Source organism: Salvelinus namaycush, unplaced genomic scaffold (assembly GCF_016432855.1).
Source record: "Salvelinus namaycush isolate Seneca unplaced genomic scaffold, SaNama_1.0 Scaffold79, whole genome shotgun sequence".
Taxonomy (NCBI): domain Eukaryota; kingdom Metazoa; phylum Chordata; class Actinopteri; order Salmoniformes; family Salmonidae; genus Salvelinus; species Salvelinus namaycush.
Genome location: NW_024061519.1, coordinates 401,907 through 473,995, shown reverse-complemented (window position 1 = coordinate 473,995; position 72,089 = coordinate 401,907). Strand labels below are relative to the sequence as shown.

The following is a 72,089-nucleotide window of genomic DNA, read 5'->3' as shown; positions in this document are numbered from 1 at the left end:
GAAACACAGCTGGTTATGACATGTTAAGAAACACAGCTGGTTATGACATGTTAAGAAACACAGCTGGTTATGACATGTTATGAAACACAGCTGGTTATGACATGTTATGAAACACAGCTGGTTATGACATGTTATGAAACACAGCTGGTTATGACATGTTATGAAACACAGCTGGTTATGACATGTTATGAAACACAGCTGGTTATGACATGTTATGAAACACAGCTGGTTATGACATGTTATGAAACACAGCTGGTTATGACATGTTATGAAACACAGCTGGTTATGACATGTTATGAAACACAGCTGGTTATGACATGTTATGAAACACAGCTGGTTATGACATGTTATGAAACACAGCTGGCTATGACATGTTATGAAACACAGCTGGCTATGACATGTTATGAAACACAGCTGGCTATGACATGTTATGAAACACAGCTGGTTATGACATGTTATGACATATAGCTGGTTATGACAGCTGTTATGACACAGCTGGCTATGACATGTTATGACACACAGCTGGTTATGACATGTTATGAACATAGCTGGTTATGACACAGCTGGTTATGACACAGCTGGCTATGACATGTTATGACACAGCTGGTTATGACATGTTATGACATATAGCTGGTTATGACACAGCTGGTTATGACACAGCTGGCTATGACATGTTATGACACACAGCTGGTTATGACATGTTATGACATATAGCTGGTTATGACACAGCTGGTTATGACACAGCTGGCTATGACATGTTATGACACACAGCTGGTTATGACATGTTATGACACACAGCTGGTTATGACACAGCTGGCTATGACATGTTATGACACACAGCTGGCTATGACATGTTATGACACACAGCTGGTTATGACACAGCTGGTTATGAAACAGCTGGCTATGACATGTTATGACACACAGCTGGCTATGACATGTTATGACACACAGCTGGTTATGACACAGCTGGCTATGACATGTTATGACACACAGCTGGTTATGACATGTTATGACACAGCTGGCTATGACATGTTATGACACACAGCTGGCTATGACATGTTATGACACACAGCTGGTTATGACATGTTATGACATATAGCTGGTTATGACACAGCTGGCTATGACACAGCTGGCTATGACATGTTATGACACACAGCTGGTTATGACCAGTGGAAGGTAAACGCACTTAAACGAGCCCACCTTTTTATTTTGTGCGTATGGTTAACCACCCTTTTGCAGAAAAGTGCAAAGTATAGCGAAAGTATAGGGAGCTTACTTATTACTCACGCCCGACCACGTTTCCACCTTTTTAATTAGCAATACATCACTAGTTATGATAGTCTCCTTATCACACTCTCCACACCAAGTATGTCTTCTTCCTTATGTCATCTCTCTCCCCTATTTTGGACATCTTCTCATTCTCTCTCATGGTCTCTGGCCTCTCACATCCCCAACCATCTCTTTTTCTCTGGGCACTTGCTCCCTCACCTCCATTAACCTGTAATGGATTTAACGGAGGTGGCGATACGAAATGAGGTAACTAGTCACCTCACATAAAACCTCACATAAAAACCTACTTTAAGGTGTTTTGCGTAAGACAAAGTCTCGTGGTTGCAGTCTAGTATTTGTCTAGTCAATTTAATAGATATGGCGCTGTACACATTTTTAGTGGTAGCCATTGTGGTCTAGCATGAAAATAATGTTTGTTTAAAGTTGAGAACTCTTCCAGATATTGCTGTCATAAGGATGACGCTCTTAAAAGTCCTTTGTTTAAGACTGAAAGTCAGACAGCCATTTTAGCACCACGTGTTGATATGCATTTGCAGTGATTGTGTGTCTGGGTGACTGTTACCAAATCCTTTGGGCTGGGGTGTGAGTGGTGAATTGGTGTAAGTACAGGCCTTAGCACCAACCAGAGTAGCCTCTAGACTTCCAAAATAAAGGATCTTATGAAAGAATGTGTTCCTTTAAAAATACATTCTGCTTCGTTTGATTACACTTACTGTTTCAAATGTAGAGTTCTCTTCTTCTCACGTCTACCACAGGCACAGCTGAGTATATGGACATGAGATACCATCAGAATAAAATACTGCAATGTGTCAAAACATGGGATGGATTATTGTGCAGACAGCTTTGGCAGCAAGAGGTCTGTTATAGCAGAAATTCAAGACGGTGATCGTTGTCCCTGCTTGTGACCGGACTTTAACCCAACCCTCCATACTCATCGGCCTCAGAGACAGATCTAAACCGCTCTCTCTCATAGCTGGAATCAGATCTGTTAAAACAAATATTCACTCCAGGTTAAAAAGTTGCCCTTTGGCACTGATCTAGGATCAGCTTACCCCTCTCGACATCCAACCCTTAACCACTAAGGGGACACTCAAAACTGGCCTAAGATCAGTCTCATACTACTCTGCAAACAAATCATATGGAGGGGGAAGCCATGCCATGATCTTCCCAGTTGGGTAGAGGCAATGATCAGCAGGCTGTCTTTGTATCTTATTTGTCTTGGGATAGACAAACCCTTGTTCTGTCTTAAGGGCAGAATTTCACAACTAGAGGGCAGCTTGTGCAACTGAACCAACTTGCCGCCCACCAGTACACATTTTCATTGTAGCCCCGACAAACACTCCTCATTCAACTCACTGATGACTTAATGATTAGTTGACGGGTTGAATCGGGTGTGCTTGTCCGGGGCTACAGTACAAATGTGTACTGTTGGGGGAACTCGAGGACTGGAGTTCAGAAACACTGTTCTAATGCATTTGATCAGCTGATTTTCATAATAAAATGTCCTAAGAAAAGGAACTCTACAGTTGCTTCAGTCCATTTTTGGACTTCTGAAGCGATGCAATGTACCATTGATTCTTGAAGAATATAACTTATGCCTCATGAACTTAGTTCAACTGTCATACCCCATCAGAACCCAGAATATAAGCTTGTTTCACTCCAATGTTTGAAAAACAAAGTAAATGTAAAAACACCATATAGCCTATCATTTTGATATTATGGATCGTCGGTCCTTGCATCCATAACTCTGTATGAATCTGAGAGTGGTTCCATTTCTCCAGCCCTAACCATCATCTTTTTAACGAAACAGGGGTGGGGAAAATGCTTTGTTATTGTTTCAACTGCTGATTTTTGCTTTAAACCGGGCATTACTAGCACGTATTAAACTAAATGTTTCATCTCTAATGGCTTTGCTAATGAGGCTTTTGTAAACTTGAAATGTGTGAACTTGTTCAAATGTCTTACTAGTGCTTTTGCTCAAGTGCAGTGTGTGACATGCACTTTGCTCAGGGCCCAGATCGTGTTACATGATATGAAACAAGGGACATGGTGGCCAATCTGGCCATTGCTAATTTCTCCCAGTTTCTCCCACACTGAAACTAAGAGAAAGACAACATCTGATAACTACTAGGACTCAGAGCAACGTGCCTGCAAGATGATCAGGGTTTAATCTGACATTCATTTCTCTGGTTCATCTTTCATCCCAGGATGATGATGATGTGTATTGCCACTGTCTGAGGTTAAAGATCTGCTTCGATTGGACAACTAGACATTTGATAGTTAAAATGATCCCTGTCCGTCTCCTTCCATTTATTTGAGAATGCGCTTCAACGTATACAAACAAGAGGAACATAGGGCAGAGGATGAAAGAGGTGTGTGCGTTGTGCATACCTACCTAGGGATGATGAAGGGCAGATGATGACGAGGAGAGTAGGTTCATGACATTCTAGGATGCTTCTCTTTTAACATGTGCATGACTGAGTGACTGGTAGATGCCTAGACTAGAGAACACACTGTAACATGTGTGTGACTGGTAGATGCCTAGAATACAGACACACTGTAACATGTGAGTGACTGGTAGATGCCTAGAATACAGAACACACTGTAACATGTGAGTGACTGGTAGATGCCTAGACTAGAGAACACACTGTAACATGTGAGTGACTGGTAGATGCCTAGACTAGAGAACACACTGTAACATGTGAGTGACTGGTAGATGCCTAGACTAGAGAACACACTGTAACATGTGAGTGACTGGTAGATGCCTAGACTAGAGAACACACTGTAACATGTGAGTGACTGGTAGATGCCTAGACTAGAGAACACACTGTAACATGTGAGTGACTGGTAGATGCCTAGACTACAGAACACACTAACATGTGAGTGACTGGTAGATGCCTAGACTACAGAACACACTAACATGTGAGTGACTGGTAGATGCCTAGACCACAGCACACACTAACATGTGAGTGACTGGTAGATGCCTAGACTACAGAACACACTAACATGTGAGTGACTGGTAGATGCCTAGACTACAGAACACACTAACATGTGAGTGACTGGTAGATGCCTAGAATACAGAACACACTAACATGTGAGTGACTGGTAGATGCCTAGACCACAGAACACACTAACATGTGAGTGACTGGTAGATGCCTAGACTACAGAACACACTGTAACATGTGAGTGACTGGTAGATGCCTAGACTACAGAACACACTAACATGTGAGTGACTGGTAGATGCCTAGAATACAGAACACACTGTAACATGTGAGTGACTGGTAGATGCCTAGACTACAGAACACACTAACATGTGAGTTACTGGTAGATGCCTAGAATACAGAACACACTGTAACATGTGAGTGACTGGTAGATGCCTAGAATACAGAACACACTAACATGTGAGTGACTGGTAGATACCTCGACCACAGAACACACTGTAACATGTGAGTGACTGGTAGATGCCTAGACCACAGAACACACTAACATGTGAGTGACTGGTAGATGCCTCGACCACAGAACACACTAACATGTGAGTGACTGGTAGATGCCTAGAATACAGAACACACTAACATGTGAGTGACTGGTAGATGCCTAGACCACAGAACACACTGTAACATGTGAGTGACTGGTAGATGCCTAGACCACAGAACACACTGTAACATGTGAGTGACTGGTAAATGCCTAGACTAGAGAACACACTAACATGTTATTTATATGGTGCATATGGGTATCAGTGGAGGCTGCTGAGGGGAGGGCGGCTCATAATGGCATCAAACACATGGAAACCATGTTATTACCAGCTATTACCACGAGCCCATCCTCCCCAATTAAGGTGCCACCAACCCCCTGTGATGGGCACATGCCTCCACTTTACAGCTGCATGGGGCTCTACATGGGAATTGAAGTTATGCTTATCTCCTCTGAATATTAAACAGATGGGTTGGAGCAATCGGCACTTTATACTCCACTTAATTTCCCAGGCAGCCGAGTGGTTTTCAGACAAGTCCCAGGCCACGTCTCTCTGCACCCTGCCAGCTTTAAGCACATTAGTCTATCTGGTCATGTGCTTCATCCTTCTAGCTATGATAAATCCAGCCCAGTCTCGACTCCATATGGTTATTACTGATTGTGGCAGTGTGTCCGAGTGAGTGTTTGAGATTGCACAACTGTGTGTTTGTGTAACGTTGGTGGATCCCCACCAGAGGGATTCTATGATACTGCAGAAACACCACTCCCAACACACACGAGAAAAGGATGCAAGTTGCAACCTCTATGGCAGGGGTGTCAAACTCATTCCATACAGGGCCTGGTGTCTGCAGGATTTGGGTTTTTCCCTTTCAATGAAGCCTTAGACAACCAGGTGTGGGGAGTTCCTTACTAATTAATGACCTTAATTCATCAATCAAGTACAAGGGAGGAGCGAAAACCCGCAGACACTCGGCTCTCCGTGGAATGAGTTTGACACCTGTGCTCTATGGTATTCAAATATGCTTTCATGCTAATTCACATTTCCACTTACCAGGAATACTTGTGTTAAGAATTAACTACAATTCAGGTGAGAGGACTAGACTTGAATGCAACACTTTAACTAGTTGCCTTATACACAGATCCCTAGCAACTCAACAAGCACCAGCTGCTACTAATTGCCAATCAGCCTCCTCGCCTGTTTGCAACATTTTAAGTAGTTGTCTTGACCGCAGCTCCTCAACAAGCACCAGCTGCTACTAATTGCCAATCAGCCTCCACACTCACCTTAATCACCACTGCCTCCCTACCTAAACCTGACCAAACTAACATTCCTCCTCTTTGCTCTGTAGTGCATGTCAAGTTACTAGCCTTATCAAGTTGTGCATCCCATCTCCACCTTCTAGCTAGTATCTCTTAGGTTCTTCCACAGATCTCCGGATTGCCATCACCACAGCAACCTAACGACGATGTCTACCTTAGACTCCAAGCCACACTCTACAGAGTCCACTGATCAAGCATGAGCTGCCCAATTCTGTACCACCATGTAAATAAAATTCAAAACCAAATAAATCCTTAACTTCGACCACACCCTCCCCAACCCCATTAAACGTTATCTATGTCATGCTGAAACACTCCACCCTTAGAATTGTTCAGCATATCAACAACCATTTGAACAGTAACATGTTACCTCCAATATCTATTTTCCCGTCTCCACAATAGCATTCAACCTGGCATTTTTGCTTTCCACAACCCGAGTCGTATTGATAACCTTACCAATAAAAGCTATGAAGTCAACTTTATTCATTATCAAAGTGTCCTTTGACACCGCACATTCATGAGGACAACATTTCTGAACAGGCCTTGAAACCATGCCAAGACCACTTGAAGCACCAGCCTCTACAGTAGGTCCACTTACTACAAGTACATCAATGTAAACTCCAATCTGACAGTAGGTCCACCTACAAGTACATCCATGTAAACTCAGTCTGACAGTAGGTCCACCTACTACAAGTACATCCATGTAAACTCAGTCTGACAGTAGGTCCACCTACTACAAGTACATCCATGTAAACTCAGTCTGACAGTAGGTCCACCTACTACAAGTACATCAATGTAAACTCCAATCTGACAGTAGGTCCACCTACTACAAGTACATCCATGTAAACTCAGTCTGACAGTAGGTCCACCTACTACAAGTACATCCATGTAAACTCAGTCTGACAGTAGGTCCACCTACTACAAGTACATCAATGTAAACTCCAATCTGACAGTAGGTCCACCTACTACAAGTACATCCATGTAAACTCAATCTGACAGTAGGTCCACCTACTACAAGTACATCCATGTAAACTCAGTCTGACAGTAGGTCCACCTACTACAAGTACATCCATGTAAACTCAGTCTGACAGTAGGTCCACCTACTACAAGTACATCCATGTAAACTCCAATCTGACAGTAGGTCCACCTACTACAAGTACATCCATGTAAACTCAGTCTGACAGTAGGTCCACCTACTACAAGTACATCCATGTAAACTCAATCAGTCTGACAGTAGGTCCACCTACTACAAGTACATCCATGTAAACTCAGTCTGACAGTAGGTCCACCTACTACAGGTACATCCATGTAAGCTCAATGAGTCCACTGTAGTTCTACCAATCTGTTTTACGGCCTCTGCACATGATACATCATGAATGATCCTATATCTCTGAGCCTCTCTCTACACCTGGCATCCACCAAATGCTGCACTGTGTTCTCCCCCACAATTACAGCACTTAACCTTCACATTGCTTCCACATTCACCATAATCACACTTGGCACATCTTTTCTTTCCTTTACCCTGAGCAGCTACATGTCCTATTATTTGACATTTAAAACACTGCAGTGCATGTGTGACAAATTCTCTAACATTGAAACAAAGGAATTCTATCTGTACTTTTCCCAGCAAGACTTTCTCAAACCTCAGCATCACTAATAAGCTTCACTTATTTGACCCTCTTTCCTACTGATCAACTTTTTGGCCTCAATCACTCTGTCCCCCTTCACATTTCCTTTAATATCTGTAGCCAGATCTGTTTTTTTTTTTTTACCTTTATTTAACCAGGTAAGCCAGTTGAGATCAAGTTCTCATATACAACTGCGACCTGGCCAAGATAAAGCAAAGCAGTGTGACAAAAACAACAGAGTTAGACATGGGATAGACAAACATACAGTCAATAACACAATAGAAAATCTATATACAGCGTGTGCAAATGTAGAAAGGCAATAAATAGGCTATAGTGGCAAAATAATTAAAATTTAGCATTAACACTGGAGTGATTGATGTGCAGATGTGCAAGTAGAGATACTGGGGTGCAAAATATAAAAAATATAACAATGTGGGGATGAGGTAGTTGGGTGGGCTATTTATAGATGGGCTGTGTACAGGTGCAGTGATCGATAAGCTGCTCTGACAGCTGATGCTTATAGTTAGTGAGGGAGATGTAAGTCTCCAGCTTCAATGACTTTTGCAATTCGTTCCAGTCATTGGCAGCAGAGAACTGGAAGGAAAGGCAGCCAAAGGAGGTGTTGGCTTTGGGGATAACTAGAGAAATATACCTGTTGGAGCGCGTGCTACGGGTGGGTTTTGCTATGGTGACCAGTGAGCTGAGATAAGGCGGGGCTTTACCTAGCAAAGACTTATAGATGACCTGAAGCCAGTGGGTTTGACGACGGATATGTAGCGAGGGCCAGCCAACGAGAGCATACAGGTCGCAGTGGTGGGTAGTATATGGGGCTTTGTTGACAAAACAGATGGCACTGTGATAGACTAAATCCAATTTGTTGAGTAGAGTGTTGGAGGCTATTTTGTAAATTACATCGCCGAAGTCGAGGATCGGTAGGATAGTCAGTTTTACGAGGGTATGTTTGGTAGCATGAGTGAAGGAGGCTTTGTTGCGAAATAGGAAGCCGATTCTAGATTTAATTTTGTTCTGGAGATGCTTAATGTGAGTCTGGAAGGAGAGTTTACAGTTTAACCAGAAACCTAGGTATTTGTAGTTGTCCACATATTAAGTCAGAACCGTCCAGAGTAGTGATGCTAGTCTGGCGGGCGGGTCCGGGCAGCAATCGGTTGAAGAGCATGCATTTAGTTTTACTTGCATTTAAGAGCAGTTGGAGGCCACGGAAGGAGTGTTGTATGGCATTGAAGCTCGTTTGGAGGTTTGTTAACACAGTGTCCAAAGAGGGGCCAGATGTATCCAGAATGGTGCCGTCTGCGTAGAGGTGGATCAGAGAATCACCAGCAGCAAGAGCGACATCATTGATGTATACAGAGAAGAGAGTCGGCCCGACAATTGAACCCTGTGGCCCCCCCATAGAGACTGCCAGAGGTCCGGACAACAGGCCCTCCAATTTGACACACTGAACTCTATCAGAGAAGTAGTTGGTGAACCAGGCGAGGCAGTCATTTGAGAAACCAAGGCTGTTGAGTCTGCCGATAAGAATGTGGTGATTGACAGAGTCGAAAGCCTTGGCCAGGCCGATGAAGACAGCTGCACAGTACTGTCTTTTATTGATGGAGGTTATGATATCATTTAGGTCCTTGAGCGTGGCTGAGGTTCGCCCATGACCAGCTCGGAAACCAGACTACATAGCGGAGAAGGTACGGTAGGATTCAAAACGGTTGCTTATCTGTTTGTTAACTTTGCTTTCAAAGACTTTAGAAAGACAGGGTAGGATGGATATAGGTCTAACAGTTTGGGTCTAGAGTGTCTCCCCCGTTGAAGAGGGGATGACCGCGGCAGCTTTCCAATCTTTAGGGATCTCAGACAATACGAAAGAGATGTTGAACAGGCTAGTAATAGGGCTAGCAACAATTGTGGTGGATAATTTTAGAAAGAGAGAGTCCAGATTGTCTAGCCCAGCTGATTTGTAAGGGTCCAGATTTTGCAGCTCTTTCAGAACATCAGCCATCTGGATTTGGGTGAAGGAGAAGCGGGGGGGGCAGCTTGGGCAAGTTGCTGCGGGGTGTGCAGGGCTGTTGGCCAGGGTAGGGGTGGCCAGGTGAAAAGCATGGCCAGCCGTAGAAAAATGCTTATTGAAATTCTCAATTATCGTGGATTTATCAGTGGTGACAGTGTTTCCTAGCCTCAGTGCAGTGGGCAGCTGGGAGGAGGTGCTCTTATTATTAATTAAGATGGTGAGCAAAGCACTTAAAGAACAACCCGGCATCCTCTACTGACAGGATGAGGTCAATATCCTTCCAGGATACCCGGGACAGGTCGATTAGAATGTCCTGCTCGCTGAAGTGTTTTAGAGAGCGTTTGACAGTAATGAGTGGTGGTCGTTTGACCGCGGACCCATTACGGACGCAGGTAATGAGGCAGTGATCGCTGAGATCCTGGTTGAAAACAGAGGTGTATTTGGAGGGCAAGTTGGTCATGATGATATCTATGAGGGTGCCCATGTTTACGGATTTAGGGTTGTACCTGATAGGTTCCTTGATAATTTGTGTGAGATTGAGGACATCTAGTTAAGATTGTAGGACTGCCTGGGTGTTACGCATATTCCAGTTTAGGTCACCTAACAGTACGAACTCTGAAGATAGATGGGGGCAATCAATTCACATACGGTGTCCAGGGCACAGCTGTGGGGTGGTCTATAACAAGCGGCAACAGTGAGAGACTTCTGGAAATAACTGTTTGGGCACAGACGTGGATGGTATGACAGAACTCTTCAGGCTCTCTCTGCAGTAGATTGCAACTCTGCCCCTTTGCCATTTCTATCTTGACAGGAAATGTAGTTGGGTATGGACATTTCGGTGGCCTTCCTAAGCCAGGATTCAGACATGGCTAGGACATCAGGGTTGGCTAAAGCAGTGACAATAACAAACTTAGGGAGGAGACTTCTGATGTTAACATGCTTGAAACCAAGGCTTTTACAGTTACAGAAGTAAACAAATGAGTGACATGGGGAGTAGGTGTAGTACTGGAGGCTACAGGGCCTGGGTTAACCTCTACATCACCAGAGGAACAGAGGAGTAGGATAAGGGTACGGCTAAAGGCTATAAGAACTGGTCATCTAGTGCATTGGGAACAGAATAAAAGGAGATTTCTGGGCGTGGTGGAATAGATTAAGAGCATAGTGTACAGACAAGGGTATGGTAGGATGTGATTACAGTGGAGATAAACCTCGGCATTGAGTGACGAGAGGTTGCGTCTCTGGGGGCACCAGTTAAGCCAGGTGAGGTCTCCGCATGCGTGGGACAAAAGAGCTATCTAAGGCATGTTGAGCGGTACTGGGGGCTCTACAGTGAAATAAAACTAACCGAAACAGCAGCAGACAAGGCATATTGACAGAGGCATAAAGCAATCACAGGTATTGGTAGGGAGAGCTAGGACAACAGCTAAATGGCGATGAATGGGCAAAGGGGGTCAGTTAGGTACACACAGGGCCTGAGTTCAAGGCTGGGGCCGACAGATAAACAAAAAGAGGTAGTGTTAATTAACAGTCCAGCAGGTATCAGCTGTGTAGCCGAGGGATCATAAGGGCTAATGAGCAGCAATAGAAGAGTCAAGAAGCCGTTCGGTAGTCGCTACTATGCTAGGCAAGCGGGAGACACGGCGTTCAGAAAGATAGCGGGCCAGGAGATGGGTCTTCGGCGACATCGCAACGGAAAGGCCTGTTGAAACCACAATCGGACGATTACGTCGGCAGACCAGTCGTGATGGATCGGCAAGGCGTCGTGTCGACAATAAGGGGTCCAGGCCAATTGGCAAGATATTGAGACCCCGGTGATGACTCCCCTCAACCTAGAATAAGCACCAGGTCTTTTAATCTTCTCATTAAGCTTTCCCATTTTCAGAATCTTCTCTTGCTGAGCCTGGCTATCACACAATATAAACAATCAACCATTTCCAATGAACCAAGCTAATTTCACTTCACCTACCCCTTTCTCTATGGCATTAGTTAGTTGGATAGGGTGTAAGGCCCTGTAGTCATATCAAACACCATCACCACTCTTGCTTTCTACTTTGGCCCTCTTTACTAGATGCTCCAATGCATTCTGTATCACGATCTGTCTTCTTCCTATGTTGTTACGTACACCTCTTGGAGGGAACACAACACCCTGCTACATCTCAACTCCCCATGGAGTGAAAGTAGTAAGTGATTGTAGGTGCAGATAAGGATGACAGAGGCAGAGAATATGACCATTTACAGGGAATTTATTTCCTTAACACAATAATGTGGGGGAAAAGGGGTTAGACAGAACCAAAGCAAAGAAAGTAAAAGTTAGAGTTCCCTCTCCTACCTACCCACTACTTACCTAACCTTTTAGCACCTCCTGGCACGCTAACCAAAATACAGGGGGTGGTCTGCCAAGGTCTTACCTAGTGTGCATAGACAGTAAATACTACAGGTTATGTATGCCTGCAGGCCTCTTGCCTAAGTACTCCCAAGATGCCTTCTTCCCCCCTGGGAACAAACACAGAATAATTACTAACATTAAGTGAAAAATGTCAATAATCAAAAACACAGTCCTATAGGGATTAAAACCACAAAAAAACCCACTAAGTCCTACCTCAGAAATTGCAGCTACAAAATACCTTCAACAAAACTGTCACTGGGACACAACCAACACAGAACATCAAAGACGCTCCCTTCTTTTGATAAAGGAACACTGGCTTTTATCCAGCTGGAGAAGGAGTTGGTAATTGAAAACAGCTGTTTCCCCTGACGAGAGGGAGGGTTCAGAGCTCCAATCATCGATGGGGCCAACCAATCAGCTGCTTAAAATCCAGGAAGCCTTCCTGAAATATACACATACAAACACATACAAATCCAAAACACAGAAACTGGGGAAGGTAACATATGTCTTTCCACTACCGACCATTCTGGTCATTGACCCTTATCCTCCCGCTCCATAACATCAGAACTGACACCCATATGGTTGCGTCACCAACTTTTTCTCCATTTCGTCCACACTACTCGCTGCCCTTTCCGACCTCGAATCTGTATGTCAGACATTTACTAGCCTTTAGTGCTGAGCATTAAGCAACATTTGGGGGTGGGTGATCACAACCAAACTGACAGGTGCATATACCGCCACCTATCATTCTCACATGCATTCCATTTTCTCAATTAATATTCTAAACCTATTTAAATTTCTGGTCCTTAAACTGTCCGTTTTCTTTTCACAGCAATTTGCATGTTTCTTTTCAACCCAATGGATCTACAACTAATGTGCATTTATTCAGATGCAATTACAGGAAAAGCAACACTCTTTCCATTCAAACTGTGGTTTCAGGCAAACGATTGTTGTAGCTAGCATGAACAAAGCTGTTGCATGATTGCATATGCATTAGAGAAAACACTCATATTTCAACAATAGCCTACTATCAAGTAAGTGACTGCATAATATGCATATTATTGCTACTACGGTTCTGTCATCAACATGATTTTGACGAAAAAGTGCGAAAGGATATCCGGTTCGACCGGAAATCTTATATTTGGCGTTACTGCTGAAAGATATGGCTGCATACATTGTATTAGCCTGCTAACTCGACGTTTACGTTTGACATAAGCTTAATTCTTCGACCAACGTTTTGAAATTGTATGATAACAAGCAAGTTATATCGCTTCTGTAGACACAAAAAAATCGTTAACTATGTTAACGACTTTCTGAGTTTTGTAAATCACGTTAGCTACCAAGCTATACAAAGGAGAAACCAGTTAGCCAGCTACTAGCCTAGTTAGTACTAGGTGGCTAGCTAGTTTAGCTCCTTACGAAGTGTTTTATTGTTATTTTGTTACCAGCTAGATAAAAAAAACATAGCTGGATACATTTGCTGGTGTTACAAAGAAAAAAGCGTCTATCGAGCCTCAATGCCCGAACAAGGCCCAAGGATGAATGGTTTTTCCCTCGGCGAACTATGCTGGCTATTCTGTTGCCCGCCCTGTCCCAGTCGCATCGCATCCAAACTAGCCTTTCTCCCTCCCGAACCCACGTACTCCGTACATACCGATGCTAACGGGACAAGTAGCCTGCATCTATCCGAGCGAGCAGACTGGCAGTACTCCCAACGCGAACTGGACGCTGTCGAGGTGTTCAACACCAGAACCAGTCGGGGAAACCGGCTGGGTTGCATGTTTGTACGATGCGCACCCAACAGCCGGTACACGTTGCTCTTTTCCCACGGTAACGCAGTGGACTTAGGCCAAATGTGCAGTTTCTACATCGGCCTCGGTTCGAGGATAAACTGCAACGTCTTCTCGTATGATTATTCGGGGTACGGTGTCAGCAGCGGGAAACCGTCAGAAAAGAACCTGTATGCGGACATCGAGGCTGCCTGGCAGGTGCTAAGGAACAAGTGAGTATAGCACTAGCCTATACAGCCAGTGTCAACAAGCTAACATGCAAGCTACATAGCTAGTTGGGTTTATTGTATTGGGCTTTGTTAGTTAGCTAACGTTTGCTAGCTACCGTACTCCATTTCTATGGCTGCTCCCCCCCCTCCATATTTGATTACTATGACAACCACTATAACATGCCTACAGAGCTTTTTTATTTATTTGTCTACACAGCTGAGAGCAGAGCATTAGCTATTCATTTATATGGCTGAGAGGACTGGTAACATTAGATTCTGTGCACACGTTTAGGTGGTAGCTAGTTGCATAGTGATTTGATACTTCGCACATATTCAATTGATTTTGTGGCATGCTACTCTGAACATGTCCAGAAGCTTCCATGTTTAAACTTTGATGATCTGTGCAGGCCAGACAACTCCTCTTGAAGCCCACACTGGAACTTTAAACATTAATTTACAATAGTTTGCGTCTTATACTTAATCAGATAAAACCTTCTGAATGAGTCCAAAAACGTTGATCTTCCAGAAATCATAAAAACGATGCTTATGGCAGGGTCAGGGCAGGACGGACTGCCTGGCGTGCTGTGTCATTTTAGTAGCTAGATTACTGAGAGACAACCGCCAACTCCCAGCTTCCTTTCGTTGTTTACTTGCTCTTTATCCTGACAGGCTGTTAGTTCCTTCAGTTTCAGGTAATGTGACTGTCTGTCACATAACTCTTCAATGTAGGCCTATGCCTAGCACAGGAGGCTGGTGGCACCTTAATTGGGGAGGACAGGCTTGTGGTAAAGGCTGGAGTGGAAGCAGTGGAATGGTATCAAACACATGGTTTCCAATATTATAAGCCATCCTCCCCTCAGCAGCCTCCACTGATGTCTTGGTGCTGCCCACGGGACTTAACTCCCAAATTAAGTAGGAAGTAAAGGAGGCCTGGTGCAACTCTGCTGCCGGCACCTTTTCAGTTCCACATTCAATATTCAAGACAACGACAGTGGTTGGATAAAGCAGAAACTTATAGGCAGCCATGTTGCTAGTCTTAATGATTATCCACCAGAAAAGAGACACAAAACGGTTATTTCGCCCCTGCCCACCCGTCCAGCATCACTACTCTGGACGGTTCTGACTTAGAATATGTGGACAACTACAAATACCTAGGTGTCCGGTTAGAGAGGAAACTCTCCTTCCAGACTCACATTAAGCATCTCCAATCCAAAATTAAATCTAGAATCGGCTTCCTATTTTGCAACAAAGCATCCTTCACTCATGCTGCCAAACATACCCTCGTAAAACTGATCATCCTACCGATCCTCGACGTTGGCGATGTCATTTACAAAATAGCCTCCAACACTCTACTCAAAAAATTGGATGCAGTCGATCACAGTGCCATCTGTTTTGTCACCAAAGCCCCATACACTACCCACCACTGCGACCTGTACGCTCTCGTTGGCTGGCCCTCGCTTCATACTCGTCGCCAAACCCACTGGCTCCAGGTCCTCTACAAGTCTTTGCTAGGTAAAGCCCCGCCTTATCTCAGCTCACTTGTCACCATAGCAACACCCACCTATAGCACGTGCTCCAGCAGGTATATTTCTCTGGTCAACCCCAAAGCCAATTCCTCATTTGGCCGCCTTTCCTTCCAGTTCTCTGCTGCCAATGACTGGGACGAACTGCAAAAATCACTGAAGCTGGAGACTCATATCTCCCTCACTAACTTTAAGCACCATGTGTCAGAGCAGCTCACAGATCAATGCACCTGTACATAGTCCATCTGTAAATAGCCCATCCGACTACCTCATCCTCATACTATATTTATTTATTTATTTTGCTCCTTTGCACCCCAGTATCTATACTTGCACATACATCTTCTAATAGGTGAAATAAAAAAATAAAAAAATTAAAGGGGTGCCGGAGCATCTGCCTTCCTATGCAAGAAGTGCCCTTTTGATTGGTGCCGTTTTTATAAACTAATTACTTTTAACATTTTATTTTTAGTCTCTTCTCAATTTGAAATGCAACATTGCCTGTCAAACTAGATACTTTCTCATGAACTCATTAATCTTGATAAAAGTCCCCTCCCTTCTGCCACCACGCGCTTGTCCTCATCGCATGCACCAGCTTCCCACCTGCGCCGGGCAGCGAGTTTGAAATGAATACTGCTTATAGGTTACTTTGGAACTGCTGACATATGTTTGTCCAACTGTGTAGTGAGATGAGGTTAGATACACTTTGAATGCCTGGTGGTTTCACTTAGTGATGCACCGATATGACATACCGATATCCAATATTTTCCTTCCCAAAAAAACTATACCTATATTTACAATTGTAGCTGCCTTTTAGCGTTCTAGTGCAGTTTAAATAGTTGAAACACACACACACACTGACGAAAAAGTTATTTTGTTGGCATTTACGTATGTCCCCTTTACCAGTAAAACATAATCAAAATCTATCTTTCACTTACTTGCTGTGCTGTTTCATTGTTCATTTGTTCATTCTCAACCAGGATTTCATCATACATTGTCAAGCAGTGAAGTTTCAGCTCTGTCTGTCTGTGGCCTCTCTTCCTCAGTGCGCAATGTCACTGTGTCCGTTTCCATCTTGTCCAGCTGTGTCTGTAACATTTCACATAAATCCTGTTTCTTGTCTGCGTCGAAGTAGTGGTCCTTGTACCTAGCATCAAGCATGGTGGCGACACAGGAAAGAGGCTCAGAGAGAATGCCACGAATCGCTTGTTCACAGCCTCGAGTACTTTTGCAAGTTTTAACTGCCGATACAGACCGTGGGGTTTTGTTGAGCAGGCGTTTCAATGCCATGACAGAGGGTATTCCGTCTGCTACATACGCAGTTGATTAGCTTATTTCTTGAGTCCGTTCAAATGGCGCTAGGAGTGTGTTCATGTTTCCAAGTTTCAAACATGTTCCCAAAAGCCATTGAAATGGCAGCAGTGGTATGAGAACCAGCACATTCTTGAGCATGCAATATGGCTTTCCTCAGTACGAAATCCTCAACGACCCACTGTTGCTGTCAGACTCAGCATGCTCATGGGGCTGACATCGCTGGTCCAAATGTCAGCCGAGAAGCTAATGGCAGTAACATAGCAAGTAACTCATAGATGTGAGTTTCAACAATACTGTGTAACTCTGGTAGAGCAACATCTGAAAAATAGCGCCTACTTGGTAGTGTGTACCGGGGCTCGACCAGTCGGCGAAAGCCTACATCATCCACGACAGAACGGTTGATTGTCAAGGGAAATGAATTCCGTTATCTTGGCGTTAATGGATTTTTCCTTTTGAGTTGTCTCGCTGAAATGTCCTTACTCTTTCAAATGACTGCTCGACTTGAACTTGTTTAGTTGTTGGAAGTCTGCGCTTAGTATTTTTCAGATTTTGTCTGTGTAGCGCTGTGTTTTTTGTGGCGTCATTACGTTATCTAGGTATGCACGTCAGCTTTGACATCGGTTTTGCATATAGGCATTAAACTAGACATCGGGCCGATGATGATTTTGGCATTTTTAGCTAATATCGTCCGATTCCGATATGTTCACCGATATATCGTGCATCCCTCATTTCACTAGCTGACCAATCTCACAATGTGTGTTAAGCTCTTAGGAATATTTTTTTCACCTTATCAGTTATTTTAATACATTACTGTGCATTTTCTTGGAACCATTAGTGTCCCTAAAAAATTGAAGTATAAGCTGTATTAATGAAGTCGATTAATTCTATAGGCTACATTTAACAGTGACTCCAGGCTTGATCACTCAAGTGTGAGTCTTTACCAGTTCAAAGCCAGGGAGAAAAGACTTTCAATTCAAACCGTGATCCTTATTAGGTCGAGGAATAACCATTTTGCGAAATTGCACCTTGTGTATTCTACTATTACAACTTTCAAGAGTAAGTTTAACCACCACACACACACACACACACACACACAGACATTTTGCCAACCACGGATCCAGACTCTAGCTAACCACCATATACTAAAATATCCACACCAGCCACTAGCCAGCCAACCATATATCATGACTTAGAATATTAGGAATATTAGGCTACATTATGAAGATATTATTTAACATCATTGTAGATAAATCATAAACAGTAAAATTATTATAGGTCTAGCTAACTAGCAGATTTACATTCATCGTCATCAACATCAATGTTCAGCTGATAGCCTACCCTCTTTTCCCCATGTCAATCATGTTTTTGTGCCACACTGGGCGGCAGGTAGTGGTTAAGAACATTGGGTCAGTAACAGAAAGGTCATTGGTTCTAATCACTGAGCAGACTAGGTGAAAAATCAGTCTGTGCCCTTGATCAACCCCCTTAACCCCAATTGCTCCTGTAAGTCTGCTAACTGACTCGAATGTAACGAACTAGCTTGTGATTGTGTTGCATTAATAAATAGGCCGATGCTAAAAAATAACTAGCCGCTGAAGCAGTTTGTACAGTATGTTATACATTTCTACATATGAATTCTGAAAGTATATATTTTTTATATGGTGCTTTTTATTTTTAGAACCTGTCCCCTGAAAGGTCTGTGCACGGTCCTGCACACCACCAGTGTTCAACAAAGGAATAGGGGCCTTGGACTAGCTCCTTTTGTTATTTCCAACAGTTTTCAAGTTACCTTTTCTTATTGGGCTATTGTCGCTTGGCAGCAGTTGTCAAGCAAAGTGGTGTCAAACCATTTTCCCTGGACGTGTTTGACACAATCAGCCTTTTCAGGAGAATGTCAGCTGTAATTGAGTGAGCAAATGAATGGCTCTATAAAGTGGGCTGCTGCTGCCCTGACGTGCTTCAGGAGAAGCCAGTGTGACACGTTGAGAGCCTGCCTTCAGTGCCTGGTGATAAAGCCCCCTTCAGTCACAATGGCCTGGTGATAAAGTCCCCTAGTGTGGGAATGCACGTGTGTTTGCAATTGTGTAAGCCTTTCATCATTCCTCTCTTAAACAGCAGTTTGAGTGATACATGTTTGCCTGCCTGAAGGCAGGACTGTATCAGTATCAACTTCCCACCACTATTTCAACTCGTTTAATTTGCATTCTATTCCGCTGCCTTCCGATGGGTAATGGCAGGAGCTTCTCCATCATAAACCTCACAGCCATCCTGTCATTGGGATCTGCCACCATATTTGTTATATTGTGTTTATTGTACTTATCAGTTCAGTGCAACTGTGGCATCTTTACCAGTGTTGCAGCCGACTTCACGTCATGCAATGCTCTGTGAGCTTTCTTTGGCCTTATGTTTTAATACAGCTATGATTACGGAAGAACAAATTACTTACACACTGTAATTCATTTTGTTTGCTCGCTGTCACACACTGATCAATAATCCTGGCGCTGAACCTCTTCCCTCAAATGAACATGAATTAAAAATAGGATCACAGAAGAATAACACGTACTCCAGCCAGGCCATCTCATCTCCCATTCCAAACACGTCTCTAATTAAAACTGGATTTGACAGATTGTCTGAATGCCATTGAAGGGAGAGCCTTTAACAACTCCTCCTTTTGTGCATTAAACATGAAAACATTTTATTATGCCCTGAACCTCCTGAGCTGCCTGCCCATGCATGAAAACACTGTTCATCATTTCTCTGCTCTTTGGGGTGGCTGCCGTACCTGCGGAAAATATTTATGTTTATTCAATATCTTTTTAATCACATTTGGTGGGAAACCATTAAGATTGTGCCTGGAAACAAACACGTGCGCACGCACACAACCAATTTGATTTCTTAGAAATGAAAAAGGCCTACCTCGGGCTACTCTCTTGAATTGGACAAAGTTGACTAGTGTTCAGTTATTCAGATAGCTACATCAATACTGCTCATTAACGGCTCACTTGATGTGGTGTGTCTCATTCCTGTTGTGGTTGTAAAGCCTCAGCTGAGGAGAGCCCATATCCCAACCACCCTGCCTGTAACACACTGACTTCACATCTCTCGGATGCCGTTGATTTAAAGGGATAGTTAACCCAAAATATCAGTCTGTCTGCAGGTTTTAGACTTAAAGGGGTCTGTTGTGTCGATCCCACTATATGCGTTCAGAGAAATCCGCAGGCCTCGGTCCCATTTGAATTGGAAAGATTGTCAGTGGCACCATATTATTCCATTTCATTAAATGGTGCCCATCTTTCCCACTGTTTGACTTGAGACTATTTTTTAGGTATATGTGAATGCATCTGTCATTCTTTTATACAGGGGTAGGTGGTGAAGTAGGCCTATCCCTTGAAGCAGGGTGCAGGGTTTGGTTTTTGCCCCGGCACTACACAGCTGATTCATCAAGCTTTGATTATTTGAATCAGCTGTGTCGTGTTAGGGCAAAAACCAAAAGGTGTAGTTTGGGAAACCCTGCCTTGAAGTATGCCATGCAGTTAGTTGGCACTATTGTATAGGCTAGGCTTAGGTTAGCCTACGTAATGAGACCAATATACTAGGGCTGGACGGTATACCGGTATTGATGCACAGACTGGTTTGGGTGTTTACTTTACTTTCTATAATGGTATTTCAATGTTTGGTTTGTTAAATGTGATACGCCATTTTGTTTTTATAGTTTACTCCACTACTTGAGTCGTCTCTCTCCCTCTCTCACCAACCCCGCCACCTGTCACTCAAGGAGTGCAGTTGTTGATCGACCATGAGATCATTTGCTGACTGTTCACTCTTCAGTCTGCATGATCAATGCACTGATGCAACAATATGTTGATGACAACGATGCTGCTTTCCACTTCGCTTCTTAATATAAATCCACAAATGCAATTTATAATGACACCTAGTTTGTGTATCTTACTGTCTGCAAACAGCTTGTCTTTGCGTAGCAAGTTGTGGCTACAATAAATCGTTAGCCGCTAATTGCTAGTTAGATGAAATGTACTGAGTCAGCGAAAACATAGCTAGCTAATACAGCCTGATACCTGTGCTGGTGTAGGCCGAAAATCAGAGAGGAATAGGCAAAGCATGAATATGTTAACTACATGAAGTAAGATAACATTTTAATGTAACCAAAGATTATAGGGTCCCACTCCCCTGGGAAACACTGACCAACAATTTGGTTCCTACCCTGTCGCAGTAACGCCTGCATTGAGAATCTATTAGTATTGTAATTCCTAATTCTATGAACGCCTCCATGGCTTTTTCATTGCTTGTCACATCAAACAACACTCTTATTCAGTGCCCAATACATTTTAACTTTAGAATTTGAATAATCATTTGATTTCCATGATTCCAACAGTTCACCTAAGTATATTGATCTAAATCGCAATTGCAATATTTGGTTAAAAATAAGGCCTTTTTTTTTGCCCTGCCTTATAAAGTGCAGAAAGCATTCACACCCCTTTTCCCACATTTTGTTGTTGCAAAGTGGGATTAAAATAGATTTTAAAAAATTCTCGCAACAACCTACACAATTATTCAACGTCAAAGTGAAAGAAAAGTTCTCACATTTGTAAAAAAATTTTTTAAAATAAAATTGTTTTACAAATTATCTTGACTAAATAAGTATTTCACTTCTTGCCGCACGGATCCCTTTAGCGGGATCATTTTCGTAAACAACCGCTGAATTGCAGAGCACCCCAAAAAATATATATGTATATTTATAATCATGAAATCACAAATGAAATATACCAAAACACAGTTTAGCTTGTTGTTAATCCACCTATCGTGTCAGATTTTGAAAATATGCTTTACAGCGAAAGCAATCCAAGCGTTTGAGTTTATCAATCACTAGACAAAACAGTAAGAACAGCTAGCCTCAAATTAGCTTGGTCACGAAAGTCAGAAAAGCAATAAAATTAATCTCTTACCTTTGATAATCTTCGGATGTTTGCACTCACGAGACTCCCAGTTACACAATAAATGTTATTTTTGTTAGATAAAGATTAGTTTTATAACCAAAAACCGCCATTTGGTTTGCGTATTATGTTCAGAAAACCACAGGCTCGTTCCGGTCCTGAAAGGCAGACGAAAATTCCAAAAAGTATCCGTAATGTTCGTAGAAACATGTCAAACGTTTTTTATAATCAATCCTCAGGTTGTTTTTAACATACATAATAGATCATATTTCAACCGGGCGGTAACCTATTCAATACTACAGAGAAAGAAAATGTTGAGCTACATCTCTCGCACGCAGGTGTAACAGTATAACTTTAAACCGTCCCCTCGCCCCGACACGGGCGCGAACCAGGGACCCTCTGCACACATCAACAACTGACACCCACGAAGCGTCGTTACCCATCGCTCCACAAAAGCCGCGGCCCTTGCAGAGCAAGGTGCAACACTACTTCTAGGTTTCAGAGCAAGTGACGTAACTGATTGAAACGCTAGTAGCGCGTACCCGCTAACTAGCTAGCCATTTCACATCCGTTACACAGGAACTAATCAAAGGACACCTGATGCGTTTTGAAAAATCTCGCAAATTTTTCTAAATAAAAGCTTGAAACTATGTCTAAAGCCTGGTCACAGCCTGAGGAAGCCATTGGGAAAGGAATCTGGTTGATACCCCTTTAAATGGAGGAGGGGCAGGCAACGGAACAGGGATTTTTCCAAATAAAAGGAACTTCCGGGTTGGATTTCCTCAGGTTTTCGCCTGCACAATCAGTTCTGTTATACTCACAGACAATATTTTGACAGTTTTGGAAACTTTAGAGTGTTTTCTATCCTAATCTGTCAATTATATGCATATTCTAGCATCTGGACCTGAGAAATAGTCCGTTTACCTTGGAAACGTTATTTTTCCAAACATAAAAAGTCTGCCCCCTAGCTGAAAGAAGTTAACCCTGAGTCAATACATGTTAGAATTGCCTTTGGCAGCTAGTCTTTCTGGGTAAGTCTCAGCGCTTTCCACACATGGATTGTGCAACATATGCCTGTTATGTTTTTAATTTCTTAAAGTTCTGTCCAATTAGTTTGTTGATCATTACTAGACAACCATTTTCAGGTCTTGCCATAGATTTTTAAGCAGATTTAAGTCAAAACTGTAACTCAGCCATGCAAGAACATTCACTGTCTTCTTGGTAAGCAACTCCAGTGTATATTTGGCCTTGTGTTTTAGGTTATTGAAAGGTGAGTTCATCTCCCAGGTTCTGGTGGAAAGCAGACTGAACCAGGTTTTTCTCTAGGATTTTTCCGGTGCTTAGATCCATTCCGTTTCATTTTTATGCTGAAACTCCCCAGTTGATAATGATTACAAGCATACCCATAACATGATGCAGCCATCACTATGCTTAAAAATATGGAGAGTGGTTCTCAGTAATTTGTTGTATTGGATTTACCCCAAACATAACAAAATGTTAGTTGCTATGCCACATTTTTTGCAGTATTGCTTTAGTGCCTTGCTGTAAACAGTATGCATGTTTTGGAATATTTTTAGTCTCTTCAGGCTTCCTTATCACTGTTATTTAGATTAGTATTAAAGAGTAACTACAATATTGTAGATCCATCCTCAGTTTTCTCCTATCACAGCCATTAAACAAACTGTTTTAAAGTCACCATTGGCCTCATACTGAATTCCCTGAGTGGTTTCCCTCCTCTCCAGCAACTGAGTTAGGAAGGATGCCTGTATCTTTGTAGTGTCTGGGTGTATTGATACACCATCCAAAGTATAATGAATAACTTGCTCAAAGGGATATTCACTGTCTGCTTTTTTATTTTTGCCCTTTGCGAGGCATTGGAAAACCTTCCTGGTCTTTGTGGTTGAATCTGTGTTTGAAATTCACTGCTTGACTGAGGGACCTTACAGATAATTGTACGTGTGGGGTACAGAGATGAGGTAGGTATTCACAAATCATGTTAAACACTTATTGCGCACTGTGAGTCCATGCAACTTAGTATATGATTTGTTCAGCAAATGTTTACTCCTGAACTTATGTAGGCTTGCCATAACAAAGGGGTTGAATACTCAAGACATTTCAGCTTTTCATTTTTTATTATTTAGTAAAAATATCAAAAAACATAATTCCACTTTGTCATTATGGGGTATTGTGTGTAGGCCAGTGACATAGTCTAAATGTAATCCATTTCAAATTCAGGCCCTAACACAACAAAATGTGGAAAAAGTCCAGGCGTGAGAATATTCAGTCCAATCAAAGCTACTGTAGATATAACGCGATTTGACGTTGTTTTATCTGTGGCCAATGACCTTGAGCCTTCTTGGATGGACACTTGTAATCGAAGTCTATGGCAGAACCCAAGGACTCACATTTTTTATGTCTACCCTTACTAAATGCAGGTAAAGTAGTGTCCCCATGAGTGACAGAACACTGAGCCAATCACGGTGCAATGCTGAGCTAATCACCGTGCAATGTTCCTATTTTCTGCTGGCCTGCCCCACCACCACAGAAAGCACTGAGCTTGGGTGAAACACCTGCATTTTGTAGTTGCCTTACTCAAGAAAACAAAAAAGAGACCATGTTTGTATGCGGCTTTATTAACTCAATGATATATATTTTTACATTGTTTGCAAACTGATATGTGACACGTATTGCCAAAATAACAGGCAAGACAGGCAACCCCCCCCCCCCCCCCCATGTATTTTCTGCCCCACCTGCCCTGAATGACAGGTCGCCATTGTGTTGTGAGACGAGCCTGATGCTGCTCACCTTGCATCGCACACCGTAATATTCTCTCCAAGCTACAGTCATATTAATGTCATGTCAGTTTGAATAGGCCTCTGTCCTCGTGCATGATACGGTTATTTTCAACACAGCTAAGGGCAGTCACAAAGTTAAGGGACAGATTCCTCAAATGTCATTGCTATCAGAGGGCAATGAAAAGAAAGCAGAAAAACCCTCCTTTATTGGTTTCATTCTTTTATTACTACTTGTCTTTCTTTCTCTGTCATCCCTCACTGTTGCCGGGGTAACGCTGGCGGGAGTGGAGGTGTGCTCCGGCATAGATGAAGTGTGGTTTCCCCCATGCCCTGAGACAAGATTACTGCCCCATTTAGAGGAGATGGCTGAATGCTAGGGAAGGGCCAGACACAATATCCCCAAGCTTCCGGAAATGATTTGGTCTGTTATAATACCCTACCTGTAGAATCAATTCAAATCCAACCTAATGTAGGCCTTCTGAACATGAATGCATAGGGTTTTGCCAGCTGAACATGCAGGTTACTCAGTGCATTAAAAGTACTGATCAGAAAGTGAGGATGAAGTTTTCATGATGTCAGATCATATACCAGAAGTCCACAGCATGGCCTTAATATATGTTCTGTGGCTGCATCTGAAATGACACCCTGATCCTATTATAGGCTGGACCAGGGTTTCCCAAACGTGGTCCTGGGGCCCCCCCTGGGTGCATGCTTTGGTTTTTGCCCTAGCACTACACAGCCTATTTAAAATAACCAACTCATCAAGCTTTGATTATTTGATTCAGCTGTGTAGTGGTAGGGCAAAACCCAAAACGTGGGTTTTGGACAGAGTTTAGGAAACCCTGGGCAAGTACACTACATTTGTTTTTGCCTGGGTTGCTTGGCGCTCTGCCCAAAGGAGTGCACTATAGGAAATGAGGTGCCATTTCAGACGTATACACTAATATAGGCCTTCTGATTTCGACTGGTCTACCTAGCTAGCACAAGATGGGCGACCTCAACCTCTCTAGCCTTGGTAATGCTCTGCAGGCAGGTGTGATATGTTTGTCCGGATTACCACAGGAGCTGCTTTGTAAATGAGGTCACCCTCTGCATTAATCTGCCCTCCGGTACAGTACTATAAAGTCCTGTGGATGCCATACCCTGCCTAGTAACACACCCTCTGCATTAATCTGCCCTCCGGTACAGTACTATAAAGTCCTGTGGATGCCATACCCTGCCTAGTAACACACCCTCTGCATTAATCTGCCCTCCGGTACAGTACTATAAAGTCCTGTGGATGCCATACCCTGCCTAGTAACACACCCTCTGCATTAATCTGCCCTCCGGTACAGTACTATAAAGTCCTGTGGATGCCATACCCTGCCTAGTAACACACCCTCTGCATTAATCTGCCCTCCGGTACAGTACTATAAAGTCCTGTGGATGCCATACCCTGCCTAGTAACACACCCTCTGCGTTAATCTGCCCTCCGGTACAGTACTATAAAGTCCTGTGGATGCCATACCCTGCCTAGTAACACACCCTCTGCGTTAATCTGCCCTCCGGTACAGTACTATAAAGTCCTGTGGATGCCATACCCTGCCTAGTAACACACCCTCTGCGTTAATCTGCCCTCCGGTACAGTACTATAAAGTCCTGTGGATGCCATACCCTGCCTAGTAACACACCCTCTGCATTAATCTGCCCTCCGGTACAGTACTATAAAGTCCTGTGGATGCCATACCCTGCCTAGTAACACACAGGCTGCATTTCATTCCAGATAGGTTTTTCTCCTTGCTTGCTCAACGTTTCCAAGATGGTCGTGCCATGTTATTGTTGAAATAGTGGTGAAGAGACACTTGACGTACACATGACGCAGAGCTGTAGTCGTGACTCACTGTTGTGCTCTGCCTGACCCCCTGAGGTTACAGGGAGACAGAATTTACAGTGCTCGTTACACGCCATGTTGGCCTTCTGCTTTATGGGCTTGAAGTACATGTCTGTAGGTCGTAAATCTCCTTCTGTATCTTCACATCACGACTCACCATCACCCCTGGGACTGTCTCTGGGACAGGTTGGGGATGGGAGAGAAGGGACAGTGTTACCCTGGTTAACCTGTAGGTGGTGTTTGATCATCCTAGTGTAGGCCTAGCTGATGCAGGGGTATGAGGTAATAACATGGCTATATGCAGGTAGTACCAGTACCAAGTCAATGTGCCTGTGTATGAGGTAATAACATGGCTATATGCAGGGAGTACCAGTACCATGTTATTACGTCATAACCCTGCACATTGACTTGGTACTGGTACTCCCTGCATATAGCCATGTTATTGTTATTCACTGTGCATTTATTCCTTGTGTCACTAAATGTTTCATTTGTTACTTTTTATTTTTAACACTGCATTGAAGGACCCGTAAGCAAGTATTTCACTGTTAGTCTACACCTGTTGTTTACGAAGCATGTGACAAATAAAATTGGATTTGATGTCCTATTGAGAGCCTGACAAATAACCCGCCTTGTTGCTAAGCTACATGTTGTAAACTAAGTATAGGTTCAGATATGGAAACATATTTCTTGTCCAGTTTGAATCCCTGTAATAAATCATATACAAAGGGCTGCTAATTGTTGCCAATAAATGAAAATGATGAATAAGCAGACCTTAAAATCCCTCAACTTCACCTGGCCATGCACATCTTCTCTACACCAGCTCTAGAGTCACAACTTCACCTGGCCATGCACATCTTCTCTACACCAGCTCTAGAGTCACAACTTCACCTGGCCATGCACATCTTCTCTACACCAGCTCTAGAGTCACAACTTCTGGCCATGCACCTCTTCTCTACACCAGCTCTAGAGTCACAACTTCTGGCCATGCACCTCTTCTCTACACCAGCTCTAGAGTCACAACTTCTGGCCATGCACCTCTTCTCTACACCAGCTCTAGAGTCACAACTTCACCTGGCCATGCACCTCTTCTCTACACCAGCTCTAGAGTCACAACTTCACCTGGCCATGCACCTCTTCTCTACACCAGCTCTAGAGTCACAACTTCACCTGGCCATGCACCTCTTCTCTACACCAGCTCTAGAGTCACAACTTCACCTGGCCATGCACCTCTTCTCTACACCAGCTCTAGAGTCACAACTTCACCTGGCCATGCACCTCTTCTCTACACCAGCTCGAGAGTCACAACTGGTTTTGTGGAGGAACCCTCCTTCTTTCTTAACATGCACATCAATAAACAAGCTAGTGTATGCTAATGTCGCTCATTACAGTTCTCACACAGCCCCATCATTTAGGCTTAGCCCCATGCTGCACCTCTGTTTACGTGCAGCTAATAACATTGCACTAAATTATTCATTGGTGGGAGGCTTAGCTTTATCAATCCCGCTGAATTCATTTGACCCTTTTCCCCACCCATAAAGCACGTGAACATTGAACTATATCCACGAGGGGATTAAGTCATTACGGCAAAATAATTGAACTATTTAAAAAAGGGGTCTGGAATGTACGTTGTGCCCAGTTTATAATCCTCCACAGCTGTCAACATGTTAGGGCGATTTGGAACAAGGATCAATCAAACACTCACTGTCGTGTTGGCAGTGTCTTCTCTGAAGCCCTCGGTGGTGCGTCATGGTCTCTTTGTGCTCCAGGGACTAAGGACTTGAGAGCATAGCCCTACACCAGTTGTTTCATCCTCCAGAGGGGATGTGCTTTTTAATGCTCCTTTTCTACAAGCGTTAAGGATTTTTAACACCATGCCTCTTTTGTGTTTTCAGGCAAATAGGGTCAACGGGCCAAATGGTTACAATGTGGGTGAAGTGCACCAGAGTACTCCATAAATGCTTGGTCTGTACCCTTGGCTGATCCCGGACCTACTGCTCCCTCAGGATGCTCATCCTGTCTCTTCCCTGTTCCCTTCCTACCGTGGCGGGGTCTGGCTAGCCTCATAGCTATGCCTGGTGCTCTGTGGGAGAAGCAGATTCTAGTATGGACAGTAGAGTACAGGCCAAGCTAAAGAGAGGCTGGGTTGCATTTGATGGTAATGCGCCCACATCCAGCAGACTGTCCAGGTGCAGGCTGTAGGCTATTAGACCATGTGACCTGACATGGGAAAACTCCAGGGCCTGGCTTAAAGATATTCTTTGAAAATAAAGGAAAAGACGAAACTCTGAAATCCTCAATACAATGCAGGTGGAGTATCAGTTTCAATGCAGCACCCTTCCGCCCCACGGGGGTGGAGTATCAGTTTCAACGCAGCACCCTTCCGTCCCACGGGGGTGGAGTATCAGTTTCAACGCAGCACCCTTCAGCCCCACGGGGGTGGAGTATCAGTTTCAACGCAGCACCCTTCCGTCCCACGGGGGTGGAGTATCAGTTTCAACGCAGCACCCTTCCGCCCCACGGGGGTGGAGTATCAGTTTCAACGCAGCACCCTTCCGCCCCACGGGGGTGGAGTATCAGTTTCAACGCAGCACCCTTCCGCCCCACGGGGGTGGAGTATCAGTTTCAACGCAGCACCCTTCCGCCCCACGGGGGTGGAGTATCAGTTTCAACGCAGCACCCTTCCGCCCCACGGGGGTGGAGTATCAGTTTCAACGCAGCATCCTTCAGCCCCCCGGGGGTGGAGTATCAGTTTCAACGCAGCACCCTTCCGCCCCCCGGGGGTGGAGTATCAGTTTCAACGCAGCACCCTTCTTTCCCACGGGGGTGGAGTATCAGTTTCAACGCAGCACCCTTCAGCCCCACGGGGGTGGAGTATCAGTTTCAACGCAGCACCCTTCCGTCCCACGGCGGTGGAGTATCAGTTTCAACGCAGCACCCTTCCGCCCCCCGGGGGTGGAGTATCAGTTTCAACGCAGCACCCTTCCGTCCCACGGGGGTGGAGTATCAGTTTCAACGCAGCACCCTTCCGCCCCCCGGGGGTGGAGTATCAGTTTCAACGCAGCACCCTTCAGCCCCACGGGGGTGGAGTATCAGTTTCAACGCAGCACCCTTCCGCCCCACGGGGGTGGAGTATCAGTTTCAACGCAGCACCCTTCCGCCCCACGGGGGTGGAGTATCAGTTTCAACGCAGCATCCTTCAGCCCCACGGGGGTGGAGTATCAGTTTCAACGCAGCATCCTTCAGCCCCACGGGGGTGGAGTATCAGTTTCAACGCAGCACCCTTCCGCCCCCCGGGGGTGGAGTATCAGTTTCAACGCAGCACCCTTCCGCACCACGGGGGTGGAGTATCAGTTTCAACGCAGCACCCTTCCGTCCCACGGGGGTGGATTATCAGTTTCAACGCAGCACCCTTCCGCCCCACGGGGGTGGAGTATCAGTTTCAACGCAGCACCCTTCCGCCCCACGGGGGTGGAGTATCAGTTTCAACGCAGCACCCTTCCGCCCCACGGGGGTGGAGTATCAGTTTCAACGCAGCATCCTTCAGCCCCCCGGGGGTGGAGTATCAGTTTCAACGCAGCACCCTTCCGCCCCCCGGGGGTGGAGTATCAGTTTCAACGCAGCACCCTTCTTTCCCACGGGGGTGGAGTATCAGTTTCAACGCAGCACCCTTCAGCCCCACGGGGGTGGAGTATCAGTTTCAACGCAGCACCCTTCCGTCCCACGGCGGTGGAGTATCAGTTTCAACGCAGCACCCTTCCGTCCCACGGGGGTGGAGTATCAGTTTCAACGCAGCACCCTTCCGCCCCCCGGGGGTGGAGTATCAGTTTCAACGCAGCACCCTTCCGTCCCACGGGGGTGGAGTATCAGTTTCAACGCAGCACCCTTCCGCCCCCCGGGGGTGGAGTATCAGTTTCAACGCAGCACCCTTCAGCCCCACGGGGGTGGAGTATCAGTTTCAACGCAGCACCCTTCCGCCCCACGGGGGTGGAGTATCAGTTTCAACGCAGCACCCTTCCGCCCCACGGGGGTGGAGTATCAGTTTCAACGCAGCATCCTTCAGCCCCACGGGGGTGGAGTATCAGTTTCAACGCAGCATCCTTCAGCCCCACGGGGGTGGAGTATCAGTTTCAACGCAGCACCCTTCCGCCCCCCGGGGGTGGAGTATCAGTTTCAACGCAGCACCCTTCCGCACCACGGGGGTGGAGTATCAGTTTCAACGCAGCACCCTTCCGTCCCACGGGGGTGGATTATCAGTTTCAACGCAGCACCCTTCCGTCCCACGGGGGTGGAGTATCAGTTTCAACGCAGCACCCTTCAGCCCCACGGGGGTGGATTATCAGTTTCAACGCAGCACCCTTCAGCCCCACGGGGGGTGGAGTATCAGTTTCAACGCAGCACCCTTCAGCCCCACGGGGGTGGATTATCAGTTTCAACACAGCACCCTTCCGCCCCACGGGGGGTGGAGTATCAGTTTCAACGCAGCACCCTTCCGCCCCACGGGGGGGTGGAGTATCAGTTTCAACGCAGCACCCTTCCGCCCCACGGGGGTGGAGTATCAGTTTCAACGCAGCACCCTTCCGTCCCACGGTGGTGGAGTTGACCAGTTGCGTGTGGTTTGAGCCTAGATGTTGATGGGCCTTTGTGCCTCATTTCTGTGCACTCTCCACAGCCTGTGACCAGTTCTCAGAGCTGTCTAGGTGGTCTCTGCCAGTCTGTTTTCCAGTGAATCGTTTGAATCATGACATGAGTAAAGACCTCACACTCCTGTCCCTCCCACTGATGGACACCTCTCCTCTTCTCTCACCTCTCCTCAGGCTGGCCATCCCAGTGCCTCAGGCATCCATGGACATATGACCTGGCCAGTTCTGAACCTCCTCTGTCCTCCAAAGAGAATACCTACTCATGCTGTTTAACACGCTGTTAATGAGCATCTTTAACCCAGCATGTATTCCTATGTGATAACATGGTAATATTATTATTTTTCTTAAATAAGACATGGGGACATTGAATGACAATTGGTGCATAAGATGAGTAGCTAGATGGAAACACAGGGCAATAGGCTGAAATGTGGCTAAAACCCAGATACAGAAAATAACTAGTGTAAAAGAATCAAATAAAAACTCAATTACGACAACACAATGAAAACAAAAACAGCCAATATACAGGAAAGGACAAAATGGTAGGAAATTAAAAAACTAAAACCTCACATTCATTATTAATGCATTGAGAACGGCGAATGGGCTTGTAGAATGCCAAGGCTAGGTCTCGCTAAATGTCATCAGAAGTTCAAATTAAATTGTCTGTACCGCCGAATACCCGAGGCCCTTGCCCCTTTGTCCTCTCCACGTAGCTTACATCCTTGGAAATGTTCTCTGAACACATTTGCACATACTGTAGGCTGCACCATGGTTTAAAGTGGCTTCCTCTCCTCGTCTTCTCCTTCATCTGACAATTTGAGGGTTGAAAGTATTGTTGGTAGTGTCTACTTGGAATTGGCATGAGTACAAATGAAGGCAAGGAGACGAGAAAAACGAGAGAACTACTTGAGATGCATGCCTGGAATCTGAATAACAACCAATAAGATCCTCTCTTCAAACAACAGTGCTCAACTCCAACTTCTTCTAACAAACGATTCTTCCAATTAAACATGATTTATTGTGATAAAAAAACACCAAAGAAATTCACTAGTATGGGTGAGCTGGTATTTGCAGTTGTATTTACACAACAAGTTTGGTTTCGTGATGTTTCAAGTCCAGTCTGAGGATTTAATTCACCTCAGAGCTGGGGTATTTTCAGGGTAAACTGTAAAGACTGGCAACCGGAGGGAAGTTTCTGCCTGAAAACATCTGGAAATGTTTGTTTTGGCTCCCATGAGCCGTTTCGCAAAACTGAGACGACTGTATATAAGGCGCTTTATCTCGCTAACACACTTCTCTCGCGACACAAAACACTCTTTTAGTTCATGTCCAAGGCACTTAGGGCTTGCTTTCATTATTTCTGCTGCCTGTTAACTCGCTCTTCTTCTGGTTCTAGTGAATGCTCGAGTTCAACTCGCTGCTGGCTTTTTGACTTCCAAGGTTAAGGAGGTTGATTTCAAGTCTGTATATTTGGCATGCTATGATGATTAGTCTACTGTCATAAGGATTCAGCAGCCCACAAGTGAGGACTTTTTGAGTGAGCACTTCTTTGCAATTTCTTGACTTGACAAGGTTTCCCAGTACAACTGCTTTCATTCTTGCTCTGCTCTCTCTCTCTCAGCCTAACTCTTTCTCTTTCTCTCTCACCATTTATGGTAAAAAATATGACGTGTACGGGGGAATGCAAACCTAGCCTATATATATTGGGCACATTTCAGTGCTGGCCTGGATGTCAAGCTAGCCCCATTTTTTCCATTGAATCTCACCAATGGATGTTTGTTTATGGAAACATGGCATCCGCACTGGGCTTGACTACTCTTTTGAATATCTCTTTTCCTCTCTAGTAGTTCTCTCTCTGTAGCTTTCCTTCCATTTAGTGCCTCTGGTGTTTGGACAAGTGTTTTCACTAAACACTTTATTTTCCCTCACTCCACATGTCACTGCTTCTCCAAGCGGTGGGTTATGATCAATTCCCTGATTAGCATGGAATAAGAGAATGTTCTTGTTTTTGTCCAGTTTAAACGCAATTCAATTTCCTGTCCATTTTTCTCTCTCGAGCAAATGGCCCTTTTTCCAGTCATACTTTGGCAGTGGATGTCTTTTTAAATTCCACATCTGAAATCACAACTCGGTGTGTCTCAGTGACTTTTTGACCTGTTTATCTTAATGCCTGACCTTTACTCAGGTCAGGGGTCATTATTCCTCATATTGGAGACCCACATGGTTTGTTTGCAGGCATTCTTTATTTTCTTCTAACCCGGTTCTAATATACCTCATTCAACTAGGCTTGAATATTCACTACATTGGTGTTAGAATGGCATCTGATATGGTATGTTAATACTGGGCTGGAACAAAATCCTGTACACCTTGTTGCTTTCTCCAGAACTGGGAGAACACTGCCTTAGGGACCACAATAACAGCCGTGTCTGCAAACAGAGATGTCCAGCCTGTGATGCCTTAGCAGGGGAAATTAAAAGGGAAGTGGACTTGTCTCACCCTTTAAACATCCCTGGTTAATAAATGCCTGCATAAAACTTAAAGCGTCAATCAGCAGTTGAAACGATAACAAAGCGTTTGCTAAAAAGCTGAGGGACGGGGCTGGAGAAATGGAACCACTCTCAAATTCATAGACGGCGCTATGGATGCAAGGACTGACCATCCATGATATTAAAATACTAGTTTTAACCATGTTTTGAGGTTATACAGTTTTTAGTTTTTACATTTACTTTGTTTACAAACATTGGAGTAAAGCTTATTGTGGGTTCTGATGGGGTAGGACAGTTGAACTAAGCTCCTGAGGCATTTCTACCTTATATTCTTTAAGAATCAGTGGGTCCATATTATTAATTTATAAGTCCATTTTTTTTGTAGCTAATGCAGCTTGCCTCTAAGGCTAAAACCATTAACTTTTCCTGCTGGATGGAACAGTTAGATTTGGCTCGGGATCTTGTTATTAAAGCGCTCTTGGCTGATGGCTGAAAAGCATTCAAACTCCTCTGTTTGTGTTTATTTCTTGGTTACACTATTTTCCTCACTCACCTTCTTGCTCTCTCTAGCTGCCTCTCTCAAACACACAAACATTGTAATTTCAACTATCGTGGGTCCGTGACTCGTGTCCTGTAATATAGCTATCTTATTGATACCGGCTCAGTTTCCTGCAGTTGGCTGCCTAGTGATTGCAACATTGGAATTATCCGATGTGAATAGTTGGCAACGATGTTTAGTTTCCAAGTGCTACTGAATAAGCTCAACTGAAATGCACCAATTACTCATGATCCACATTACTCTATAGCAATCCATTCCAAATCTTTATACTATACATGACAGGGCCGGCATATGTTGATCTGGCCTAGGGCCGCAGCAGAACTGCTAGGACCAGGCCTGAATAACACAATTTGCCTCTAATTTACTTGCTTTTGCAGCGGACCTTTGCCTGCTCAAAGTGAGCCGCTGCTGTTGGGAAGTCCAAACTGTCCAACTCCTTGGAGTAGCTTAATGTGCATCAGCCTCGTTACTGTGTCTTCGAGAAGGAGCGATCTGGAAGCCATCGGCCTCGTTACTGTGTCTTTGAGAAGGAGCGATCTGGACGCTATCGGCCTCGTTACTGTGTCTTCGAGAGAGCGCGCTCTGGAAGCCATCTTTACTCTGTTTTGGAGAAAGAATCCCCTCTCGGGCTCAGTCCCTTATGGGAACCTCACATCTTTTGCGTGAGTGAAAATAGAAACACACATGAATTTCCCAGCAGCCTGAGGATTCATTAACCCATGCAGTATATTTGCCTTTGAAGTTAGAGCATGTTGCCTGGCATTTCCATCAATTGATAAAAAGCATTAGGCATTGGGCCGGCAACATTTTGGCTGACTTGATCGGCTTTTCATTTATTTTTTGGGTCCAAAAGCCAGCATTTACTGGCTAACGGAATCCCTGTGGCGCACATCCTCAAACACACACACACACACACACATACACACACACACACCCAATCGCACACCTCCTTCAACCCTCCGCCTCCTTAGCTGGGCCTAATTGTACAGCGTAATTTCATGGGTAAATTTACATGCACCTACTCACCTTCCACATATTTAGCCATGCCTAACTGTAAGGCATGTTGCGTGTTACATCTTAGCTTGTGGAGAGTTGTGTAAGCCTTTGATTCACCCCCATGCATTCCACACTTTCTTGGAGTTCTCAGAGTTTATTCTAAATGGCCCAACAAAGCAGAACGTGACGTTGAGGGCAGTGAACACGATGTACAGCACTCCCTTCCTCTCTGCCTTGCCTGCCTTTGTACGCACGCACACACACACACACACACACACACGGGGTTCGCAGCTGTTTTGTCTCCTCGGCAACTTTCGCCATCAAAGGGGACTAGCCTTTCGAAACCTTTGTAAGGCCCAGCCTTTAGGTCACGTATAAAATGTGTTTCCATTTTGTCGGCAGACTTCACCGCATACCTGACACACAGCACCCCGAAGATCGGGTTCCCTGAGGTTTGCTCTCGCCATGGGAAAGCTTGCCAAGAGTGGAGGAGGAGGAGGAGTGGGAGAATGAAATGTAGGGCTGTCCTCTCGCTACCTCTGTCCTCCACCCATCCATCCCTTATTTTTATCTCAATGCTCTAGCTTGAGTTTTTATAGGGCAGAACTGATGCCTGAAGTGTGTGTGTCAGTGTACCAGGCAGACAGCTGACCCGGCCGCAGCACTGGCAGCCAGGCTTTAGTGACAAATGATCCTCCCCTATTCGGCCTGCTGCCTCCCACTACGAGCCTGGAAACTAAGCTATATAGCAACGTAGCTTAGCTACATACAGTGTATATATAAGTATAGCTCTGTACACACGTCTGGATTTAACTACACAGTTCTCCTTTCACTGTGTAAACTCATCTCAACTCTAACTGATGTGCTGATAAGAGTAGATGTTTGCCAGTTGGATTTGATAAGGGTTAAGTATATCAGTGTTTGGTAAATAGGAATTACAGTCTCTAGAAGCTTATTTCATGACATCCTCTGTAGCTCAATTGGTAGAGCATGGTGCTTGCTACTGCAAGATAGTGGGTTCAATTCCTGGGACCATCCATACATAAAATGTATGCCAGCATGACTAAGTCGAGTCGGGCTAAAAGCCTCTGCTAAATGGCATGTATTATTATATTGCATTGTTTACGTATTACATTATAAACTTTTTGTTATGGCGTGTTGTTGTACAGTGATGTTAGATGGGGGAGGTATTCTCTCCTTGTTGTACAGTGATGCTAGATAGGAGGTATCGTCTCCTTGTTGTACAGTGATGCTAGATAGGAGATATCGTCTCCTTGTTGTACAGTGATGCTAGATAGGAGATATCGTCTCCTTGTTGTACAGTGATGTTAGATAGGATGTATCGTCTCCTTGTTGTACAGTGATGCTAGATAGGAGGTATCGTCTCCTTGTTGTACAGTGATGCTAGATAGGAGGTATCGTCTCCTTGTTGTACAGTGATGTTAGATAGGAGGTATCGTCTCCTTGTTGTACAGTGATGCTAGATAGGAGGTATCATCTCCTTGTTGTACAGTGATGTTAGATAGGAGGTATCGTCTCCTTGTTGTACAGTGATGCTAGATAGGAGATATCGTCTCCTTGTTGTACAGTGATGCTAGATAGGAGATATCGTCTCCTTGTTGTACAGTGATGCTAGATAGGAGGTATCGTCTCCTTGTTGTACAGTGATGCTAGATAGGAGGTATCGTCTCCTTGTTGTACAGTGATGCTAGATAGGAGGTATCGTCTCCTTGTTGTACAGTGATGCTAGATAGGAGATATCTTCTCCTTGTTGTACAGTGATGCTAGATAGGAGATAGCGTCTCCTTGTTGTACAGTGATGCTAGATAGGAGGAGGTATCGTCTCCTTGTTGTACAGTGATGTTAGATAGGAGGTATCGTCTCCTTGTTGTGCAGTGTTAGATAGGAGGTATCGTCTCCTTGTTGTACAGTGATGTTAGATAGGAGGTATCATCTCCTTGTTGTGCAGTGTTAGATAGGAGGTATCGTCTCCTTGTTGTACAGTGATGTTAGGAGGTATCATCTCCTTGTTGTACAGTGATGTTAGATAGGAGGAGATATCGTCTCCTTGTTGTGCAGTGATGTTAGATAGGAGATATTCTCTCCTTGTTGTACAGTGATGCTAGATAGGAGGTATCATCTCCTTGTTGTACAGTGATGCTAGATAGGAGATATCGTCTCCTTGTTGTACAGTGATGCTAGATAGGAGATATCGTCTCCTTGTTGTACAGTGATGTTAGATAGGAGGTATCGTCTCCTTGTTGTACAGTGATGCTAGATAGGAGGTATCGTCTCCTTGTTGTACAGTGATGCTAGATAGGAGGTATCGTCTCCTTGTTGTAGAGTGATGTTAGATAGGAGGTATCGTCTCCTTGTTGTACAGTGATGTTAGATAGGAGGAGATATCGTCTCCTTGTTGTACAGTGATGCTAGATAGGAGGTATCGTCTCCTTGTTGTACAGTGATGCTAGATAGGAGATATCGCCTCCTTGTTGTACAGTGATGCTAGATAGGAGATATCATCTCCTTGTTGTACAGTGATGCTAGATAGGAGGAGGTATCGTCTCCTTGTTGTACAGTGATGTTAGATAGGAGGTATCGTCTCCTTGTTGTACAGTGTTAGGAGGTATCGTCTCCTTGTTGTACAGTGATGTTAGGAGGTATCGTCTCCTTGTTGTACAGTGATGTTAGATAGGAGGAGGTATCGTCTCCTTGTTGTGCAGTGATGTTAGATAGGAGGTATCGTCTCCTTGTTGTACAGTGATGTTAGATAGGAGGTATCGTCTCCTTGTTGTACAGTGATGTTAGATAGGAGGAGATATCGTCTCCTTGTTGTGCAGTGATGTTAGATAGGAGGTATTGTCTCCTTGTTGTACTGTGATGTTAGATAGGAGGTATCGTCTCCTTGTTGTACAGTGATGCTAGATAGGAGGTATCATCTCCTTGTTGTACAGTGATGTTAGATAGGAGGAGGTATCGTCTCCTTGTTGTACAGTGATGTTAGATAGGAGATATTCTCTCCTTGTTGTACAGTGATGCTAGATAGGAGGTATCATCTCCTTGTTGTACAGTGATGCTAGATAGGAGATATCGTCTCCTTGTTGTACAGTGATGCTAGATAGGAGATATCGTCTCCTTGTTGTACAGTGATGTTAGATAGGAGGTATCGTCTCCTTGTTGTACAGTGATGCTAGATAGGAGGTATCGTCTCCTTGTTGTACAGTGATGCTAGATAGGAGGTATCGTCTCCTTGTTGTACAGTGATGTTAGATAGGAGGTATCGTCTCCTTGTTGTACAGTGATGTTAGATAGGAGGTATCGTCTCCTTGTTGTACAGTGATGTTAGATAGGAGGTATCATCTCCTTGTTGTACAGTGATGTTAGATAGGAGGTATCATCTCCTTGTTGTACAGTGATGTTAGATAGGAGGTATCGTCTCCTTGTTGTACAGTGATGTTAGATAGGAGGAGGTATCGTCTCCTTGTTGTACAGTGATGTTAGATAGGAGGTATCATCTCCTTGTTGTACAGTGATGTTAGATAGGAGGTATCGTCTCCTTGTTGTACAGTGATGTTAGATAGGAGGAGGTATCATCTCCTTGTTGTACAGTGATGTTAGATAGGAGATATCGTCTCCTTGTTGTACAGTGATGCTAGATAGGAGGTATCGTCTCCTTGTTGTACAGTGATGCTAGATAGGAGGTATCGTCTCCTTGTTGTACAGTGATGCTAGATAGGAGGTATCGTCTCCTTGTTGTACAGTGATGCTAGATAGGAGATATCTTCTCCTTGTTGTACAGTGATGCTAGATAGGAGATAGCGTCTCCTTGTTGTACAGTGATGCTAGATAGGAGGAGGTATCGTCTCCTTGTTGTACAGTGATGTTAGATAGGAGGTATCGTCTCCTTGTTGTGCAGTGTTAGATAGGAGGTATCGTCTCCTTGTTGTACAGTGATGTTAGGAGGTATCATCTCCTTGTTGTACAGTGATGTTAGATAGGAGGAGGTATCGTCTCCTTGTTGTACAGTGATGTTAGGAGGTATCATCTCCTTGTTGTACAGTGATGTTAGATAGGAGGAGATATCGTCTCCTTGTTGTGCAGTGATGTTAGATAGGAGGTATTGTCTCCTTGTTGTACTGTGATGTTAGATAGGAGGTATCGTCTCCTTGTTGTACAGTGATGCTAGATAGGAGGTATCGTCTCCTTGTTGTACAGTGATGTTAGATAGGAGGAGGTATCGTCTCCTTGTTGTACAGTGATGTTAGATAGGAGATATTGTCTCCTTGTTGTACAGTGATGCTAGATAGGAGGTATCATCTCCTTGTTGTACAGTGATGCTAGATAGGAGATATCGTCTCCTTGTTGTACAGTGATGCTAGATAGGAGATATCGTCTCCTTGTTGTACAGTGATGCTAGATAGGAGGTATCGTCTCCTTGTTGTACAGTGATGCTAGATAGGAGGTATCGTCTCCTTGTTGTACAGTGATGCTAGATAGGAGGTATCGTCTCCTTGTTGTACAGTGATGCTTGATAGGAGATATTGCCTCCTTGTTGTACAGTGATGCTAGATAGGAGATATCGTCTCCTTGTTGTACAGTGATGCTAGATAGGAGGTATCGTCTCCTTGTTGTACAGTGATGTTAGATAGGAGGTATCATCTCCTTGTTGTACAGTGATGTTAGATAGGAGGAGGTATCGTCTCCTTGTTGTACAGTGATGTTAGATAGGAGGAGGTATCGTCTCCTTGTTGTACAGTGATGTTAGATAGGAGGTATCGTCTCCTTGTTGTACAGTGATGTTAGATAGGAGGAGGTATCATCTCCTTGTTGTGCAGTGATGTTAGATAGGAGGTATCATCTCCTTGTTGTACAGTGATGTTAGATAGGAGGTATCGTCTCCTTGTTGTGATGTTAGATAGGAGGTATCATCTCCTTGTTGTACAGTGATGTTAGATAGGAGGTATCATCTCCTTGTTGTGCAGTGATGTTAGATAGGAGGTATCATCTCCTTGTTGTACAGTGATGTTAGATAGGAGGTATCATCTCCTTGTTGTACAGTGATGTTAGATAGGAGGAGGTATCATCTCCTTGTTGTACAGTGATGTTAGATAGGAGGTATCATCTCCTTGTTGTACAGTGATGTTAGATAGGAGGAGGTATCGTCTCCTTGTTGTACAGTGATGTTAGATAGGAGGAGGTATCATCTCCTTGTTGTACAGTGATGTTAGATAGGAGGTATCGTCTCCTTGTTGTACAGTGATGTTAGATAGGAGATATCGTCTCCTTGTTGTACAGTGATGTTAGATAGGAGGTATCGTCTCCTTGTTGTACAGTGATGTTAGATAGGAGGTATCGTCTCCTTGTTGTACAGTGATGTTAGATAGGAGATATCGTCTCCTTGTTGTACAGTGATGTTAGATAGGAGGAGATATCGTCTCCTTGTTGTACAGTGATGTTAGATAGGAGGTATCGTCTCCTTGTTGTACAGTGATGTTAGATAGGAGGTATCGTCTCCTTGTTGTACAGTGATGTTAGATAGGAGGTATCGTCTCCTTGTTGTACAGTGATGCTAGATAGGAGATATTCTCTCCTTGTTGTACAGTGATGCTTGATAGGAGGAGGTATCGTCTCCTTGTTGTACAGTGATGCTTGATAGGAGGAGGTATCGTCTCCTTGTTGTACAGTGATGTTAGATAGGAGGTATCATCTCCTTGTTGTACAGTGTTAGATAGGAGGTATCATCTCCTTGTTGTACAGTGATGTTAGATAGGAGGTATCGTCTCCTTGTTGTACAGTGATGCTAGATAGGAGATATCGTCTCCTTGTTGTACAGTGATGTTAGATAGGAGGAGATATCTTCTCCTTGTTGTACAGTGATGTTAGATAGGAGGAGATATCATCTCCTTGTTGTGCAGTGATGTTAGATAGGAGGTATTGACTCCTTGTTGTACTGTGATGTTAGATAGGAGATATCGTCTCCTTGTTGTACAGTGATGCTAGATAGGAGGTATCGTCTCCTTGTTGTACAGTGATGCTAGATAGGAGGTATCGTCTCCTTGTTGTACAGTGATGTTAGATAGGAGGAGGTATCGTCTCCTTGTTGTACAGTGATGTTAGATAGGAGATATCGTCTCCTTGTTGTACAGTGATGCTAGATAGGAGGTATCGTCTCCTTGTTGTACAGTGATGCTAGATAGGAGATATTGTCTCCTTGTTGTACAGTGATGCTAGATAGGAGATATCATCTCCTTGTTGTACAGTGATGCTAGATAGGAGATATCATCTCCTTGTTGTACAGTGATGTTAGATAGGAGGAGGTATCGTCTCCTTGTTGTACAGTGATGTTAGATAGGAGGAGGTATCGTCTCCTTGTTGTACAGTGATGTTAGATAGGAGGAGGTATCGTCTCCTTGTTGTACAGTGATGTTAGATAGGAGATATCGTCTCCTTGTTGTACAGTGATGCTAGATAGGAGGTATCGTCTCCTTGTTGTACAGTGATGTTAGATAGGAGGTATCGTCTCCTTGTTGTGATGTTAGATAGGAGATATCGTCTCCTTGTTGTACAGTGATGCTAGATAGGAGATATCGTCTCCTTGTTGTACAGTGATGCTAGATAGGAGGTATCGTCTCCTTGTTGTACAGTGATGTTAGATAGGAGGTATCGTCTCCTTGTTGTGCAGTGATGTTAGATAGGAGGAGATATCGTCTCCTTGTTGTACAGTGATGTTAGATAGGAGGTATCGTCTCCTTGTTGTGCAGTGTTAGATAGGAGGTATCGTCTCCTTGTTGTACAGTGATGTTAGATAGGAGGAGATATCGTCTCCTTGTTGTGCAGTGATGTTAGATAGGAGGTATCGTCTCCTTGTTGTACAGTGATGTTAGATAGGAGGAGGTATCGTCTCCTTGTTGTACAGTGATGTTAGATAGGAGATATCGTCTCCTTGTTGTACAGTGATGCTAGATAGGAGGTATCTTCTCCTTGTTGTACAGTGATGCTAGATAGGAGGTATCGTCTCCTTGTTGTACAGTGATGTTAGATAGGAGGTATCATCTCCTTGTTGTGCAGTGATGTTAGATAGGAGGTATCGTCTCCTTGTTGTGCAGTGATGTTAGATAGGAGGAGGTATCGTCTTGTTGTGCAGTGATGTTAGATAGGAGGAGGTATCATCTCCTTGTTGTGCAGTGATGTTAGATAGGAGGTATCATCTCCTTGTTGTACAGTGATGTTAGATAGGAGGAGGTATCATCTCCTTGTTGTACAGTGATGTTAGATAGGAGGTATCATCTCCTTGTTGTACAGTGATGTTAGATAGGAGGTATCGTCTTGTTGTGCAGTGATGTTAGATAGGAGGAGGTATCATCTCCTTGTTGTACAGTGATGTTAGATAGGAGGTATCATCTTGTTGTGCAGTGATGTTAGATAGGAGGAGGTATCATCTCCTTGTTGTACAGTGATGTTAGATAGGAGGAGGCATCGTCTCCTTGTTGTGCAGTGATGTTAGATAGGAGGTATCGTCTCCTTGTTGTACAGTGATGTTAGATAGGAGGTATCATCTCCTTGTTGTGCAGTGATGTTAGATAGGAGGTATCATCTCCTTGTTGTACAGTGATGTTAGATAGGAGGAGGTATCGTCTCCTTGTTGTGCAGTGATGTTAGATAGGAGGAGGTATCGTCTCCTTGTTGTACAGTGATGTTAGATAGGAGGAGATATCGTCTCCTTGTTGTACAGTGATGTTAGATAGGAGGAGATATCGTCTCCTTGTTGTACAGTGTTGTTAGATAGGAGGTATCGTCTCCTTGTTGTACAGTGATGCTAGATAGGAGATATCTTCTCCTTGTTGTACAGTGTTGTTAGATAGGAGGTATCATCTCCTTGTTGTACAGTGATGTTAGATAGGAGATATCGTCTCCTTGTTGTACAGTGATGTTAGATAGGAGGTATCGTCTCCTTGTTGTACAGTGATGTTAGATAGGAGGTATCGTCTCCTTGTTGTACAGTGATGTTAGATAGGAGGTATCGTCTCCTTGTTGTACAGTGATGTTAGATAGGAGGTATCGTCTCCTTGTTGTACAGTGATGTTAGATAGGAGGTATCGTCTCCTTGTTGTACAGTGATGTTAGATAGGAGGCATCGTCTCCTTGTTGTGCAGTGATGTTAGATAGGAGGTATCGTCTCCTTGTTGTGCAGTGATGTTAGATAGGAGGTATCGTCTCCTTGTTGTGCAGTGATGTTAGATAGGAGGTATCGTCTCCTTGTTGTACAGTGATGTTAGATAGGAGGTATCGTCTCCTTGTTGTGCAGTGATGTTAGATAGGAGGAGGTATCGTCTCCTTGTTGTACAGTGATGTTAGATAGGAGGAGGTATCGTCTCCTTGTTGTACAGTGATGTTAGATAGGAGGAGGTATCGTCTCCTTGTTGTACAGTGATGTTAGATAGGAGGTATCGTCTCCTTGTTGTACAGTGATGTTAGATAGGAGGAGGTATCGCCTCCTTGTTGTGCAGTGATGTTAGATAGGAGGTATCGTCTCCTTGTTGTACAGTGATGTTAGATAGGAGGTATCGTCTCCTTGTTGTACAGTGATGTTAGATAGGAGGTATCGTCTCCTTGTTGTACAGTGATGTTAGATAGGAGGCATCGTCTCCTTGTTGTGCAGTGATGTTAGATAGGAGGTATCGTCTCCTTGTTGTGCAGTGATGTTAGATAGGAGGTATCGTCTCCTTGTTGTGCAGTGATAGATAGGAGATATCGTCTCCTTGTTGTACAGTGATGTTAGATAGGAGGTATCGTCTCCTTGTTGTGCAGTGATGTTAGATAGGAGGAGGTATCGTCTCCTTGTTGTACAGTGATGTTAGATAGGAGGAGGTATCGTCTCCTTGTTGTACAGTGATGTTAGATAGGAGGAGGTATCGTCTCCTTGTTGTACAGTGATGTTAGATAGGAGGTATCGTCTCCTTGTTGTACAGTGATGTTAGATAGGAGGAGGTATCGTCTCCTTGTTGTACAGTGATGTTAGATAGGAGGAGGTATCGTCTCCTTGTTGTACAGTGATGTTAGATAGGAGGTATCATCTCCTTGTTGTACAGTGATGTTAGATAGGAGGTATCGTCTCCTTGTTGTACAGTGATGTTAGATAGGAGGAGGTATCATCTCCTTGTTGTACAGTGATGTTAGATAGGAGGAGGTATCGTCTCCTTGTTGTACAGTGATGTTAGATAGGAGGAGGTATCGTCTCCTTGTTGTACAGTGATGCTAGATAGGAGGAGGTATCGTCTCCTTGTTGTACAGTGATGTTAGATAGGAGGTATCGTCTCCTTGTTGTACAGTTATGTCATGTTGGGTCAGATATCTCCTAGGAGGAGGACGACGGTGGTAGTCTAGGTCAGATATCTCCTAGGAGGAGGATTACTGTAGTAGTCTGGGTCAGATATCTCCTAGGAGGATGATGACGGTGGTAGTCTGGGTCAGATATCTCCTAGGAGGAGGATTACTGTAGTAGTCTGGGTCAGATATCTCCTAGGAGGAGGATTACTGTAGTAGTCTGGGTCAGATATCTCCTAGGAGGATGATGACGGTGGTAGTCTGGGTCAGATATCTCCTAGGAGGATGATGACGGTAGTAGTCTGGGTCAGATATCTCCTAGGAGGATGATGACGGTAGTAGTCTGGGTCAGATATCTCCTAGGAGGATGATGACGGTATTAGTCTGGGTCATATCTCCTAGGAGGATGATGACGGTAGTAGTCTGGGTCAGATATCTCCTAGGAGGATGATGACGGTATTAGTCTGGGTCATATCTCCTAGGAGGATGATGACGGTAGTAGTCTGGGTCAGATATCTCCTAGGAGGATGATGACGGTAGTAGTCTGGGTCAGATATCTCCTAGGAGGATGATGACGGTAGTAGTCTGGGTCAGATATCTCCTAGGAGGATGATGACGGTAGTAGTCTGGGTCAGATATCTCCTAGGAGGATGATGACGGTAGTAGTCTGGGTCAGATATCTCCTAGGCGGATGATGATGGTGGTAGTCTGGGTCAGATATCTCCTAGGAGGAGGAGGAGGACTGTAGTAGTCTGGGTCAGATATCTCCTAGGAGGATGACAACGGTGGTAGTCTGGGTCAGATATCTCCGAGGAGGATGATGACTGTAGTAGTCTGGGTCAGATATCTCCTAGGAGGAGGATTACTGTAGTAGTCTGGGTCAGATATCTCCTAGGAGGATGATGACGGTAGTAGTCTGGGTCAGATATCTCCTGGAAGGATGATGACGGTAGTAGTCTGGGTCAGATATTTCCTAGGAGGATGATGACGGTAGTAGTCTGGGTCAGATATCTCCTAGGACGAGGATGACGACGGTGGTAGTCTGGGTCAGATATCTCCTAGGAGGATGATGACGGTAGTAGTCTGGGTCATATCTCCTAGGAGGAGGATGACGGTGGTAGTCTGGGTCAGATATCTCCTAGGAGGAGGATGACTGTAGTAGTCTGGGTCAGATATTTCCTAGGAGGATGATGACGGTGGTAGTCTGGGTCAGATATCTCCTAGGAGGATGATGACGGTGGTAGTCTGGGTCAGATATCTCCTAGGAGGAGGATGACTAGTAGTCTGGGTCAGATATTTCCTAGGAGGATGATGACGGTGGTAGTCTGGGTCAGATATCTCCTAGGAGGAGGATGACTGTAGTAGTCTGGGTCAGATATCTCCTAGGAGGAAGATGACGGTGGTAGTCTGGGTCAGATATCTCCTAGGAGGAGGATGACTGTAGTAGTCTGGGTCAGATATTTCCTAGGAGGATGATGACGGTGGTAGTCTGGGTCAGATATCTCCTAGGAGGAGGATGGCTGTAGTAGTCTGGGTCAGATATCTCCTAGGAGGAGGATGACTGTAGTAGTCTGGGTCAGATATTTCCTAGGAGGATGATGACGGTGGTAGTCTAGGTCAGATATCTCCTAGGAGGATGATGACGGTAGTAGTCTGGGTCAGATATCTCCTAGGAGGATGATGACGGTAGTAGTCTGGGTCAGATATTTCCTAGGAGGATGATGACGGTGGTAGTCTGGGTCAGATATCTCCTAGGAGGATGATGACGGTAGTAGTCTGGGTCAGATATTTCCTAGGAGGATGATGACGGTATTAGTCTGGGTCAGATATTTCCTAGGAGGATGATGACGGTATTAGTCTGGGTCAGATATTTCCTAGGAGGATGATGACGGTAGTAGTCTGGGTCAGATATCTCCTAGGAGGATGATGACGGTGGTAGTCTGGGTCAGATATCTCCTAGGAGGAGGATGACTGTAGTAGTCTGGGTCAGATATCTCCTAGGAGGATGAGGACGGTAGTAGTCTGGGTCAGATATCTCCTAGGAGGATGATGACGGTAGTAGTCTGGGTCAGATATCTCCTAGGAGGAGGATTACTGTAGTAGTCTGGGTCAGATATTTCCTAGGAGGATGATGACGGTAGTAGTCTGGGTCAGATATCTCCTAGGAGGATGAGGACGGTAGTAGTCTGGGTCAGATATCTCCTAGGACGAGGATGACGGTGGTAGTCTAGGTCAGATATCTTCTCGGAGGATGATGACGGTGGTAGTCTGGGTCAGATATTTCCTAGGCGGATGATGATGGTGGTCGTCTGGGTCAGATATCTCCTAGGAGGATGATGATGGTGGTAGTCTGGGTCAGATATCTCCTAGGCGGATGATGACGGTGGTAGTCTGGGTCAGATATCTCCTAGGAGGATGATGACGGTAGTAGTCTGGGTCTGATATATTAACCTTATTTTGTTTCTTTCCTTTTTTTATCACCCCCTTTCCTTCATCTCCTTGTCCACAACTCGTTCTGTCTATTCCCCCCATCTTCTCTCTTCTAACCCCTCTCTCCTAATCTCTCGCCTAACCCCTCTCTCCAGGTATGGAGTGGCCCCAGAGAACATCATCCTGTATGGCCAGAGCATCGGCACGGTACCCACGGTGGATCTGGCAGCGCGCTACGAGTGTGCCGCCGTCATCCTGCACTCACCTCTTATGTCCGGCCTGCGAGTGGCCTTCCCTGACACGCGCAAGACCTACTGCTTCGACGCCTTCCCCAGGTGGGTTATTATGGGGTGAGATGGGGTAGTAGTGGGTCGGTGGAAGTAGATGGAGTCTAGGGACAGAGGGATGGGATGTTGGATGTGTTAGCTTTCCTGGCCTGTTGTCTTTGACTGACTGACAGTTGAAATACAGCCATGTGCCACAGCCCGGATTTTGGGTAGGTAGTGTTATCTCTCTCCTGCAGGGTGCTGATTTGATTTGGATCTCTTTTAGTCCTCATTTGGACTAATCTTCCAAGAGTCCTTATACATTAAAATACAATTTATAATATGAACACATTTTCACATATAACACACTATTACAAACATACATAATGACCCAATAAATACTCAATCTAAAGAATATTGATTCTTCATCTACTATAGTCCCACAACATTTTTATGTATTATATTTAAATTGTTTTAAAATAATGTTTAAATGTATATATTGAAAGGTTTCTAGTTTGCTCAGTTAATTTATTCCATTTCTTTATTGCTCTAAATCGAAATGTTATTTTGCCTATTTCTTTTCTGTCTGGATAACGCATAGATGGTAGACAATCTATTCCTAGTATTTACGGAATGTCTGTCTCTTACCAACTGAATACCGTTGTGAATAGAACTTGGCCGTTTTAAATTATGTATATTATGAAATAAAATAAGCATGTTTTTTCCAATTATTTTGTCGATTGATGACCAACCAAGAACATTGAGCATGACTCCAACAGAAGAACCACATCTCCACCTTAAAACAATCCTTGCTGCTTTGTTCTGTGCATTCTGCAGCCTCCTAACTTCACTTGATGATGCATTTCCCCAGACCACAGAACAGTAGTTCACCTGACTCTCAATTAATGCTTGTGTTATTTGCTGAAGAATTTGTCCTGGTAAATATTTAGCTATCCTTCTGATTATGCATGCTGTTTTAATACTTTGTTTTACATAGATTAGTTATTTGAGACGACCATGATAAGCAGTTGTCTAGCTGCACTCCCAATAGTTTGATTTCTGCCACTTCTTCAATTTGTACTCCTCCCATACTTAATTGTATCCCATGCTGTTTTGGCCTTTTCCTAGTTGAACAGACCAACATAACTATGGTTTTCTTGGTGTTTAAAACAAGTTTGTTTTGGCAAACCCACTCCCTAATATTCTCCAAATCTCCTTGTAAAGCCTGTTGAACCGATTGTCTTGCTGCATAAATTGTAGTATCATCTGCAAATATAGTAGCTTGAGTTTCAACTAAGGCATAGGGAAGGTCGTTGGTATATACACTGCTCAAAAAAATAAAGGGAACACTTAAACAAAACAATGTAACTCCAAGTCAATCACACTTCTGTGAAATCAAACTGTCCACTTAGGAAGCAACACTGATTGACAATAAATTTCACATGCTGTTGTGTAAATGGAATAGACAAAAGGTGGAAATTATAGGCAATTAGCAAGACACCCCCAATAAAGGAGTGGTTCTGCAGGTGGTGACCACAGACCACTTCTCAGTTCCTATGCTTCCTGGCTGATGTTTTGGTCACTTTTGAATGCTGGCGGTGCTTTCACTCTAGTGGTAGCATGAGACGGAGTCTACAACCCACACAAGTGGCTCAGGTAGTGCAGCTCATCCAGGATGGCACATCAATGCGAGCTGTGGCAAGAAGGTTTGCTGTGTCTGTCAGCGTAGTGTCCAGAGCATGGAGGCGCTACCAGGAGTCAGGCCAGTACATCAGGAGACGTGGAGGAGGGCAACAACCCAGCAGCAGGACCGCTACCTCTGCCTTTGTGCAAGGAGGAGCAGGAGGAGCACTGCCAGAGCCCTGCAAAATGACCTCCAGCAGGCCACAAATGTGCATGTGTCTGCTCAAACGGTCAGAAACAGACTCCATGAGGGTGGTATGAGGGCCCGACGTCCACAGGTGGGGGTTGTGCTTACAGCCCAACACCATGCAGGACGTTTGGCATTTGCCAGAGAACACCAAGATTGGCAAATTCGCCACTGGCGCCCTGTGCTCTTCACAAATGAAAGCAGGTTCACACTGAGCACGTGACAGAGTCTGGAGACGCCGTGGAGAACGTTCTGCTGCCTGCAACATCCTCCAGCATGACCGATTTGGCGGTGGGTCAGTCATGGTGTGGGGTGGCATTTCTTTGGGGGCCGCACAGCCCTCCATGTGCTCGCCAGAGGTAGCCTGACTGCCATTAGGTACCGAGATGAGATCCTCAGACCCCTTGTGAGACCATATGCTGGTGCGGTTGGCCCTGGGTTCCTCCTAATGCAAGACAATGCTAGACCTCATGTGGCTGGAGTGTGTCAGCAGTTCCTGCAAGAGGAAGGCATTGATGCTATGGACTGGCCCGCCCGTTCCCCAGACCTGAATCCAATTGAGCACATCTGGGACATCATGTCTCGCTCCATCCACCAACGCCACGTTGCACCACAGACTGTCCAGGAGTTGGCGGATGCTTTAGTCCAGGTCTGGGAGGAGATCCCTCAGGAGACCATCCGCTACCTCATCAGGAGCATGCCCAGGCATTGTAGGGAGGTCATACAGGCACGTGGAGTCCACACACACTACTGAGCCTCATTTTGACTTGTTTTAAGGACATTACATCAAAGTTGGATCAGCCTGTAGTGTGGTTTTCCACTTTAATTTTGTGTGTGACTCCAAATCCAGACCTCCATGGGTTGATAAATTAGATTTCCATTGATCATTTTTGTGTGATTTTGTTGTCAGCACATTCAACTATGTAAAGAAAAAAGTATTTAATAAGAATATTTCATTCATTCAGATCTAGGATGTGTTATTTTAGTGTTCCCTTTATTTTTTTGAGCAGTGTATTAAATAAAGAAGTGGCCCAAGGCAGCTGCCCTGCGGTATTCCACCGTTTAACACATGAGGGGAAGAAAATGAACCATTGATATAGGTGGACTGTTTCTTGTCAGTTAGATATGACTGTACCCAATTCAATGCTACCTCCTTAAAAACATAATGCATTAATTTTGTCAAAATTATTTCATGATCCACTAAATCAAATGCTGCACTGAAATCTAAAAATAGTACACCCACAAACTTGCCATTATCCATAGCATTGAGCCACTGGTCAGTCATGTCAACCAATGGAATTGTTTTTGTGATAAGCATGCTGATTGGCTGAAATCAGATCATTCTTTTCCATGTAGTCCCACATTTGTCTACTCACAATACCCTCCAATATCTTACTGACTGTAGGGGGTAGACTAATTGGTCGACTATTGGCAGGAGTAATGGGTTCTTTGCAGTCTTTCGGAATAGGACACAGTTTCGCATGCTTCCATACATTTGCAAACATCCCCTTTTCCAGTGACCAATTAAATATGTATCTCAGTGGAACTGCAATCTGGGGAGCAGCATAGCGAAACAAAACAATTGTCCATAAGATCATAACCTGTAGATTTACCATCAGGTAATGACTTCAATAGGTTTAACACCACCTCCACTGACACCATTTGCAGACTAAAAGAGCAGATCTTGTTGCTCATAATATGATAATCAATCCATTGGACAATAGCTTGTTTGGAAGAATGTATGTTTACATTGTTGCTCAGTAATTTTATTTTATTTGTAAAAAAAAATCTGCAAAATGATTGGCAATATCAACTGGTTTTGTTATTATTCTCCCGTCAACCTCCACACTAGATGAGCATGATGAGATAAGGTAAGCCCTTAACTGTGTTCCATACCTTTTTAGAATCATTTTTACAATCAATAAAAGCATTGTTGTAAAATAACTTTTCTTTCGATTCAATTTAACTGCATAATTACGTAGTGTTCTATAATTCTGTTCATCAATTTCTAATTTTGACTTGGCTGCTAAGACTTTTGCCATATTTCTTTGAGAAAAAGCCTCACCCAGTTCATCATCAATCCATGGAGATGGACGGGCACCAACTATACTCTTTCTTATAGGGGCATGATGGTCCATTACCTCAGTGAGCAAATCAATAAAACCTTCTGCAGCGTGATTTAAATCATCCTCTGGATAAATCAGCTCCCAGGGTACAGCAGCCAAATCATTTAGAAATAGCTCATGAATAAATGGTAAAAAATGTATCTTGACCACAATCCTTTGGGGGTTTCGTTGGAACCTTGGTGTTCGTGGTTATGGTCACAATATTATGGTCTGTCCAGCTCTCTGGCATTGATCTGGCATTTAAGCATTGCAATGGTATATTACAGAAGATTAGATCAATGCATGTGTCTGAACAGTGACCCAACTTAATTGAAGATCTTGTAGTATCATTAACCATTTGTTTCAAACCACAGTTCTTGGTATATCTCATCAATTTTGTTCTATTCAAATTATTGTGCTCCTTCCAATTTATATTAAAATCACCCAAGATAAATACATCTCTGTTGCTATCTGTGGCCTGGTCAAACCCAGTGCATAAGTCATCCAAATAGGACACCTTAGAGCTAGGAGGTCTATACACACATCCTACCAATATGGGTGCCTGGTGAGGCAGATGTACTTGAGCCCATAGTGTCTCTATTTGACATACATTAAGGTCATCCCTCCTCTTAAAAGGTATATGATTCTGAATATACAGTGCTACACCCCCACCATTCATATTCCTGTCTCTTCTCAGTAGACTATATCCTTGAATGTTAATTTGCCCATCATTTACAGATGCATCTAAATGCGTTTCGGTCCAAGCGAGCGGGCTGAAGTTGAATCTGCAAGTGGCTCTCCTAAGCTGGTACTGCTGTAGAGGACCGCTATAGAGGCCTACAGGTAACTGCCAAAATAATGGAAACACTTGCGTAAATGAGGGTTCTGTGGTCTCTGTTATGGTGTGGAGTGCATTATCCTGGCATGGTTTAGGACCTCTCATCCCCTTAGAGGGTCTCTGTTACAGTGCCTTGCAAAAGTATTCATCTCCCTTGGCATTTTTCCTATTTTGTTGCATTACAACCTGTATGCAAGATTAGTGGAATCTGTGTGGGTAGCTGGACAAGTAGGATGACTGACAGTGAAGGTGAACAGGTGATCACGGGTCAGGTGACAGGAATGGATGAGACTGAGGCAGGAATTCCTTTAACCATAAAGTGGTATACTTACTGAGTAGTCTGTGCTGCATAACAAAGGAAACAGAATAACATGTATCCAAGCAAATTCTTAACATGTATCCAGTCAAATTCATAATCACAAAGATCAAGTCATAACAATCATTCATTATTAACATAATTAGGGAACTCAACAATCCAGTTCATTAAGAAGTCAATAGGAATCATCCTTGAGTCATTTATGCTCTTAAAACTTCTTATGGCTGCAATCCCGGTAACGGGATCGATATGACAACAGCCAGTGAAAGTGCAGGGCGCCAAATTCAAACAACAGAAATCTCATAATTAAAATTCCTCAAACATACATGTGTCTTATACCATTTTAAAGGTAATCTTGTTGTTAATCCCACCAAAGTGTCTGATTTCAAATAGGCTTTTCTGCGAAAGCACCACAAATTATTATGTTAGGTTACCACCAACTCAAAGAAAAATTCAGCCTTTTTTCCAGCCAAAGAGAGGAGTCACAAATAGAGATAAATGAATCACTAACCTTTGATGATCTTCATCAGATGACACTCATAGGACTTCATATTACACAATACATATATGTCTTGTTCGATTAAGTTCATATTTATATCCAAACACCTCTGTTTACATTGGCGCCATGTTCAGAAATGCCTCGAAAATATTCGGAGAAATTGCAGAGAGCCACGTCAAATAACAGAAATACTCATCATAAACTTTGATGAAAGATACATGTTTTACATAGAATTAAAGATACACTTGTTCTTAATGCAACCGCTGTCAGATTTCAAAAAGCTTTACGGCAAAACACAATATTCAATCATCTGAAAACAGTGTTCAGCCACAAAAGCAAGCCATACAGTTACCCGCCCAAATTGTGCAGTCAACAAAACTCATAAAAAGCATTATAAATCTTCACTTACCTTTGCTGATCTTCGTCAGAATGCACTCCCAGGACTCCTACTTCCACAAGAAATGTTCTTTTTTTCCGGCAATGTCTGGTATACAAATAGCTATTTTTGTTGCATGTTTGGTATACAAATCCAACGTCAGGGATGCGCGTTCACTAAAACCTGACGAAATGTCCAAAAGTTCCGTAACAGTCCGTAGAAACATGTCAAACGATGTATTGAATCAATCTTTAGAATATTGTTAACATAAATCTTGAATAACGTTCCAACCGGAGAATTACATTGACTTCAGATGAGCGATGGAATGGAGCTCCCTCTCATGTGAACGCGCATGGTCAAAGAATGGTCACCTCATGGCAGTGGTGACTCATTCCTGTCTCCTTCGGCCCACCTTCCCAGTAGAGTCATCAGACAAAGTTATATTAACCATATCGATGGCCTAATTGGCCTGTGATGATCCGTAGGGCCGTGATCATTGACCATTCACATTACACAATAGGTTTGAAGCGTGCGCTCCAAGCCGCGCTCCGCCTTAATAACTATAAACGATAACTGATGGCCCACTCTCCCGATCGCAACAGATAGTTCAGATGAAAGGTAACAGATTCAGTGGATTTACGAGGATTCATGGACGCACAGAACTTCTGGATTAGACGGAGTTAAGGAAGAGAAAATGGCGTGATCGGGCGATGGCGATTTCCTCCTATTATGGAGTTGAGATCTGTCGGATATTTCCACCTGACCTAATTAAAGCACCCCTGGCCCAGCTGAGCAAGTGGCCATGAATTAAAAGATTCTTCCACCAACTCCATGGGCCTTTTCTACACTGTAATTTAAATTGATTTCATGTCATGGACATACGCAAAATTGTCCAAATTGGTGTAGTGAAATGAAAAAAATAACATGTTTCAAACAATTGTAAAAAATATAAACTAGAAAAGTGGTGCGTGCATATGTATTCACCCCCTTTTCTATGAAGCCCCCTGTTGCAACCAATTACCTTCATAAGTGGCATAATTAATTAAATAAAGTCCACCTGTGTGCAATCTAAGTGTCACATGATCTCAGTGTATATATACACCTGTTCTGAAAGGCCCCTGAGTCTGCAACACCACTAAGCAATGGGCACCACCAAGCAAGCGGCACCATGAAGACCAAGAAGCTCTCCAAACAGGTCAGGGACAAAGTTCAGGGTTGGGTTATAAAAAAATATCCTAAACTTTGAACATCCCACGGAGCACCATTAAATCCATTATTAAAAAATGGAAAGAATATGGCACCACAACACACCTGCCAAGAGAGGGCCACCCACCAGAACTCACAGATCAGGCAAGGAGGGCATTAATCAAAGAGGCAACAAAGAGACCAAAGATAACCCTGAAGGAGCTGCAAAGCTCCACAGCGGAGACTGGAGTATCTGTACATAGGACCACTTTAAGCCGTATACTCCACAGAGCTGGAGTTTACGGAAGAGTGTCCAGAAAAAAGCCATTGCTTAAAGAAAAAAATAAGCAAACACTTTTGGTGTTCGCCAAATAGCGTGTGGGAGACTCCCCAAACATATGGAAGAAGGCACTCTGGTCAGATGAGACAAAGATTTAGCTTTTTGGCCATCAAGGAAAAAGCTATGTTTGGCACAAACCCAACACCTCTTATCACCCCGAGAACACCATCCCCACAGTGAAGCATGGTGGTGGCAGCATCATGCTGTGGGGATGTTTTTCATCGGCAGGGACTGGGAAACTTGTCAGAATTGAAGGAATGATGGATGCTGCTAAATACAGGGATATTCTTGAGGGAAACCCGTTTCAGTCTTCCAGAGATTTGAAACTGGGACAGAGGTTCACCTTCCAGCAGGACAATGACCCTAAGCATACTGCTAAAGCAACACTCGAGTGGTTTAAGCGGAAACATTTAAATGTCTTGGAAAGGCCTAGTCAAAGCCCAGACCTCAATCCAATTGAGAATCTGTGGTATGACTTAAAGATTGCGGAACCCATCCAACTTGAAGGAGCTGGAGCAGTTTTGCCTTGAAGAATGGGCGAAAATCCCAGTGGCTAGATGTGCCAAGCTTATAGAGACATACCCCAAAAGGCTTGCAGCTGTAATTACTGCAAACGGTGGCTCTACAAAGTATTGACTTTGGGGGGGGTGAATAGTTATGCATGCTCAAGTTTTCTTATTTCTTGTTTCACAATATAAAATATTTAGCATCTTCAAAATGGTAGGCATGTTGTGTAAATCAAATGATACAAACTCCTGAAAATCGATTTTAATTCCAGGTTGTAAGGCAACAAAACAGGAAAAATGCAAAAGGGGGGTGAAAACTTTCACAAGCCACTGTATGTGGGCTGCATTATCCTGGCATGGTTTAGGTCCTCTACCCCCTTAAAGTGCCAGATAAATGCCAATATATGTATGACTGTGAGTGTGCCTTTGTTGTTAGTCTCTGAACCCTTTGAGATTATAGTCTTATTCCACCTGGAATGTGATGATCCTGCTTTAAAGCTACAATGCAGACATCACATAATTTCTGGGTAACAATTAAGTACCTTGCTGGGATTGTTTTCAATTCAAATTGTCAATAATAGCATAGCAAAGAACAATTTCTGAAGCAAGAATTCTCCTAGCACAGTCAGTGTGTTTAAGGGAGGGGAAAACTGAAAACTACCTGTAATTGGGGAAGGAGGTTTGGAAGTATCTTTCTTATTGATATTTAAACTAATTTATCGCCTGGTGATGTCACCAGTCAGGTTAGAACTCCAACTCTTACACTAATAGGGCATTGTCCGCAATGTTACTGTATTATTCCAACCTCATAGTTTGTGTGTGTGTGTGTGTGTGTGTGTGTGTGTGTGTATACATGCATACATACATTAATACCAAAAAGTATGTGGACAACTGCTTGTCAAACATCTCATTCTAAAATCATGGGCATTAATATGGAGTTGGTCCCCCCTTTTCTGCTATAACACCACTCTTCTGGGAAGGCTGTTCACTAGATATTGGAACATTGCTGCGGGGACTTGCTTCCATTCAGACATGAGCATTAGTGAGGTCAGGTTCTGATGTTGGGCGATTAGGCTTGGCTCGCAGTCATGCTGAAACAGGGAGGGCCTTCCCCAAACTGTTGCCACAAAGTTGGAAGCACAGAATTGTCTAGAATGTCATTGTATGCTGTAGTTAAGATTTCCCGTCACTGGAACTAAGGGGCCTAGCCCGAACCCTTTTGTGAAGGGAGTAGTACACAGCGTTGTACGAGATGTTCAGTTTCTTGGAAATTTCTCGCATGGAATAGCCGTCATTTCTCTGAACACGAACAGACTGACGAGTTTCAGAAAAGTTCTTTGTTGCTGGCCATTTTCAGCCTGTAATCGAACCCACAAATGCTGATGCTCCAGATTCTCAACTAGTCTAAAGTCCAGTTTTATTGCTTCTTTAATCAGAACAACAGTTTTCAGCTGTGCTAACATAATTGCAAAAGGGTTTTCTAATGATCAATTAGCCTTTTAAAATTATAAACTTGGATTAGCTATCACAACGTACCATTGGAACACAGGAGTGATGGTTGTGGATAATGGGCCTCTGTATGCCTATGTAGATATTCCATAATAATTCTGCCGTTTCCAGCTACAATAGTCATTTACAACATTAACTTTTTAGGGCTGCAGGGGCAGTATTGAGTAGCTTGGATGAAAGGTGCCCATTTCAAACGGCCTCGTACTCAATTCTTGCTCGTACAATATGCATATTATTATTACTATTGGATAGAAAACACTCTCTAGTTTCTAAAACCGTTTGAATTATATCTGTGAGTAAAACAGAACTCATTTTGCAGCAAACTTCCTGACAGGAAGTGGAAAATCTGAGATCGATGCTCTGTTCCAGGGCATCCCTATTAATTTGCTTGATATGTATTAGTATACATGCACTTCATACGCCTTCCACTAGATGTCAATAAGCAGTGAGAGAAGAAATGGAGTGTATAGCTTGATCTGAGGTCGAATAAGAGCTCCTGGCATGACGTGACACCAATTTCCTGTTTTCAGGAAGGCGTGAGAAGAAACTGGGGATTGCCTTCTGAAAAGCTGTCGTTATAGACGGCTACTATCTCCGGCTTTGATTTTATTTGATAAATGTGACAATATCATCGTAACGTATGTTTTTTCAATATAGTTTAATCAGATTATTGAATTTTTTTCGTGAGTTTTGGCGTGTTCCGTTCTTTGCGTTTGCTCACGATGGACAGCTTCGCGCCACTTGGCAAGTTTTGCTTGCTCATTCGAGAGGGAAAAATGACATTCTAAATCCAAACAACGATTGTTCTGGACAAAGGACCACTTGTACAACATTCTGATGGATGATCAGCAAAAGTAGGACCCATTTATGATGTTATTTCCTATTTCTGTGGAAAATGTGTCGTTGTGTTTTCCGCTTTGATTTTGGGCGCTCTCTCGCAATAACGTAAGCTGGATGTCGTACTGAAGTTATTTTTAGAATTCTAACACGGCGATTGCATTAAGAACTAAGCTATCTTTAATTTGCTGTCCAACGTGTATTTTTTAGTAACGTTTATGAATAGTTATTTGATTAGATTAGGTGCCTCTCCCAAGATTTCTCCGGACATTGTTATTGCATTTTGCCTAGTATTCACATTGTATAACCACGATTTGTGCCGCTAAATATGCACATTTTCGAACAAACAATATATGTATTGTGTAATATGATGTTATAGGACTGTCATCTGATGAATTTTGAGAAGGTTAGTGAAAAAATTAATATATTTTGCTGGTTTATTCGTTATCGCTACTGTTGGCTTGAATCAATGCTGTTGTGTTTTTGGCTATTGTGGTAAGCTAATATAATGCTATATTGTGTTTTCGCTGTAAAACACTTAAAGAATCGGAAATATTGGCTGGATTCACAAGATGTTTGTCTTTCATTTGCTGTACACCATGTATTTTTCATAAATGTTTTATGATGAGTATTTAGGTATTTGACGTTGGTGTCTGTAATTGTTCTAGCTGCTTCGGTGCTATTTCCGATTGTAGCTGCAATGTAAAACTATGATTTATACCTGAAATATGCACATTTTTCGAACAAAACATCGATTTATTGTATAACATGTTATAAGACTGTCATCTGATGAAGTTGTTTCTTGGTTAGTTTGGTTGGTTCTTGGTTAGTTAGGTTGGTTTTGTGCACGCTACCTGTGCTGTGAAAAATGTCTGTGCTTTTTTGTATTTGGTGGTGAGCTAACATAAATATGTGGTGTTTTCGCTGTAAAACATTTTAAAAATCGGACATGTTGGCTGGATTCACAAGATGTTTATCTTTCATTTGCTGTATTGGACTTGTTAATGTGTGAAAGTTAAATATTTCTAAAAAATATCTTTTGAATTTCGCGCCCTGCACTTGAGCTGGCTGTTGTCATAAGTGTATGTATATCATTGTCCTTAAAATTATGAAATCTCATATACTCTATAATCTGAATGTAGAAATCCCTAACTCAGGGGGGTAGCTGATGGCTCTGTCAACCCTTTGTTGTGCCATACAGGTGTACTCTCTTAATTTGACCAGTTTCTCACAGCAGGAAAATAATCCTGCACCGACATCGGGCTTGCAGCCATTTAACAATGTCTACACTGTATTTCTGATCAATTTGATGTTATTTTAATATATATATCATATGTGTATATATATCATATGTAGTGCACATAAGGTGCGCACACCCCCTCTGTATGATGTGTAGTTAATGGTTTGGCAGCGTGCTGTGTGGAGTCAGTCTCTCCACCCCTGCTGTTACTGCACTGCTACAAGACAGATGGATACATACTAATGCCCCCAAGGAGGTCCATTTGTCTTAATGTGTTTGTCTTCCCCACTCTCCCTTTTTTCTCTTTCTCTCCCTTTTCTCTCTTTCTCTCCCTTTTCTCGCTCTGCTGCTCGCGCTCTCGCTCTGCTGCTCGCGCTCTCGCTTTGTTAAAGCATTGATAAAATGTAACCCCTTCTCTCTCCCCAGCATCGACAAGGTGTCCAAGGTGGCGTCGCCGGTGCTGGTGATCCACGGCACGGAGGATGAGGTGATCGACTTCTCGCACGGCCTGGCAATGTACGAGCGCTGCCCGCGTGCTGTGGAGCCCCTGTGGGTGGAGGGCGCCGGGCACAACGACATCGAGCTCTACGCCCAGTACTTGGAGCGACTCAAGCAGTTCATCTCCATCGAGCTGCCCACATCCTGATCTCCCTTGGCCTCCTCCACTAAAACCTAGCGGGGGGCTGCGTATCAAGTCTAAAATGGCTTCCTTTTTTCTTTCCTTGATCTGTGCAGAGAGAAGTGGATTGGTGGACATTTGATACCTGAAATCCACCATGCTGGTTTGTATTGTTTATCGGTGCAGATGTTGGAGAGGAGGAAGTGTTGAGATGCTTCCCCCAGTGCTTAACCAGGTCAGGCTGAGCTGAGCCAGGCCAAGGCCAAGGCATCCCCGGCGCTCATATGTGGACAGGTCCCAGGTCTCTTTGCCAAGGAGCTAGGGCCCGCTCACTATTTGCACTTGCTCTTCAATCTGGATCTCGATTTGATTCTCCTTCTCTCTGTCTCTCTCTCTGTCGGTGGGGATGTGATAAATTCCCTCTGCGATCTTGTTCTCTATTTCATCTGTTTCTCTCTTTTATGCTCATGATTGATTGACTTTGTATTTTTTTCTACCTGATGAAGAACAATCTGTTTTGCACCTCAGATACATGGTTAATGTTCTTGCTTGTTTGTGTTTGTTAAAAATTGTTTTGTCTTTTTATTTTTTTATTTTATTCTGGGTGAATTCAAACGAATGCACTGTTATTGTGCAGATATTTTCAGGTAATCATACTGTATGTTCTGATGTAGGTTTTTTGTTATCTTATTGACATTCCATGTGTTTCACTACACAGAGAAACTCATTCCCATCTTGTTTTCAAGGCCAGTGTGTGACCGTGTGGTTGAAAAACATCATTACCCAGCTCACCCCTGGGTGTCTCACCTCTGTAACAGTGCTCTTGTTAACTGGAGGTCATGTGGTAAGTAGGGCCAGGTGTTTTTCCTCAACTAGGGTTTTCCAGTGACGGACACCACCTGACCCTAATGATGACACTTGACCATGTATCAAATAAAAACACACCTACAGTGTACTGTAATGGAACCTGTGTCCCAGGACTGAATCAGCCCCTGACCTCGCGGCCTGGATTTGAACACCCCTATGCGGAATCCCAAATCTACCCCTAGCCAGTACTGTCTCTAGACACACCTGATCTGCCCCTAGCCAGTACTGTCTCTAGACACACCTGATCTACCCCTAGCCAGTACTGTCTCTAGACACACCTGATCAGCCCCTAGCCAGTACTGTATCTAGACACACCTGATCAGCCCCTAGCCAGTACTGTCTCTAGACACACCTGATCAACCCCTAGCCAGTACTGTCTCTAGACACACCTGATCAGCCCCTAGCCAGTACTGTCTCTAGACACACCTGATCAGCCCCTAGCCAGTACTGTCTCTAGACACACCTGATCTACCCCTAGCCAGTACTGTCTCTAGACACACCTGATCAACCCCTAGCCAGTACTGTCTCTAGACACACCTGATCAGCCCCTAGCCAGTACTGTCTCTAGACAACACCTGATCTACCCCTAGCCAGTACTGTCTCTAGACACACCTGATCTACCCCTAGCCAGTACTGTCTCTAGACAACACCTGATCTACCCCTAGCCAGTACTGTCTCTAGACACACCTGATCAGCCCCTAGCCAGTACTGTCTCTAGACACACCTGATCAGCCCCTAGCCAGTACTGTCTCTAGACACACCTGATCAGCCCCTAGCCAGTACTGTCTCTAGACAACACCTGATCTACCCCTAGCCAGTACTGTCTCTAGACAACACCTGATCTACCCCTAGCCAGTACTGTCTCTAGACACACCTGATCAGCCCCTAGCCAGTACTGTCTCTAGACACACCTGATCAGCCCCTAGCCAGTACTGTCTCTAGACACACCTGATCAGCCCCTAGCCAGTACTGTCTCTAGACACACCTGATCAGCCCCTAGCCAGTACTGTCTCTAGACACACCTGATCAGCCCCTAGCCAGTACTGTCTCTAGACACACCTGATCAGCCCCTAGCAAGTACTGTCTCTAGACACACCTGATCAGCCCCTAGCCAGTACTGTCTCTAGACACACCTGATCAGCCCCTAGCCAGTACTGTCTCTAGACAACACCTGATCAGCCCCTAGCCAGTACTGGCTCTCGACACACCTGATCAGCCCCTAGCCAGTACTGTCTCTAGACACCCGTGTAGATCTGAAAGGAACAGATTTAAGCAGTATTCATGTTTTTCTGCCTTGCTGTTCGGGGGATTTTTTACCATATTGCTAAGACCTATCCATTTATTTCAGATCTAGAGGTATGTCTCGGGCGTAGGAGTTGATTTGGGATTCGGCACCAGTGTACGTGTTTTTCTTCAGAAGTTTTCCGTGAAGCCATTTTGTTCGTCTGTTCAGAATTAAGATTGAGTTTAATGTAAATGCTTTGGGTTGCTTTCCTTTCATTTCAACACTACAAATAAAGCCTTAAGTCTGTGGACATTTCACCCTAACATTCCTGTCGACTTGAGTTGGTGAGTCTCATGGTCTGCAGGGGGACTGACTGCTGCTATCGGTTCGTTTGGAGGAATCTTCTCAATCACTGTGAAAATATGTTTTGGGGTAATACTGATCAAAAAGGTACTTCACCTAATGCAATCTCAATGAGTCTTCACATGTAGATGAGAGATTTTTGAGCCATCTCACCACCATTTGCAGATTCTGGCTGTATCCCTTTGGGGGTAAGGGGGATTCCCCCCAACAGACCCTTTCCCTGATCCCCATCTCGTTTCACTCCAAAGAACTCTGCAAGTGTCACCAAGACTACGTTTTGGAAGAAACACTGCATGCAAACAACTTTTCATAAAGGACATTTTGAGTGTAGCGAGTGAAGAAGGCAGAGGAATCACTGGGTTGGAAGTATTCTGCAAATGTTCTCAGCTGTAAAAAAAGAAGAGAGAAACACTACACTGCTCACGGAGTGTCCTTTTCGAAGGAGGTAAAAGTGAAGGATATGTGCATAGCAACTTGTGATTAACGTTTTGACTGAACAGTGTATTGCTGTGGGGTGATGGCTGTATTTTGCGGTCGTGGTTGGGTTTTCGTGTGATGAATAAAAGATTCTAGTGTTTTCTCGTCATAACTTACTAAGGGGCCTATGTTTTGACACAACGAGCCCTTTAACTTAACATCTAGTTTTTTCTGCTTGTCTTTTTAAAGAACGAAAAACTGCTTTAGTCCCATTTATTGTTTTGATACTGACACTTTTACAATGTTATTTTCCAGTAAATGTTGATAGATTTACACTCTAATGCTGGTTTGTCAGAACCATATGTAATGTATCTATATCCTCTATACATAATATAAAACATTGATTTAAGGGCTATTTTAGCCTACTTGAGTTTAACACTGGGGTCACAGTATGCAAATCTAATGCATCAAAAAAACTAGTGGGTACAGAGGTTTCTTAGTGTTAAACTCACAAAGAAAAAGCCTTAAATGTGCCGTGCTACAGATTGTCATTCATGTTGGCTGTGTTGCTTTCTGGCAACACAGTGGATGTTTTAATGCTTAATGGAATAAAGAATGCATGGAATTACATATACTTGTCTGTTCTATTGTTTTTAAACGTATTGTCTCCGTCTTCTACTGTGCTGATGTTCCTGTCAATGTTCTATTGTTTTTAAACGTATTGTCTCCGTCTTCTACTGTGCTGATGTTCCTGTCAATGTTCTATTGGTTTTAAACGTATTGTCTCCGTCTTCTACGGTGCTGATGTTCCTGTCAATGTTCTATTGTTTTTAAACGTATTGTCTCCGTCTTCTACTGTGCTGATGTTCCTGTCAATGTTCTATTGTTTTTAAACGTATTGTCTCCGTCTTCTACTGTGCTGATGTTCCTGTCAATGTTCTATTGTTTTTAAACGTATTGTCTCCGTCTTCTACTGTGCTGATGTTCCTGTCAATGTTCTATTGTTTTTAAACGTATTGTCTCCGTCTTCTACGGTGCTGATGTTCCTGTCAATGTTCTATTGTTTTTAAACGTATTGTCTCCGTCTTCTACTGTGCTGATGTTCCTGTCAATGTTCTAGCATCCATGAAGGATCATTTACTTTTACCTTTATTTTACACTTGAGTAAATGAGGGATACAAAGTATTTTGAAAGCAGTTGCTTCTACACAGGTGTGGTTCCTGAGTTAATTAAGCAATTCTGTCACCAGATCTCAACTCAATTGAACACTTATGGGTGCAACTCTATATTAGGAAGGTGTTTTTAGAGGCGACTAGGCAACTAGCTCAGTTTACTAAACTCTTGTTGAATAATCGCCTCCATGGTAGCCTGGGATAGTGTCGTGGATAATCGGTTCAAACCATAACACTTACAAGAACTTGTAAATTCAAATAGACTTTTAATACAATGTATCACAAGCCGGAACGATCCGCGGATCACACACCTTCCCAGAGCACTGGTTCGCTCTTTATACACATCCACACACATGAGATCATTACATACATTAATTAAATTACTTCTCCTAGGTCATATGCCATCATTATCCTTCATTTCAGGCTTCCTACTTGTTTACGCCCAATAACGCCTGTATCCGCTCTTGATTAGATTATAATGGAGGCAGGACCCTCTTGTCTCCTAAAATTAATATATATCTATCTTACCCTAAGCACTTATGACCTTTACCCTCCATTTTATCTTCATAATGGTGTCCTGGTCTTTCCATAAATGCACTGTAAAGCACGTATGACTTGGGCCATCTGTTAATCTTTGGTTTCCTGTATTTACCAGAATGGCAAATGCACTCATGTCTGCCTTTTCCTCCTAATTTCTAATGTACACCAGTCTATTGTTTAATAGTGTGATATCTACCTACATATGTAACAATAACTCCTACAATAGTAAGCTTTATAGCTAGTTACTAGCTTTATTATAGTTACAGTATATCGGGGGGCAGGTAGCCTAGCGGTTAAGAGTGTTGGGCCAGTAACTGAAAGGTCGCTGGTTTGAATCCCAGAGCCGACTAGGTGAATAATCGGTCTGTGTCCATGAGCAAGGCACTTAACCCTAATTGCTCCTGTAAGTCACTCTGGTTAAGAGCATCTGCTAAAATGACATAAAATACAGGGTACTGTAGATTATAGGCAGTACTCTTTCAGTGTTAAGAAATCTCTAGTCCAAGGATGGCGAGGGGAAACTTGAAGCCTCTTGTGAGAGTAGAGGAGCAGCATGAGTAGTGCGAGAGTGTACACTGGCCAGCTGCCAGGCTTAGGGGCTCCAGGCGAGGAAGGGGAGGTGAGCCAGCAACCTGTTTTACATGTCTGGGTGCCTGCCTGGAGGCCCGGGAGCTGGGGTCTGGGGCCGTGTACAAACAAAGATATGTGTTATTGAGGTGTTTACCTGATATGACTGTTGCCATCTGGGGTCTGAAGCCTTACATAGCAGCTACTATACAGTGCATACGAAGGATTGGTCCTTGGAGCCGAATAGCAGAGGTTTTCCTCTAATTGAAGAGGGAGCTGTATTGGTATGACTATGTTGCGGCTACATACTGTACAGAGCCGCTTGTTCAAAAGTGTCTCATTTGTGTGATGTGGTGGCAGCAAGCACAATTGAAAGTTAGAAGAAAATCTAACAAAGGACAAGTGAGTTTTCATATTAAAGTTCCAAGATGTGAGAATTCACTGTAGAACTGTATTACATTTGCATTGGGGATCATGATTAAGCACATTGACACTTGATCTGAGAAAACACTAGCCATCCAGTGGACCCAAGTACTGCAACAACTACGTTTGAACAAGGGCATTTGTAGTTTAGTTTATCTTAATACACATATGGGTAATTCCACGGTTATAGAGGGATGTTGAGACTCAGATTTTTCACTTTAAAATGTATGCCAAACAAAAAACAATGTTTGCAAAGAACAGTGCAGATGCAAACGTTGGTAACAGAAGGACTGCACCAACAGCACAAACTGTCATTCTGTTACCAAACTTTGCGAACTTATACGAGTAAATGTGTTTTTGTAAAATGTTCAGTGTAAGTTAAGTCAAGTTGAATGTAAGTTTACAATCATTGGGTTTTGTTTGGCATACATTTTAAAGTGGAAAATCTGAGTCTCAATGTCACTCTGTTTTTGTGGAATGACCCATATCTAAAAACAAGCTCTGTAGCTGCAGTGACCTATTGAAATGTCCTTACAACTCTCCTCCTCTCCCTCTCACTCCCTCCCTCGCTCGCTATACCATCCCCAAACTAAAGTAGCAGCACAAACATCAAGTTAAATGTAATCATCCCATGCAGATTTTACTGTGCAGGTCCTTCAGTAATCAACGTGTAGGCTAATGAAATATTTAGTCTAATTCCAGCATTCCTCGGATAACGCCAGAAATCTACAAGGATTATTTAGTAGGAAATTACTGATTAACCAGCTAAACCATTTCTGGCTCTTGATAGATTTAAGTGATCCTTTAACCACAGGTTTAGGATCAGTTGATCATCCCCACATTTGAACTTTTAGTTAATTTCTCTTAGAGGTCATGGGCTGGTCACATCCGTACTGTACATGACTTGTGGGACGTGGAAAAGGTCTGGATGTGTGGTAGGGTGATTAAGGTTCCTGTGAACCTTTTTCCCTGGCGCAAGACAATGACCCTGGCTGGCTGTTTCCTCAGACCATCTTCCTCACTGGGAATTCTGTAATTCCCACACTCAGCTGGAATGAACACAGATTACACACACTTCCCCATAGACACAAAGACAAAAACACTCACCTCCTGAAAGATTTACAGAGACACACTTTCCACATACGCACTCCCAGATACCCACACACGTCCTGAAACAGACAGACATCCCACCAAATCCCATGGGCATCCTCAACTAATAATGTCATGTCAAGCCTGAGCAGGGAGTTGTCCACTACCCTCAAGTCAAGTTCTATCTTCAGGGGAAATGTAATAGGCTTTCAGCCTGAGCAGGTTACTAACCTTCATAGAAGAGTGAGTCTAATGATTAAACTGTAATGCTTGGCTTTCCTTTTGTTCCAGTAATCTAACATATTTTTAGACATCCTATTGATTTATCTGTTGTCTTTGAGTTTCTGGCGATTACCCTGAAACTTCTGAAGCAACATCGACCTAAGGGAGTGCACCAGCCAGGTTCCTGATGAGATCTTGAGAAGATGGGGATGGATCGTCTACACCCTCCGAAAAGCCCCTCCATCCCCACCGGGCATAGGCATGCTCTATCCTGGAGCCCACAAGGCCCCTCCATCCCCACCGGGCATAGGCATGCTCTATCCTGGAGCCCACAAGGCCCCTCCATCCCCACCGGGCATAGGCATGCTCTATCCTGGAGCCCACAAGGCCCCTCCATCCCCACCGGGCATAGGCATGCTCTATCCTAGAGCCCACAAGGCCCCTCCATCCCCACCGGGCATAGGCATGCTCTATCCTAGAGCCCACAAGGCTCCTCCATCCCCACCGGGCATAGGCATGCTCTATCCTGGATCCCACAAGGCCCCTCCATCCCCACCGGGCATAGGCATGCTCTATCCTAGAGCCCACAAGGCCCCTCCATCCCCACCGGGCATAGGCATGCTCTATCCTGGAGCCCACAAGGCCCCTCCATCCCCACCGGGCATAGGCATGCTCTATCCTAGAGCCCACAAGGCCCCTCCATCCCCACTGGGCATAGGCATGCTCTATCCTGGAGCCCACAAGGCCCCTCCATCCCCACCGGGCATAGGCATGCTCTATCCTGGAGCCCACAAGGCCCCTCCATCCCCACCGGGCATAGGCATGCTCTATCCTGGAGCCCACAAGGGAAATGGAATAGAGCACGCCCACGCAACACTGTAGGTGGGAGCTTGAGGCAATAGAGAATCCTGGAGGCTGGAGAGGTACTTACTTAGGAACTAACAGGATTAGGTACAATGTGGAACATAAGGCTTCCACAAGACAGAACTACTGCGGACGATCTTCTGCCTTTATGGAGATGGTGTTCCATGACAGACCACAGCCCTTCATCTCCTTTTCCACTGTTATTCTCCAGGTTTCCTTTTAGTCTGGAGAAAAGTACCTGAAGAAGAGTGGGATTAGGGTTGACAAATTTCAGTACTTTTCCCAAAGTTGCCAGATGTTCCAGAAATCCCAGTTGGAAGATCAGCAGGAAATCCAGAATCCTCCAACCAGGATTTGTGGAAAACCTAGGAATTTGTGAAAATGGCATACATTATGCAACCCTACATGGGATGGAGAGGAGTCATCGATGGCCTATGCTCCCTGCAGGAGTGATGAGCCTGTAAAGTAATTTCAATGTTCTTCTACTTTGTTGTATGTGTAGTAGTCAGATTTTTCCCAATAGACTTCCTTTAGCTTGTGGATATAAATCCAATAACATATTGTTGATGTGGACAGTCTTTCCTAATGTATTTAGGTATTACTCTACACACAAGCATGTGCTCTAGCGTACCTACTGAGAAACAAGTTGGAAAAACTAAACTCTATCAATGAACAGTGAGTGGTTCTTCCACCTTGAAGTAGTTGTTCCATTGGTGTCAATGACAGTAACACTAAGGTATATTCAAAGCATGCATATCTCACTGCTAAGCCATTCTCTGCTCTCTTTTACTCCATCTTGCCTTCCTCTCTATCTCACCCGCTCTCTCTCTCCTCTCTCCATCTTCTCTTTCCCTGTCTCACTCCTTCTCTCTCCCTGTCTCACACCTCCCTCTCTCTCCCTGTCTCACACCTCCCTCTCTCTCCCCGTCTCACCCCTCCCTCTCTCTCCCCGTCTCACCCCTCCTCTTTGTTGCAGCATTGATAACGTTCTCAGCCTTCATTATCCCAATCCCTTACAATTCTGAAGATGGACCGCTACTGGCACACACTCACCCCATGTCTCAGCGGATGGAGGTCATTGTAGAGGAAATGGAAGCCCTCACCTGGAACTGGCCTCACACTGAGGGAGATCCTGACAACTGTTGATCAGGCCTCACACTGAGGGAGTTCCTGACAACTGTTGATCAGGCCTCACACTGAGGGAGTTCTTGACAACTGTTGATCAGGCCTCACACTGAGGGAGTTCCTGACAACTGTTGATCAGGCCTCACACTGAGGGAGTTCTTGACAACTGTTGATCAGGCCTCACACTGAGGGAGTTCTTGACAACTGTTGATCAGGCCTCACACTGAGGGAGTTCCTGACAACTGTTGATCAGGCCTCACACTGAGGGAGTTCCTGACAACTGTTGATCAGGCCTCACACTGAGGGAGTTCCTGACAACTGTTGATCAGGCCTCACACTGAGGGAGTTCCTGACAACTGTTGATCAGGCCTCACACTGAGGGAGTTCCTGACAACTTTGGAGCAGGAGCTCCCTATCTGACACGTTTTCCAAAAATGGCGAATGCACTCACTGACTCAGTTGTTCTCTATAGCAACACAACACACTGCCAGAGGAGGGTTGGTAGGGGGGAAGGAGAGGAGGGTTGGTAAGGGGAAGGAGAGGAGGGTTGGTAGGGGGGAAGGAGAGGAGGGTTGGTAGGGGGGAAGGAGAGGAGGGTTGGTAGGGGGAAGGAGAGGAGGGTTGGTAGGGGGGTAGGAGAGGAGGGTTGGTAGGGGGGTAGGAGAGGAGGGTTGGTAGGGGGGCAGGAGAGGAGGGTTGGTAGGGGGGAAGGAGAGGAGGGTGGTAGGGGGGAAGGAGAGGAGGGTTGGTAGGGGGGAAGGAGAGGAGGGTTGGTAGGGGGGAAGGAGAGGAGGGTTGGTAGGGGGGGAAGGAGAGGAGGGTTGGTAGGGGGGGAAGGAGAGGAGGGTTGGTAGGGGGGGAAGGAGAGGAGGGTTGGTAGGGGGGGAAGGAGAGGAGGGTTGGTAGGGGGGGAAGGAGAGGAGGGTTGGTAGGGGGGGAAGGAGAGGAGGGTTGGTAGGGGGGAAGGAGAGGAGGGTTGGTAGGGGGGAAGGAGAGGAGGGTTGGTAGGGGGGAATGAGAGGAGGGTTGGTAGGGGGGTAGGAAAGGAGGGTTGGTAGGGGGGAAGGAGAGGAGTGTTGGTTGGGGGGGAAGGAGAGGAGGGTTGGTAGGGGGGTAGGAGAGGAGGGTTGGTAGGGGGGAAGGAGAGGAGGGTTGGTAGGGGGGAAGGAGAGGAGGGTTGGTAGGGGGGAATGAGAGGAGGGTTGGTAGGGGGGTAGGAAAGGAGGGTTGGTAGGGGGGAAGGAGAGGAGGGTTGGTAGGGGGGAAGGAGAGGAGTGTTGGTTGGGGGGGAAGGAGAGGAGGGTTGGTAGGGGGGTAGGAGAGGAGGGTTGGTAGGGGGGAAGGAGAGGAGGGTTGGTAGGGGGGAAGGAGAGGAGGGTTGGTAGGGGGGAAGGAGAGGAGGGTTGGTAGGGGGGAAGGAGAGGAGGGTTGGTAGGGGGGAAGGAGAGGAGGGTTTGTATGGGGGAAGGAGAGGGGGGTTGGTAGGGGGGAAGGAGAGGAGGGTTGGTAAGGGGGAAGGAGAGGAGGGTTGGTAGGGGGGAAGGAGAGGGGAAGGAGAGGGAGGAGGGGGGAAGGAGAGGAGGGTTGGTAGGGGGGTAGGAGAGGAGGGTTGGTAGGGGGGAAGGAGAGGAGGGTTGGTAGGGGGGAAGGAGAGGAGGGTTGGTAGGGGGGAAGGAGAGGAGGGTTGGTAGGGGGGAAGGAGAGGGGGGTTGGTAGGGGGGAAGGAGAGGGGGGTTTGTATGGGGGAAGGAGAGGGGGGTTGGTAGGGGGGAAGGAGAGGAGGGTTGGTAAGGGGGAAGGAGAGGAGGGTTGGTAGGGGGGAAGGAGAGGAGGGTTGGTAGGGGGGAAGGAGAGGGGAAGGAGAGGGAGGAGGGGGGAAGGAGAGGAGGGTTGGTAGGGGGGAAGGAGAGGAGGGTTGGTAGGGGGGAAGGAGAGGAGGGTTGGTAGGGGGGAATGAGAGGAGGGTTGGTAGGGGGGAATGAGAGGAGGGTTGGTTGGGGGGGAAGGAGAGGAGTGTTGGTTGGGGGGGAAGGAGAGGAGGGTTGGTAGGGGGGAAGGAGAGGAGGGTTGGTAGGGGGGAAGGAGAGGAGGGTTGGTAGGGGGGAAGGAGAGGAGGGTTGGTAGGGGGAAGGAGAGGAGGGTTGGTAGGGGGGGAAGGAGAGGAGGGTTGGTAGGGGGGAAGGAGAGGAGGGTTGGTAGGGGGGAATGAGAGGAGGGTTGGTAGGGGGGTAGGAAAGGAGGGTTGGTAGGGGGGAAGGAGAGGAGTGTTGGTTGGTAGGGGGGTAGGAGAGGAGGGTTGGTAGGGGGGAAGGAGAGGAGGGTTGGTAGGGGGGTAGGAGAGGAGGGTTGGTAGGGGGGAAGGAGAGGAGGGTTGGTAGGGGGGAAGGAGAGGAGGGTTGGTAGGGGGGAAGGAGAGGAGGGTTGGTAGGGGGGAAGGAGAGGAGGGTTTGTATGGGGGAAGGAGAGGGGGGTTGGTAGGGGGGAAGGAGAGGAGGGTTGGTAAGGGGGAAGGAGAGGAGGGTTGGTAGGGGGGAAGGAGAGGAGGGTTGGTAGGGGGGAAGGAGAGGGGAAGGAGAGGGAGGAGGGGGGAAGGAGAGGAGGGTTGGTAGGGGGGAAGGAGAGGAGGGTTGGTAGGGGGGAAGGAGAGGAGGGTTGGTAGGGGGGAATGAGAGGAGGGTTGGTAGGGGGGAAGGAGAGGAGTGTTGGTTGGGGGGAAGGAGAGGAGGGTTGGTAGGGGGGTAGGAGAGGAGGGTTGGTAGGGGGGAAGGAGAGGAGGGTTGGTAGGGGGGAAGGAGAGGAGGGTTGGTAGGGGGAAGGAGAGGAGGGTTGGTAGGGGGGAAGGAGAGGAGGGTTGGTAGGGGGGAAGGAGAGGAGGGTTTGTATGGGGGAAGGAGAGGGGGGTTGGTAGGGGGGAAGGAGAGGAGGGTTGGTAAGGGGGAAGGAGAGGAGGGTTGGTAGGGGGGAAGGAGAGGAGGGTTGGTAGGGGGGAAGGAGAGGGGAAGGAGAGGGAGGAGGGGGGAAGGAGAGGAGGGTTGGTAGGGGGGAAGGAGAGGAGGGTTGGTAGGGGGGAAGGAGAGGAGGGTTGGTAGGGGGGAATGAGAGGAGGGTTGGTAGGGGGGAAGGAGAGGAGTGTTGGTTGGGGGGGAAGGAGAGGAGGGTTGGTAGGGGGGTAGGAGAGGAGGGTTGGTAGGGGGGAAGGAGAGGAGGGTTGGTAGGGGGGAAGGAGAGGAGGGTTGGTAGGGGGAAGGAGAGGAGGGTTGGTAGGGGGGAAGGAGAGGAGGGTTGGTAGGGGGGAAGGAGAGGAGGGTTTGTATGGGGGAAGGAGAGGGGGGTTGGTAGGGGGGAAGGAGAGGAGGGTTGGTAAGGGGGAAGGAGAGGAGGGTTGGTAGGGGGGAAGGAGAGGAGGGTTGGTAGGGGGGAAGGAGAGGGGAAGGAGAGGGAGGAGGGGGGAAGGAGAGGAGGGTTGGTAGGGGGGAAGGAGAGGGAGGAGGTGGATGGAAGGAGGGGTTTCAGGCAACGTTTCATAATCAACTGATTAAAAGTAATTATATAGTTCATAGTCTATTCATAACTCTGTTTATAGCCTTGATCATTTAAACGGGAAATAGGCTAATTATTCAGCAGTGTTTATCCTACTCATCTATCGAGACTTCGGGTTGAAAGAGGAGATTGGAAGGGGGGAAGGCGAGGGAGGAGGGAAGGTGAGGGAGGAGGGGGTAGA

At 44.7% G+C, this 72,089-nt stretch overlaps 1 protein-coding gene across 1 annotated transcript; it reads left to right on the top strand.

Moving 5' to 3' along the window:
- Window positions 1-13,242: 13,242 nt before the first annotated feature.
- LOC120042824 (alpha/beta hydrolase domain-containing protein 17C) lies at window positions 13,243-62,996 on the top strand. The gene is made up of 3 exons (XM_038987635.1): window positions 13,243-14,111; window positions 47,144-47,323; window positions 59,302-62,996. The coding sequence occupies exons 1-3, from the start codon at window positions 13,627-13,629 to the stop codon at window positions 59,519-59,521; spliced, it is 885 nt and encodes a 294-aa protein (XP_038843563.1). The 5' UTR covers window positions 13,243-13,626; the 3' UTR covers window positions 59,522-62,996.
- The last annotated feature ends 9,093 nt before the right edge of the window (window positions 62,997-72,089 follow it).

Excerpts from the sequence above, each read along its gene's own strand:
- LOC120042824 (XM_038987635.1), top strand. The coding sequence starts at position 13,627 with ATGCCCGAACAAGGCCCAAGGATGAATGGTTTTTCCCTCGGCGAACTA. Across the intron at positions 14,112-47,143 it reads TGGCAGGTGCTAAGGAACAA|GTATGGAGTGGCCCCAGAGA; the intron begins GTGAGTATAGCA and ends CCCTCTCTCCAG. Across the intron at positions 47,324-59,301 it reads TGCTTCGACGCCTTCCCCAG|CATCGACAAGGTGTCCAAGG; the intron begins GTGGGTTATTAT and ends CTCTCTCCCCAG.